General features: G+C 43.4%; 1 protein-coding gene across 1 annotated transcript; it reads left to right on the top strand.

Annotated features, from left to right (window-relative positions):
- The first annotated feature begins 11898 nt into the window (after positions 1-11898).
- On the top strand, positions 11899-48297 carry BDNF (brain derived neurotrophic factor). The gene is made up of 2 exons (XM_037040421.1): positions 11899-12186; positions 44732-48297. The coding sequence occupies exon 2, from the start codon at positions 44753-44755 to the stop codon at positions 45494-45496; it is 744 nt and encodes a 247-aa protein (XP_036896316.1). The 5' UTR covers positions 11899-12186; positions 44732-44752; the 3' UTR covers positions 45497-48297.
- The last annotated feature ends 23792 nt before the right edge of the window (positions 48298-72089 follow it).

Below are 72089 nucleotides of genomic sequence, written 5' to 3'. Positions count from 1 at the left end.
CTCAGCATTGCCATAGATACCCAGTATGACTTCACGAACCTCAACAGACTCTAAAGACTATTTTTGTCATTAACACTGTACTATGGAAAGTGTATGCAAATTATGATGAAATGGGATAGCATTTATTTTGCATTTGTCCAGAACCAAGTTCGTTGCTTTGCATTTGACATATATTATTATTTAACCCTCAAAGCAACTTTCTGAGATAGATTTACATTCTAACTGTATTCATAATGAAACTGGAACTCAGAGAGTTTAATTTGCCCAAAATTATATAGCAAACTTTAATTGGAAAAAGTTAAAATTCAACCTAAAACTTTCAAACCACTGATGGTCAACTATCTTTTTTGAAGTTCTATTTTCACAAAAACAAGATGGAGATAGTGCCAATACTTGAAATGTTTCATGAGGATCAAATAAATTTATAACAAAATCTAAATGGAGGTCACTGTGGTGAGCATTCTACACTTTAACAGTTCATTGAAACCTCGCAACAATCTTTCTAGGTGGAGATGATTATTATTCTTCCTGTTTTTAAAATAAGGAAAGGGAGGCATCAGTTAATAAACTAAGTGTTCTGCCATGACTAGTGTGACTCAGTTGTTTGGGCATTGTTCCCCAAAGCGAAATGCTGCCAGTTTGATTCTGCGTCAGGGCATACGCCTGGGTGGCAGGTTCAGTCCCTGGTCGGGCGCATGCAAGAGGCAGATGGTCAACGTGTCTCTCTCACATCAATGTCTCTCTCCTTCTCTTTCCCTCTTTCTTCCCCTCTTTCTAAAAATAAGTAAAATCTTTAAGAAAATAATTGAACTATCCTAAGTGAGCAGAACCAATAAGTGACGAAATGTGACTCCAAACCAAGTCTGTCCAATTGCAAAGCCCTTTCTTTACTTTTCTTTCTTGATTGAATTTATTGGGGTGACATTGGTTAATAAAATTATATAGGTTTCAGGTGTACAATCATGTAATACATCAATTGTCAATTGTACTGTGTGTTTGCCACCCCAAGTCAGCAAAGCCCTCTCTTAACCAGTAAGAGAATCTATAAATCCTTGGGCCATCTTAGCTGTTATATTATAATTGCTGTCATGTTTAAAACACTAGCAGGGAAGAGAGTTGTCCAGAAATAAGTATATACTCACTGAAGAGAAAGATTAGTATCTAGAACTCTTCACCTGCACGCTCTTCTTTCCACTTACTTTGTTTTATCAACCCAAGGGATGATGTCTAACTCATTTCTTAACTTGTTTAGGGCAGTTCCAAGTTAATTGACTTCTGAGAGTTATTGAGTAAGAAACATTATAAATTGTTTACATGAGGATTTAGTGTGTTTAGAGACCATTTCATAAATTTGCCTTTTCAAATTGGTTCTGACTTTAGCACTGCAGATGCTATGAGGAACGCCCTCTTCCAAAACACAGTGGATAACAAATCTCCACAGCTAACATGTTGTTTACAGATATGGAAAAGAAGAGGATGGACAAGCACAATCCTAAACATAATTACAAGGCTTACAGTCCCTGTTGGGGACTAAAATGTTTATTGGATTTCCTTGTGCAATTCAATGTTCTTCCTCCAAAGACTCCGCTCCAAACTTGGAGCTTCTCTGAAAATAGCAACTCATTTGGGAGAGTGCCAAGATTCAGTATCTGGGTCTTTTGTGTGTTTGCATCAACTCAGAACCCAGAACGGCCAGCTCTCGAAACTAAGCTGGGAGATAGTCTCGGTAAGGGAATTATGCATCTACTTGGGCATCTCCTTAGAAGTGTCATTCATCTTCCTCCTGGAAAGCAAATCCTGGAAAGATGTGGTTTGAAATGAGGGATTGGATGCATACTGGTAAGTCGTAGATAGCACAAGTCAGTGGTCTTTGCAGAGCTGCCAATGTCGTGCAAGGAATCAAAGCGGTGAGGGTCTCAGGGGGGCCTCATCCCGCCTCCACTCGGATTTTTGCCGGAGAGTTGGCCTGAATGCATAATGCATTTGATATGTCCCAGAAACCAGTCCAGTGGAAAAGGATAATCTTAAATGACATTTGGTGTATGAAAAAGTCCACCTAAAGCCTTGTCAGAGATAACTAGGTAATATTAAAAAGAGTATGAATCCTCGCCTTGGCTCGAGGCTGTCACTGTAGGGAAAATAATGGGATAAGCTCCAACTCTAGTTTACCAGAAGACATGCAGTTTCCTCAAGGAGTCCAAAGTTACGTGGCAAAAAGCGCCATGCTGCTGATCTAGTTCACTGGTTACCCTAGCACGCTGAAATCGCCTGACTCATTTGTTCTTTCTGAGCTCAGGTCTAGATGTACTGCCGGCCTGGACAACCATGGCTTCGAGCCCACTACCCTCATTTTATCGACTGAGCAACTGAGGTACACAGTAGTGTAGGTCTCTCAACATCTACGAACACTTCTATGGAACTTCTAGTACCCGTGTGAACAAGCTTGGGCTAGGGAAGTGACTTCCCCAGGTCACATGACCAGGAAACGGCAGAATGTAAACTATCTCTTGACTACTAGTGATGACTATCGGGGCCTTAAAACCATATCCTATTTCAATGATTTTTTTCTGTTTTCCAATAAAACATAAGAAAATAATGGACAGTCTTTACAAGATTTTAAGTATCTTTGTTTTCAAAATAAAGTGTTTTATATTTAACTGAAATTAATTACTGAAAAATAAGCATATTTAACAAAATGTTAACAGCATGCTAATAAATATTAATTTCAAAATGATAGGATATAACTAATTTTATCTTAAAGTTCCTCAACACTCCATAGTTACTTTACAATTATTGAGACACTAGCTAAAATGAATTGCAACCTCAAATTTTTATTAGTTCCTTTGTTATTCCCTGTGTTTTGACTTACTCCATTTGGTTCTAGATTCTTATCTGAGATTTGACAGTGACTTTTTGTTTTTTTTAGTAACAAAATTTTTAGAGCTTTCTCCCTCCTTTCCCTAGGAAAACAAAACACAAAAATTATTTATTTTCCTTAAAATGACCGAGAAATAAGGGGGCATACTAAAAGTAACTATTTATTAGAATCTCTAATCTTAAGCAATGTTAGGAAATGTTTACTACTTTAATCCATGTCATTTTCCATAAAATAGTCTTTAAGTCTGTTTCATTGTTCTTTATATGGCATCTATACATATAATTCCACTGTCGTGCTTTATTTCTATTTTAAATACTGTTCTGAAGTTGTGCTCCTCTGAATGTCACTTAATTGGAGGATACTTTATAAGTTCTTCCTAGGAATAGAGGGCAAAATCATGTACATAAATAACTATCAATGACCAAAACACAATAATAAAAAGTAATATTAGAAAAAAAGTTAAATAGTCAAGTATATGTCAAACTCCTACATATTTTTTAGATAAATTGTTATCATGTGAGTTAACATGATTCCCTTTTATGGAATTCAACTTATTTTTACTTACTTTAATTAGGTTTTGTGTACAGATAAAATGGAAGGCAATGGAAATTTGGCTTGCAAAGTAGTTCTAAGATGATCAACATCCACAATCTGGTTGTAATGCCATAAGAATATGTTTATTATGTGAGAATGATAATTCAAATTAGCATTCAGTGTAGACATAAAGCAATGAGCCATGCAACTTGACTTCAGTCATTTATTCTGGGAACATTTTTTTCAAATTAAAAAGGTCAGAAATATAGGCCATTATTTTTTTGGAAAAGTCAGAATATATGATAGTATTGGTTCACTCTCCCCAAGGCTTCCAGGAAAATATGCCTATGAAATAAAAGATCCTCAATGCTGCCCTGGCTGGTGGAGCTCAGTGGATTGAGCTCAGGCCTGCAAACCAAATGATCATGGTTCGATTCCCAGTCAGGGCACATGCCTGGATTGCAGGCCAGTTCCTGGCAGGGGACACACCAGACACAACCATACATTGATATTTCTCTCCCTCTCTCCTTTTCTTCCCCTCTAAAGATAAATGAATACAATCTTTTAAAAAAAGATCCTCAATGCTAAAGTGCATTTGGGAGAAGCTTGAAATTGGTAATAAAGTTTGGGGGACTTCATTTTTCTAATTTGACATGAAGGTTGTCTTGAGGGAAGTCCTACTGTGACCTCAATTTGTATCTAAGAAATATAATTAATTTGTATGATGGAATCAACATCTGACTTCCAAAATTTGATATCTAACCATCTGCCCTCTCATTTCCATATATTGTCCCCTCTCCCAGGTCATGACTACTGTCCAATCAGGAAAAAAAATTAGTTTCCCTGAGTATATATATAGAGAGAGAAAGAGAGAAATGGCTAATTTTTTTTAAAAGGCAGTTATGTGGTCTTGGAATTTAAAGGCATATGCTCCCCCATTTATTTCCCATTTTACCCCATCTGTTTATCCTCCACTTTTATGAAACATTATGTTTATCTCATTTGTCTGCATCAACATCACCCTCTCTTAGGTTCAGCTACACTTCCCAGTGGTTGGTGGCCTGCACTGGTAGACTAAGTTTTCAGAAGTGCCTACTTGCAGCAAATACTCTTGGTAGTCTCCTTTTGGTCACAGAGTTCTTTAGTTCTCAAAATGGTATTATGAAGGAGAAGTAAATGTTCTCTTCCTTCTTTTTAGAGTGCTAATTTTGTTCCATGTCTGGCATAATTTCTTTTGGGGACTACCCCAGTTGATTGCGCACTTGCCATTGAATGACCTAAACACGCCCTAAACAGACAGCCACGAGTAGTGGAAATGCTGTTGCTGCTGTTCTCATGCTTCAGCTAGGCTCTAGAATGAGAAAGCCCAAAATATGTCATCATGATGGATTGTGAGGTTGTAATAGGGCTATGCTTGACAAGTGAAATAATTAGGTAAACTTAGTGCTAGGTATCCTGCAGGTTAGCATAATTCCCTTTTATGGACTTCAACATAGTCTTTACATTATTTTAACTAGGTTTTGTATGCAAAAACAAGGAGAGGTAATTGTTGAATTTAGGAAAAAGTTCAGACTTCAATAGTAGTATGGTGTTTCATAGGCCTTACCTTCTGACATAAATTACATCAATGCTTTTAAAATTACATCACATTACATTAAAATTCCATCAAAATATAAACTACCCCAACTGAACAGTTAAAGGTCCATACCTTGGGAAATTAAGTGGAGTACAGAAAAATCACTGGTTCTTAAGCAATTTTGTTGAGAGGAAAAGAATTATTAAGAGTATTAAAATTAAGTGTCCTAATCAAGATGTGTTTCTTTTGAAAAATGCTCCTTCTAAAAACTAAGGATAGAAGATACGACTTTGAAAAGAAGGCTCATCTTTTTATGAAGCAACCACTCCTGTCTCTGAGTTGCAGGAAGAGGATTTGTCAATCTGCTTGAATCTTCCCCTTACTTGTTCCCAACAGCTGTGTTCAGATAATTCATGACTTCCATGTTTCCCGAGCCCTGGATAATTTCACACACATGTCTAGTTTGGGACTCCACATTTTCAGAAGAATATGGAGCTCTTGGAGGAGGTCCAGGGTAGACCAAGGGAAAGATTAATGGATTGGAAGTTAGAGTTTATGAAGAAAAGTTGAGAGATCTGATTTCTTGCTATGAGAAAAGTCTGAGTGGTGACTTAATAATGCAAAAAGTTTAGTAAGCAGCTGTTCTCCATCTTCACTAAGGTTGGATGAAATGAAATAAGTTATAAATTACAAGGAGGAAAATAATGTGTTACAAGTGGGAATGTCCAAGGTCCAGAATTGCTGGGTTCTGAGGAAGGTCCTCAGAAATAGGATGACTAGTCTATTTCCCTGGTCTGCAATGATAGGCCTATGATTAGTGAGGAAAATGCGATAGTCTCTTAAGATCTCTTCTGGACCTACTGTTTTATGTCTACCTAATCGTATTCAAAAAAAAGCTATCTGTCTGAACTATGTCTCATTTCCTCTCTACCACTCCCTCCCCAGCCTTTTATCTTTTGTCTACTCAGGTAAAACACTGCTAACCAAGGATAGTGAGAACACTGATGAATGGTGGTTGGCCCTCCCCAGATGCTAGGTGCCCACGTGGGTTTGGGCGCAAGTTTCTTGTCCACCACTACCACACCCTGGCCACTAGGGGCATGCTGATGCTCATGTTTCTATACACCAAACCTACGGCAAAACAAAACAAAACAAAATTCCTACCTTTAACAAATTCACAAGTGGCCCAAATGGGTTAAAAGACAGATGTGATGTTCTAGAATTTGAGCACCTAAAGGGGGGAAATGTATTTTATTCATTTGCCTGGATCACAGTCCAGGAGCAGTGCCTGGTGGTAGGTACTCAGGCAGTTTCCATCATCGGAATGAATGTAACTGGGAAGGTAACAAGCTGAGGGTAAACTGCCATTGAGAAGGTCAAGAGTTCCAGATGTTCCCAAATGATTCTGTATGCCAGACAAATGTGAAAGCTGATCCTTGCCGCCACACGTATGCTACGGAAGATTTTATTTCCACCATGCTCGTGCTGTCTTGAGGACGTGAGCTAGAGAGCCAGTTGCACGTCCTGCCCAGGTCCTTCATCAAAAAGAGCATTAAAGCCCCGGCTGGCGTAGCTCAGTGGATTGAGCGAGGGCCTGCGAACCAGAGGATCGAGGTTCGATTCCCAGTCAGGACACATGCCTGGGTTGCAGGCCAGTTCCCAGCAGGGGACACACCAGAGGCAACCGTACATTGATGTTTCTCTCCCTCTCTCCTTCCCTTGCCCTCTGAATATAAGTACATAATTTTTTTAAAAAAGCATTAAAGATAAGCACGATGTGGATTCAGAATCACATAAAAAATAGGCTGAATTCTTAACATGAGTCTTTCATATGGCTTTGGGAAATTCAGTGATTATTTTCTTCTAAGTTATCTTTTTTTTGCAAACCTTTCTAAGTTTCTCCATGAAGAATACAAAGTTTAATGGTAGAAAATCTCTAACCCAAATCATAACACAACCTCAATAGTTGGGTCTCAAAAATAAGGTAATCTGTTCCCTGTAACCGGCTTCAGTGTCCTGAAACTCCTTGGTTTAAAAGTTCTAATTCTTTTCATGGCTTTTCTCCCAGTAAAGCCAACGAATATCACAGTCAGCTATCCTGGCCAGCTCTAACTTTCATCCTAAGTCCATAGTCACATCCCTTTTGACGATGCTTATAGAAACATTTCAATGAGTGAACCGATGTATTCTTCACCATTAATTTTTAAATGTTCCCAGAGAAAATCCAATAACTCGGAGGGTTACAAACTGATGATTCTCTTGTGTTTGAGGGTTAGTCTCAGTTGTTTGGCCATGGTTTTTGTGCTGTTTTCCTTGATCCAACTCAATAGTTCTCCCAGATGAGACCAGTTTTTTACCTTCTTGTCTGACTGTCCTACTCCTGGCCCTTTTAACATCGTCTCACTAGGTCCCTTTCTTTTGTTTGCCACTAATGGCCATACCTGGTCACATCATTCCTGTAACAGGTGTTGACCAATTTGGATACATTCAAAGATGGCATCGAGCTATCCTCACGTCCAAAGGATATCGAAGCTCAATTAACGCTCATGGAGAAGAGTACACCCCACATTATGGTGCCATCTAATGAGTAGGGCTATTATTTCTCCCCTGAGATTTTTCTCAGGACAGGCCTTACTCAATAATTTGGAGGACTGTGGGTGACATAGTTCAACACTAGATTGGGCCTTTGACATCATCCAGCATGAATTTGAAAATACCTTTGCCACCCTGCTCAGCAGGAGACTTTTCTTTTTTAAAAAATATTTTTTAAGATTTTATTTATTTATTTTTAGAGGGGAAAGGAAGGAGAGAGAAAGATCAATGTACGGTTGCCTCTTGTGAGTTCCCTGCCGGGAACTGGCCTGCAACCCAGGCATGTGCCCTGACTAGGAATTGAACCTCGATTGTGTGGTTCGCAGGCCCGCGCTCAATCCTCTGAGCTATACCAGCCAGGGCAGCAGGAGACTTTTCTGTTCACTTATTTCCCTTTCGGTAATTACTTGAATGTTCAGCAGTTTTTGAGGTCAATTTGTTTGATCCTGGACAACTTTTTTTGGCAAGGAGTATGAAGGCAGGAGTAACTAGGAAGCATAAATAAACATAATTAAACATAGAAGCTTATAGTGAAACCAGAATTGACCTCAGCCAATTAAAATTATTAATAGAAAAAAGTGTATCAATGTCACATCTGAGCCTACTACTCCAGTTCCCACTTGGGTAATGAAGCTAAGTATATATTTCCTGGCAAGACTAGATGGGAATTCACATTTCTTCCTGAACTTTGTGTTTCTAGAACACTGGGCTAGTGTAGTATTAGACCATAATAGAACATAAGCAAAGGTCAAAATTCAAAATTAATTTTTAAGGCCCACGAATGTGAAACAGTGAGCACTTTCTTTTCAGGCAGTGAAGATTTTTCTCGGTATCACTCTTGATCACAATAAGAAAATAATTTTGTAAAGTGTTGATCTTAAACCTCAAACCCTGTATGTGTAACGTGGATTCAATAAAATATGATTTAGAACTCCATGCAAGGCACTGGTCCCACTCTATTTCATCTTGGTGTCTTTGTTTTTGAATGTAAGATGTACTTGTAAGTGTTTCAAGTCTGGTAACACTATAATTACAGATGAGAAAGTTTGGAAGTCCTTACAAGTGTCAAGATGTCTGACTCATCAGAAGGGCTGATCTAAACTGGCATTTGAACTTTTTTTTATTTCTAAATATTCCTGCTACTTCTGACTCCTCTCTCTTTTCCTCAGTAAAACTGCACCACACACTGGAAAGTAGAGATACAAACATTTATTTGTATAATGTCAAGGGAGAGTAGAAGTATGAAGATTGGGGGCATACACAATCAGAGTCTGGGAAATGAGAACACTTTTTTCTTCAGCAGAAATGCTGACATGGCAATGTGAGTTGAACAGGTAGAAGCTTTGCCATCATTTCTAACTGAACAGCACTGAGAAGAGTGCTAAGATTCTTGACGTTTACTTGCCAGATTTTCAGGAAGGAAGAAGGGAATTACAACTGAGCTCAGAAACCTGGGGAAATAACTCATTTTCAAGCAAATTTAAAGCTGGAAAGTAAACATCGGTTTGAAGTTAGCATAAAGAGCAGAACTCTTCATGTACGTTACAAAGTAGTGCAAATCTTTTTTCTTACATTTATAAAACCAGCCCCTTCAATGGTTTTGCAGTATTCAAAGAAATTGTGTCTGCCTTCAGCCTACACCCGTGGGAACCAATAGAGAAGTTCTCTGAGGTAGCTGAGCTCTGCCCTTTATTGCTCCTGGCTGCCCAGGGTATTTCACATTCATTCAATTTTCTACAACAAACTCCACTATCTTGAATTGGTCATGTGTTCTGTCAAGTTGACAGAGGTGCAAAGCTAAATGGGTGACACTCTAAGAAACTGCATATATTTGAATAATTTGACTATTCCATCCAACAATTTGCCAAGACGCTCTGAATGATCACACTTCCTGATAACGCTTCCAAGGAACCGATAGCTTCACTCATATTGGGGCGGAGGAGGCAAAGATGTTTCTAGCTGAAGTTCCTGAGTTCATTGCAATCCTTGTCTCTGGCATTCAGTGGTGTGAACTTGGGCACATTATTTCATGGCACTGAGCCTCTGGTTCTTCATTTATAAAAGGAGAACAATATTTTCTGTCACTAGCCTTGAGAAGCTGTAAAACAGCTTATAAAAATGAACTCACTTTGTTAACTGTAGACTATTAGGTAAACTGAACTGAGTATGTATCAACATTACATATTCAGCTCAACAGCACATTCTTGATGACCACAAGAGGGTCCAGGAAAGGAAACTGTTTATAAATCTTTCCCTTTCCCCAAATCAATTTTTGAGTGTTTAGGGAAATTCTTACAGTAATTATTAGGTCAAGCCTCTTTGAAATTACAGAAAAATGCATATACACACAAAACTGCCTGCTCAAATTTGGGGGAAATAGGAGATTCCTCTAATACCAAATTAAGCACGCCTAAAGAGAGAGTGTTTCTTAAAATTTGACCTCAGATTTTCTGCATCCGAAAATGTTTGAGGTTCTTGTTAAATGCTAATCCCCGGATCCTGCCCCACCCGTACTAAATCATAGCTGGAAGAAAAGTCTGCATTTTTAACAGGTACCTAGGTGATTTTTTTTTTTTAATGCTTGGAGCAGGTCCAAGGACTCCAAATTAAGTATTGCTGTATTGTTCCTTGTTGTGAAAAATTCAGGTCTCTGTCCTAGTGGCTAAGAATCGGTCGAACTAATGGGAAGAAGATTCAGCTTTGATGCAGGAACCAAGGTAGACGGTTGACAGGGTTCGCCCAATGGCAAATTGAAAATGGTCATCAGGACCCTTAGCCACTTCAGTTCTCTGCAAGGGTCTCGGCTACTGGCAAATATGAATCGGAAAAGACTGTTTACTCTACTGTTAGGGGGAAGGGGGTCCGGGGAAGGATCCACTGAGCCAAAAGCTTCCCCCTTTCCGTTAAAACTGGAGGCTTTTTATTTATCTTTGCTGCCAAGGTCCATTATTAAAAGGGTGGTTTATGTGTGTAAGTTTGCTAGGAAGGGAAGTGAAAACATCTGCAAAACCATGCACTGCCTGGAACGGAACTCTTCTAATAAAAGATGTATCATTTTAAATGCGCTGAATTTTGATTCTGGTAATTCGTGCACTAGAGTGTCTATTTCGAGGCAGCGGAGGTATCATATGACAGCGCACGTCAAGGCACCGTGGAGCCCTCTCGTGGACTCCCACCCACTTTCCCATTCACCGCTGCGAGGACTGCTGGCGCTGCCGCTCCCCCCGGCGAGCTAGCATGAAATTTCCCTGCCTCTGCCGTGATCAAATGGAGCTCCTGGTTCAGGGGGTGCGCGTATTACCTCCGCCATGCATTTTCCACTATCAATAATTTAACTTCTTTGCTGCAGAACAGAAGGAGTACAGACCGGGCACCGAATACTCCCCCCTTCTTTTTAACCAAAGGGAACGTGGGGGGAAAAATAGTCTGGGAGTTTGGGGACCGAAGTCTTCCCCCGAGCAGCTGCCTTGATGTTTACTTTGACAAGTAGTGACTGAAAAGGTGGGTTTTTCTTTCTTTCTTTCTCTTTCCGTTTTTCTCCGGTCGGCTAGAAAGCGTGTGGCTTTAGTGAGGTCTGTCATTGCCTCGGCTTTCCTGGCTGGAGCAAGTAACTTGGTGTAACGTTATCTGGGGGCGTTCATTAATAAAGAATGCCGTTATTATCTTGATTGAATTCCTATTAGGCAAACTCCGGAGAGGTCAGTGCGCGAACTCCTGTTAAGCCGGCGTGTTTAAGGCCGCGGAGTAAACCAATAGCCCCCCAGCTCTGTGCGATTTCATTGTGTGCTCGCGTTTGCAAGCTCCGTGGTGCGGGAAGGTGTGTCTGTGGCCGGGGATACGCACGCCCTCTCACACTGAACTTGAGCGCTGGAATGGGGCGGTGGGAGTTGCCAGCGAGGAGAGCTAGACCCCAGAGGCGCAGGATTCGCACTCGCTCCCTCCCGCCCCAGCGCGCACGGCCGGGTTTCCGCCGAGGGCGCGGGACGCGGGGTTCCCCGGGGCGGGGGTTAGGGCTCCCCCGGCAGCGGTGGGCACAGCGCGTGCGTCCTGCGGAGGTGCCCCCGGCGGGCGCTGGGCTCGCGGGACTCCAAGGGACGGGCAGCGCGGGACGCGCGGGCCTGGGAAGCCCCGGGAGTCCCGGGCACTGAGCCGCAACGAGGAAAAGGCGCGGCGTTCCCTTTAAGCGGCCGCCCCGCAAGGGTATCGGTGGCGCGGGGGAGCCAGGGAAGGGGGGGCGGGGGGCGGCGCCGTCTGACCAATCGAAGCTCAACCGAAGGTCTAAATAATGTCTGACCCGAGCGCCGAGCGCAGGCTGGAGCTCCGGGTCGCCGTCGCCGCCGCACCCGGGCGGACCCGCCCGCTCGCTGTCCCGCGCACCCCGTAGCGCCGCGGGCTCCCGGGCGGGGCCGAGGAGCAGGCTCGGCGCGCCCCCAACCTCCTCTCCGTGAAGCTTTGATGAAACACTTGAACTGCAGCTGCCACCCCTGCTTTGGGGCAGGCGGCGTGGGGCTCCGCGACGGGGACTGGGTCTGGGCGCCGGGGCCAGGAGCCGGACAACGATGTGACTCAGCCGCTGGCGACCCGTGAGCTTTGTGTGGACCCCGAGGTAGGCAACCACCGGGCACTGGGCTTGGCGCAGGAGCCGCCCGTCTGCTGGGGAAAGTTGGCTAGGGGGCCCCCGAAGTTACGGGAAGAGGCCAGAACTCCTTTCGTCCCCTCCGGGAGCAGGAGGGATGCGGAGTTGTTCCTGCGCAGCTTTCTCCTCCCATCACGGGAACCTGAGTCGCAGTCAGGATCCCCGAGGGAGAGGGACCCCGGGAAACCCCGAGGTAGGGGAGAGAAAGCCTGCGGGAGACGTGGAGCCGCGCGATGGCAGCGAAGACAGCGTCCCGGGGATCCCCCGAAACCCTCCCCCAGCAGAGGACAGGTCCTGAGAGAGACGTGGGGCGCCAGCTGTCGGGGGCCCCACCTGGGGTGACGGTGTCAGTGCTGGGAGGTGAATCTTGCCCACGGGCTGGGCGGTCCCTGTCCAAGTTTCGGGGGGCCCTGGCTCCCTCACACCGCATCCCCATCCCGGGAACTTCATCCCGCTGGCACATGGTCACCTGCTCAACAGGAGTTGAGACCAAAGAGGACTGACACAGGTCCGATGCCAGTGTGTTCTGGAAAACTTGAGAAGCCCTCGCAGCTCGAACCTTAAGGGGCTGCGGAACTCCGGGATTGTCTGTGCCCACACCTGTCCCAGCCCTCACCCTCCCTTGGGGCACACCTTCCAGGAAGGTAGAAGTTTTGACTTTGGGAGGCTGGGTGGGTGGAATGTGCGTGGGGGGTGTCCTGACTCGGGTGGGTTTCTGGGGGTGCAGAGCCGGGGAGAAGGAATGGGAGAGTGACCTGTACCTGGAAAGAAATAGCTGAGGGTTGGGGGCTTTGTGTCCCATGGGCAGAGACGCGGAATTGCAGACTGGGGGAGATTCCCCAGGGGAGAAAAGCCTCACGGCTGCTGGGATAAACTAGAGTTGCAGTCGGAAGATGCTGTGTTTGTGTGCGGTGGTGGAGCAGGGTGGAAGGACCCGGGTGGTGGGGCGAGGAGGTGGAGGGGGCAGGGAGTGCGGTGCTAGGGAAGGTAGAGGGTGCCCTCTGCCGGCCAAGCTGCCCTGAGCAGCGGCTGGGGGCGGGAGCCTGGGGGTGGGGGAATGTTAAGGGATCGCTTTACCGAATCCCTTTGGGAGCTGGTAGGAGGGACTTGTTGAATGATGCTTTCTGACTCCAGATGAATTTTGATTCCGTGGCGCCTCCTTGGCTCAATGCAAAAAGTTTTCCGCGCTGCTGGAGCTTTGACAGGCTAAGGTTGGTGGTGTGTTAGGGCCCCTGGGTCTTATTTTAGGGTTCTCCAGGTGTCTTACACTTACACCTCAACGTCAGCGGTACCCAGTGAACATTTTCTGACAAGAATGCAGGAATGTTCTTGGCCAGAAGCAAAGAAAAGCATATTTCTGAGTGTTTATTCATTCTCCTAGTACAGTTATCTTTTAAAGCAAAACAGGATGTTATCAGAAACGTTGGTTTTTAACTGCATATAAAACGTGTTATGCTATTAAAGGAAACCTTTAAACTGGCCCAACTTCTTAAAAAATAACTCCTCTCTGTTTTTACCCCCAAATCTATTTTTATAGATTTTGTTGTACAGTCAAAAGCCATTTTGGCTATAATATATTTGTATACACATATATTTTTTACATTTTTATTTATTGAGGTATACTTATGGACTTAATTCATATGAACTTGGGCACCTGCAACATTCACCTCATGCAACATTCTCATTTTTTCACCGGAGGTTTCTGGGATTATGGTGCGTAGTGCTTCACGTTATTAGATCGCATTGCACCTAAAAATTACACTACAAAGTTTTGGCCCTGGTAACGGCACCCCTTTAAAATAATCACCAACTCCTGTCCCCTGATGTTGCAAATACCTTGCTTAAGATTTTTCTTCTGTGAGTTAACCTCTGGACTGACTGGTAGTAGAGGTAAGAGAAAGGAAAGAAACACTTGTTGAAATGTAACCATAAACTTCACTGGAATTTTAAACACGTTAGTCACCGTCACTGGAATTCCAGGGCCATAAAGTCGTTGTGTTTCTCTTGTACTTTATTTTGCAAAATATGATAAATGTTGGTAAATATAGACTGGTCATAAGTTTTATGACAGGAAAAGTGTTATGTATGTATAGCTATTTTAAGTTATTACAGAGCATTTCCTATTTATAAATGATATAAGCCGAAAGAAATGGTTTCCAGATAAACACGACTTACGTACACGTTTGGAAACATTAGAACATTGCAGACTCACTTAGACATCACCTTTTTTTTTTTAAAGCAAAATAACAGTAATTTTTCACATACCTTTGGAGCTTTTCATAGCTCATTCAGAGCTGAATTAGTGTCTGGAAACCTTGTTAATTTTAAAGTGATATTCACGGTCATTTGAGATGTATAGTAGGTCAATATTAAAGTATGGAGAAAAATGAAGCATTTAGGAAATCTGTTTTAGGATGTTATTTCAGTAAGTATAACTTACACTTGCAAACAAAACGGACCAGGAAAGTGATTATTTGCCTAAAATGCAACAAATCAAATGATTCATGTATACGGAGAGAGTTAATTGCCTAAATCTCCTGATGGCCCGAGAGGGACGGGGGAGTGCTGGACTATTGCTGGTTAATTTTCACTCACCGTGAAAGGGGTGAATCCTGTAAATACTGCAATTTTCTGAAATCCTAGCTCAGAGTCTCTGGGTTTTCAGTTTGATGGGGCACCGTTACAATGTCAATCATTCCCTCCTGCCTGGGAGATTTGAGTCCCACCTTGTCAATAGTCAAAATGTAGGTGATTGATAATCTCATTTCTTTCGAACATCAATAGCCCTGGTTTGTAGTGCAGCTCACACAAAGAGCTGAACGTGCCCACCTGATAAGACAGCAAAGAGCTTGTTCACATTTTTTACATTTGTCTTTAAAACCTTCTGTAACTCTGTGTCTCTCTCTCTTTCTCACACACACACACACACACACACACACACACACACACACAATCTACAGGTAGTGAACCTGTAGAACATAACAGCCGGCAGCTTTGGGTCTCAATCACAGATTTGATCAATTAAGCTAAGATTCAAAAATTATTTAAGATGTACACAATGCAAGAGTGACACACAAGTAGTTAGTTCATTAACATTTTAAAATCTAGGAAGTTTGTCTCAGAGTAGAGAAAAGAACAATTTTAGATTTCCTGAATGAAAACAGCCAATAGAGTGTATAATAGCAAACCTCTGGATATATTTTTTAAATGAAAGGCACTCTCATTTCAAATGTCCATAATATTGAGTTTATTGTGATCGTTAAAACGTTTCAACCTGCACCTCCCCATGTGGACGATTCTAGTTTGCGTGAGGGGGCTAGCCTAGCCTCTGCAAGTGAATATATCCCTTTAATAGGGTAATTGCTGACTTGTCTCAACTAGTTTTCAAACGATTGTTAGCACTCAGTTTCCACTAATTGCAAAATTGCTGCTTAATTGAAGGACTCTCAGCCATCTAGTGCAGTCATTCAGCCACTGGCAGGCTCTGTGATCTCAAGCTGTGAATTGCATTTTAAATAGCAATGGAGGAGAGAATTGCGGGGAATTCTAGTTTTCAGTGCTAGCTGTTGTTCAGTGGAGGAAGAAATCATTGGAACAAGCATCACATTAAGTTGAGTTGTGATAAATTCTCTTTATTAGGATGAGTAACATGCCCTGATGGGCTTCAAAAGTGAATGAGCAAACTTACCCGTTACACTCTGCATCCACTTATTCTGTTTGGTATGGAGTAATGTTAAGCAATAAATGATGTCAGCAAATGAAATCCGTATGTCATTTGTATGCGGGGTTTAACCCTCGAAACAGAGGAAGGCTTTAGTATTTTTAAAGTTAGCCATATGTGTCCTCAAATTTCCCTTAAATTCCACTTAAGACATAGAATTGCTTAATCCTAAATAATTGTGTACTTAAATGCATCTCTGGCTTTCCAGAATGCTTATACTAAAACCTTAGGAAAGCCATGGATCCAATTATGAAATACACGGAACCACTGTTGATCCGGACATGAAACATGGATCTCACTAATACATTCATTTGGAAAAACTTTTTGGAGTGAGGAAGTGGTTAATGGGTATGTGTACTAAGTGGAACAAGAAGGCATTCTCAGTTTGGTAGGAAAACTTGAGTGGTCAGATAAGAGGTATGGAAGCTTTTATTTAAATGCAAGTTGGTCAAAGAGGTGAAGGGATTGAGAAGTACAGACTGGTAGTTGCAAAACAATCCCTGGGATATAAAGTTCAGCATAGGAAATATACTCAATAATATTGTGATAATTGTGTATGGTGCCAGGTAGGTACTGGAAATATCAGGGGAAAACATTTTGTATAGTTCATGGTTGACTAGCCACTATGCTGGATACCTGAAACTACTACAAAATGATATTGAACGCCAACTGTTATTGAAAAGAAATTTAAAAAACACATGCAGATACTCAAGCTCAAGTACAAACTCTGGGACACTTTCGCTCTTGGTGAAACAAATATGAACGAATATCCTGGAGGCTAAGATGTGGCTTGTGGCCCTGATGGCTCATTTATACACTGCCTAACACCTTGAGTATGGATCCCATTAGATGAATTGGGGGGGGGGGGCAGGAGAGTGACTGGGGGAAGCAAAGTAAATTTCAAGCTTCAGTGAGAGCCATAATAAAGTTAAAGTTTATTTTTAAAGAGCGCAGAGTAATGAATGGTATACCGGTTTTCCCCAAAGGTTCACTTGAAAGAACTTTCATTGGTTGTCATGGTAGTAACATCTTGATTTTGAAGGCTTGCAGAACCTAGTAGCTCTTAAACGTGCTTTCATCTTGTTTCCTTTCGTCTCACTGAAGCTTTACGACAACCTTCTGTGTTTCCGACAGGCTTCTGCATTTCTGGAGGGAGGGGGGCTGACTGAAGAAGATTCCTTAATTCAGAGACAATACAACGAGGAAATGTAACATTACATTTTAAAGAAATCACTTAACTACCAGTTAGCTTATTAAAATAAAACTAGAAGGCAACCTGCCATTAAATTACAAGTTATGTGTAGAATTAACATATGCATAATGGAAATACAAAGAAAATAAACAGGCATTTTTAGACAATTTAAGCAACTCATCAGAAGTTGAAGTAACAGTGCCACCTAGAGAACAAAATCACCAGCTTTAACAGTCCAATGGCTCATTTGCCATGTGAGCCAATTGTCTGAGGCTATAGTTGCTAGATCCTATTCAGGTTTGTTGAAAGAGATAAGCGGGGACCGGGAGCTGGGGGAGGCTGGGAGGGAGTGGGTTGGGGATTAGTACACATTTGGTATTGTAGATGAGATTTTTAAAACAGGCAGACTCACGGGTCAGTACATACATACACTAAGGCCTTTTAGCATTTAATGTACTAGCCTGGCAGGAACAAGGGTGGTCTCCTTTCTAACACTCACTATTTTCAAGGATAGGTCCTGCAGCACTGAGTGCAAAGGTTCTGACTGTATTCACTTACCACGGGCAGTTCATTGCACTTTCCGAGATGCAGTGATACCAGATAAACTGAGTAGAGAGACCTTAAGGATTTTCTTGATCTGTAATCGAGTTTTAACTTTAATGATTTGAGAATATTTAAAAGTAAAATAAAAATGGCCCTGGCTGGTGCGGCTCAGTGGATTGAGCGTGGACCTATGGAGCAAAGGGTCGCCGGTTCGATTCCCAGTCAGGGCACATGCCTGGGTTGTGGGCCGAGTCCCTGGTATGGGGTGCTCGTGAGATAACCAACATTGATATTTCTTTCCCTCTCTTTCTCTCTCTAGAAATAAATAAATAAAATAAAAATAAAGGTTCATAGATGTAGCAAGACTTTAAACACTCAGAAAAGTAAGGGGGGGAGTACAAGGAGAAGGAAACTATAAGAATTATCTTAACCTTAGAAAAGTTAAAAATATACATCTAGGTCAGCACCCCCCCCCCAAAAAGTAGCAGTGGAACCAGGAAACAGTAATTATAAACTAGCTTAAAATTCTTTGATGAAAAATTCGGATTTCATTCATTTAGCATCTAAATCAGTGCTGGTAGCAGAGGGGGCATTTTGACAGATATTGATGAATGAACAGGTAGGTTGACCAACAGTTGCTTCTGATTCTGACTTAGCAATGTAGACAACAAAGAAATGTCATGATTGTAGAAAAAATATTTGTTTTCTTTCTTTGTGCAAAGTTAGAAATTGGAGAAAATACCTATACTAATACCTTCTTTGTTTCCAGTACCTATGATAAATGTCCCTTCATCGGCTTAGTTCTAAAATTTCTTAGGGACAATTTGGTTCACTCATAAAACTATTTGGAACATATGAGATGTTAAAGTTGATTTAGACGGCAGCGAGTGTAAACTTAACAGGTGGATTTTTGCTTAAAAGTTTTCAAATTTTGGAATGCCAGGTGGGATGCCAGTTTTGCTGTTTCAAAAGGTGGGAAACAGTATGTGTTAATTTTGTGCCAATTTCTGGTAAGCACAGAAATTAATGAAAGTCATATTTTCTGTCATTCGTGGAAGTGATACACTTTATTGTTCAGGAAAAAAAATTCTGAGAGGGAGAGGGAGGCTACGAAGAGTTTGGGGGAGAAAAAGAGAGAAAGAAGGAAACTCATTGAATGAAATGTTGCCACATGGGATTTAGTCTAAATCAGTCTTGATTTTGGAGCTGCTACCGTCAGCATTTGCTGCATTTTCTGATGCTTTCTTTCTGCCTTCATGTGTTTTTGAAAACTGAAACTGTGCCCAAACTAAAACAAGTTTCTCTCTTTTCACATGCTCATTTATTTCTTGAATTATGGGGAGTGTTTTTAAACACAGATAACTTTCTTTTACATCATGCAGAACCTGAAGGTTGAGGAATTTGCCTCACGCTGCTGGAAGAGATGCTTGGCAGAGTCCCAGGCCGCATTCCTAGGCCAGACTGTCCAAGGTGTTCTCGCTTATGCAACATTTGGGGAAGGACATCCAGCATTAACGTGTTGGCTGATAACATATCTGAAGGCACAGATGAAATGCTTATCATATTGCAACATCCAGCCAACAGACATTCTGTGGAATGATAGAAGCTGGATCATTTACATTCACGTAAATGCAAAGTAATGTGACTAGGTTGAAAAATCAATTGTATAAATAGGATAGAAGAGGGAGGTGGGACAAGGTGTTGGGGGATGGCTTAGTAGATCGTAGAACAGAAACCTGAATGTCTTAAATAACTGCAGGTTTAGTGTGAGCCATTGGTGTGACTGGTGCCGGTCAATATAGCTACTGATCTATACTGGTAGAAGCGTAATGCTGAAATGGGGAAGCTAATCATTCTTCTTCACTTTTGAAGTAGACTATTAAAGAGTATTGTCTTCAGTACAAGGGTCTGAAATAGGTTGCTTTAGGTAGATCATGGACAGACGGGTCTGTATTAAGACCACTGTGACCAGGATGCATAGGGAACTGGGAACTTGGGACGGGTGGCCTGCAGGGCGAGAAGACCTTGGTTGGAGTGGCAGATGGTTTTATCTCCCCTTAGAAATTGTGATCATGTGATGCTAGCTACCTGGAATGCTGGGTGAAGAACCCTGGAGCTGTCCAGGCTCAATGAAAAAAAAAATTCTGCCCTGGCTGGTGTGGCTCAGTGGATTGAGCACGGGGTGTGAACCAAAGGGTCGCCAGTTCGATTCCCAGTCAGGGCACATGCCTGGGTTGCGGGCCAGGTTCCCAGTGGGGAGCTTGTGAGAGGCAACCACACATTGATGTTTCTCTCTCTTTCTCTTTTGCTTTCCCTCTCTCTAAAAATAAATAAATAAAATCTTTTAAAATAAATAAATAAAGGACAGAGGACTGTTTAAAAAAAGAAAAAAGAAAAAAATTCTGATTGTTAATGCCCACATGGTTGGGGGACTATCTGGATGGCATGTGTGATAGGTTTCTGACATCCTTATTTAGAAGACAGCTGTCACAAACATGAAGAACTGCCTAAGAAGGAGGGAGTAGGTTTGTTTTTGTTGTCCCCAAGAGCAGATCTAGGACAAGTGATGTCAATAGGTACTGTGTGTGGCATCTAAAGATTTAATTACTTACTTTTAGGGTGAGGGGAAGGGAGGGAGAAAGAGAGGAAGAGAAAGATCCACTGGCTGCCTCCAGCAGGTGCCCCAACCAGAGACCAAACCTGCAACCCAGGCATGTTCCTTGACCAGGAATCAAACTGGCAACCTTCAGCTTTGCGAGATGACACCCAACAAAATAAACCTCACAGGCTTCCCTGGCTGGTATAGCTCAGTGGATTGAGCACAGGCCTGTGGACCAAAAGATCGCGGTTCGACTCCCCATCAGGGCACGTGCCTGGGTTGCAGGCCAGTTCCCAGCAGGACCCACAAGAAGCAACCATACATTGAAAAAAAAAAATGAGCCTCACTGGTCAGGGCAGTGTGTGTAGTATCTAGAAGAACTTTTACTTCTGTTTAATTAAGCAAATATTGAATGCTTGCTGCATGCAAAGCATTTTATTAAGGGGATTTATAATCCAACGAAGAAAAAAAGAGGCTTTTTTGGCATATGGTCAGTTTCCTAGTATAGATGTTTAAACAGAGACTGAAACCCTTTTCAAAAGGATTATATAGTAAAGTGGGAAGTAAGAGGGAGGTGTACTCTGCAGTACCTTTGCACATGTAAGTTTTTCAAGTAAATTGATATCCTAAGTATGCTCTTAATTTTTAGTTCACATAGGATCCAAATGGAGACAGTTACATATTTTCATCTTTGAATCCTCTACCTGAAATATGTGCATCATCACAAATGGAGTCTCAGAAATCCTTCCCATTTTTTGGCCAGGTGCAGTACTTTTTTTCTGTACCTACATATGGATTCTCAAAAGTAGTTATTTTTATTTTGAATCAGACAGAAGGGAGCATTTAAAAAAAAAGAGTCCTGAGTAGATTCAGATGCCCAAATTGCTCAAGAAATTAACTTTTGATATTACATTTTTTAGGGAGTTCAGCAGCTGAACTTAAAAAAAAATCTTTTTAAAATTTACCTTCCCCTCTAGGAACCATAAAAAACCTTCAGATATTCCAGTTTTCCAAAGAGCCTCTCTTTTTAAATACAAACTGTCAGAGAAATTGACTCCTCCCCCATCTGGTTTCAGCATGGATAGAGTTACTTTTATATAATTTATTATAACTTACTTTGCTCTTCTGTAGGAAGAGTTGGAGATTAACCAACACAGAGATGTCATTAAAATGCACATTTAATGTGGAAGGAGCCCCAGCCCTCAGAATCCTCTTGTACACTGGGAATGAGAAGTAAATCGGCCCAGACACAATCCTGCTCTTCTGGTGGGAAAGGGGGTGGTATTTCCCTCCAGGGGAGACCACCCTGAGCCCTTCTCCCAAATGGCTTTTATTGGGAATGGTATGTGTAGGTGTACACATCATACATGCATAATCCATCAATCAGTGTGAAAAAGGATATATAGTCCTACAAAAACAGGTATTATCTATAGATAACAATTAAAGGAACACAGATTTGTCAGGTCAGGGTCTGTTAGTCATGCTGGCACCAGAGGGTCTTTTAAGACGTGTTTCGTGAAATAAGGAGTTTATTCCTTACACTTTGAACTTAAACATCCAGTTTATATCACCAGGGCTATACAGAACAAAGCAGAGCAAGCTTTAAAGGATACAATATATTTATTAGGCCTGATTCCCACAGGAACCCTCGGTGTTAGAGTCGGGTCATGTCTGCCACCTGCGTTACCTGGTTTTCCAGGGAGACTTAGTAGCCCCTTTCAGGGCTCGCTCTCACAGGGCTACAATCTTGGAAACCACACAGAGTGGTCCCCAACATCAACCCCCCTTTTTTGTTTGTTATGGTGGCATAACCAAAAGCATTGGTACCTCTGTAATCAACAAGGTTAGACCAGGCAGAGCAGGACAGAGCAGGCTTCAGAGGACAAAATCTACGTTCTTTCTCAGGTCTCATTTGCTCTTGGAAGCTGTTCATTCCGGTATAAGGCCATAGCTGCCTCTAGCATTGTTTTCAAGCTGAGTCAGATTGGGCGAGCAAAGTAGCCAAGAGATTAGGAGACTTTTTACAGATAGAATGAGGACTCAGACTCTGACAAAGCTGAGGGGTGAGGGTCTTTCTACCCCTTCTCTGTAGACCCCTAAGTCCTTCCCGGATGGTCCCTTCTCGACTGTGCTTGTCTTAGGTTGCCTCTCCCTCTAGGAGTCTTACCTGTCATTGGCTAACCAGCCATCCTCTTGGGCCAATCAGGGTGAAGTGAGGAAGGCTGGGGCTGCATTCCAGTCAGGAGAATATGTTCTGTCTCTTTAGTGGCTCATGACCCCAAGGCCTTTTTACTCAGCCCTAAATCATAAGACTCTTGTCTGTTAATGAGGCTACAGTCCCTGAAACCAGGCAGGAGGGCTCACAACAATTTAGTCCATAGGATGCATAGCCCATGCCAGGTACTCAGAAATACTTCTCTCGTATGCTGCTTTCAAGTATTCATATTGTCAGTCAGCAAAGCAAACAACTTACTACTTACATCCCCTTGATACTCTCATAGTCTATATTGCTGCATATATGTTTCCTCTTGTTTCAAAGCCTTCCTTTCAAAAGTAGTAAAGGTGTGGCACACAGAAAATGATTCTGTTATTCACGAATCCACCAAGCATTAACTAAGTGCCCAGTGGGTACCAGGCACTAGGCTAGCTGGTTCCTCCTCCTTCCTATATGCAATCATCTTTCTTCAGCTGCTACTTGATAAGGAACTCCATGGATTCTCCCACACAAAGCTTTCCATTACCTCTTCACAGACTCGTTTCTAAGGAGGCCTGGTCTAGGGGGGAAAATCTGTTGAACAAATTCTCTAATGAGTTATTTCTGAACTTTCAGCCCATACTATGGACTATAACATTTTGGAAGGACTCATTTCTCTTTGAAGAGATTGATCTTTTATTATCTTCCTAATTTTCAGGTATCATTTTGTGTTCAAATGAAGACAACAAAAATGCTTATTAGACATTGTCTTAAATATCTTGGTTTTCAGGCTACTTCATGAGGAACTCTTGTAGTAACTCTGACAGAAGCCACCATAGAAAGAGACCTTCTGGACCACTGGTTTTCTGGTGGATGTTTTCCCCCTTAACTACAAGGAAATGTTTGAGCCTCTTGGTATTCAGGAATCTGTCTTTCATTTGACAGTGTTTATAAATGCTGTGTGTTTCCCCCCTGAAGAAACAAATCGTGAGACTACTTTCAATTACTAGAAGCTGGTTGTGTGATTATGCTGAGGAAAAGAAGACGAAAGTCAGTTTGGTGAATACCATCTTGCCTTTAAACATTAGTCAAAACATGTTTGAATGTGGTAATTGTGTTTTTTTAGAGGTTACTAAGAACCGCTTTTCAATCCTCGGGTCTCTTTTCACTGTGAACTCAAGAGGTGCTTTCATTCAAATATGTGGTGTAAGCAGGAATCCGTGTGTGGCGCTCATGGATCATGTAAATATGTCAGTCCAACGAGAGCAGTTTGGCATCGTCAACTTAGAAATGTTTAACCTCTTGATACACAACACATAACAAGGAAGCAAATTTTCATATAGTTCTTTGTGAACCTTACAAAAATAAATAAATAAATCACAGGTCACAGGAAGTTGAAAGAGGTCTCATTTTTCTTCAAATACCAAACATATAGTCGCATTCCTAGCCTTCTCTTTCACTCCTGAGCAGGGCAGTGAGAATAAGTGGTAAATAAATAGTGCCCGAGGCCACTACATTCTTCATTCTTTGAGACAAAATGAGAGGGATAGACACAACCTTGAAATTAGTAGTATAAATATTCGTAAGTAAATTATGGCACTGTTTTTACCCCTAACAAATAAGCAGTGCACTTCTTGTTGAACTACAGGTCGGAGCATCAGGTCCTATCCCCTTGACCCAGTTTGACCTTTGCAAGAGGCCCCTTGACGTTCTCCAAAACCCAGTTGGGAAACTATTGTTTTAGATCAAAAATCAACAGGTAGAAGTCCGAAAGTTCTAAATCTTCCTTCCTTTCTCATGAAAATGACAGTCCTCCTGTTCGGTCCTGTGGTCATTTGCTGGTATTGAGAGTTTTGTTCATTAGCTTGGTCAAAGTATCCACAAATGGTAACCTGATAAAGCAGGTGATTCTATGTGAAATGTTTCCCATTGCATAGTTTTTAGAAATGCTTATAGATGTATAACAGTTGAGAAGCAATGCAGGATGACCTTATCTTACAGATTTTATTTATCATTATAATTCATCTCTATTAGTAAACTTCATTTTAAAATGCTTTCCCTAAAATACCAGAATATTTTTTCTGGTTTTCACATCCCTGGCAATGACTGTCTTAAAACTTGGAAGTGTCTGTTATTCTAGAGCCTATGATTATTCTTCAGCATCAGTCTCCTGTAAAAATTGAGGGGAGCCCTCATCGCTGCTGTTCCCAGCAGGGTCATGAAGTCTTGCTCTAGGGACGTGCCCCAGTAGCATTGGTACTGAAACCAAAATTCAGTTGGTTTGTCATCACTGACATTCCTGCGTGATTCTTTGGCTAAAGTTATACCTAGATAAGATTGCACATTTCAATAATAATCTTGTCTAAAGGTTAGTGTTCTGTGCGTTAAAAAATGCATCCACAGGTGTCATACCATTTAATCCTACAAATAATCTTTAAAAAGAGATTGGGCAGACCTTATTCCTAATAATAGATGAGGAAACTGAAGCTCAGAGTAGCTAAATAACTTGATCCAAGATGCACAGCTTTTGAACCAGAGTGAGGATTATAGCCTAGTTACGTCTAACCCAACCCTCTTATGATTACTATGGCTGTCTACAACCATGACCTGCTATATTCAAGAAAGAAACTATATTCCACCCTTGGGGCATTCGTGTGAGTGCCCTGCCCAGGTGTAGGCCAATATTGTCACCCACTCTCTCCTTAGAGCTGAGACTGGCAAACTGCTGTGTGCCATGGAGAAAGAGGATGATGGGAAGATTAAAAGATGTTTATTCTAAGGATTTTTTAAATTTAGTTTCCTTTTTTGGGGGAGTGAACCTCTTTTAAAGAAGGGGAAAGAATGTGTAATTTTTGTTGTCTTGTTCCTTGAACTTTGAGGTTGTAATTTTGGGTAAAGCTGAGGATCCTGGTGAGTAAACTCAACACAGAGCTGATTTTTTTTTTTTTTTTGTAAAATACAGACATCAGATCCTAGTTCCTGAGATTCATAGGTCTAGGATAGGACTTGAGTCTGTATTATGTTCATTATATTATGTTCAGAAACTTCTTCCAGTGGTTTGGATGTACAGGAAAGTTTGAATTGCTGTACTAGAAGCCAAATAAATTAAATATCTGGTGATTTAGAGAGACTTACCATTTATTTTATTGTTCCAAGACTTTAATTATGACAGGGTGAGGAGAGATTTGCAGCCTTGTAAATAATCATAAATGTAATGGCTTTGAGAGCAAGGACCGCTAAAGATATTCTTCTAATTTAAAAGATATTTCCTTATCAGGAACTTCCACATGAGAGCAGAGGCCTGGGACAACATCCCCGGGCCCAATAATCAAGTTGGATTCCAGGTCCACCACTTAACTAGGTCTGTTACTGGATACGGATCATTCCAGATCTCTGTGCCACCACCTCGTGGCAGGGTAGTGGTACGGATTAAGGGTGTTTATACATGTTAAAGGGGTGCTCAGGCCAGTGCTGGCACAGTAAATGCTTAATAGATTTCATCATCATTATTGGCACTTTCCAGCCCCCAAAGAGCATCTTTTATGATTATTATCAAGACCATTAAAAACTTCATCAGCATGCTTTATTCCTAAACTTGCTTCACTTTGAAACAAAGTTGACAAGAGCAAAACTGTTGTGTTGTAATCCTTGAAGTCTATTTCATTTATTCATTATTCTCTCCTCCGTTCATTCATCTGAATCCTGCTAATTTCAGCAAGACCCACGCTGGTTCTGCTTCCTCTAGAAAGACTCCGGCTCAGAATGAACATATCCGGTCTGAATTCCTAGGTCATCACTCATCTACATCTCACAACCTAGTAGTTAATTATATAAGCAGTCGTGCAGGCTTTAAATTATTATTGGGTGTCTTCGCTATGACTGGATATGATGTTCTAGTTAGAAAAATGTTCTGGAATATCCTACTCAGGAAAGCCTTTGACTTTAAAGACACGTTTCCCGAATAGACTCTCCACGAGGCAGCCCAGGCTTGGCACCTGTGGTACCTGCATTCGTGGGCCTGGTGATGAGGTTTAATTCCAGGCCCACCACTTACTAGACCTGTGATTTGGGGCGAGTTACTCACATTCTCTATGCCTGGAATAGTGTTAAGGGAAATCCTTTCCCCCCCATGCTGTATTTCCACAAAGGGACTTTATTTCTAAAAGGGACGTGACGCTCTCGGAGGAGAATATCCTGGACTTTTCTCCTGTCCCTATTACGTGCTCCTTTCCATGAGAAGAGGAGAGGAGAGGAGAGACCTGCTAGATGTGTCGTTTGCTGGACTCTCTGGCATGCAAACCAAAGCAACCAACCACTGCGCTTCTCTCTCTCTGAGGGACCACCACGTCCACAGTCGCAGCTTCTTGGCTTTTTAGCCATTATGCAGTAAGCAATAAGCCCAGGGCTGGTTTCTCTCAGTTCCTGCCAAGATCTTGGCTCTTTTCAGTTCCCAGTTTTCTGCCTCCAGTTCTGTGGGTTCCAGGACCTTGGTTTGAGATGGTAGCAAACAGGCCTTACAGTGTTTCCTAACACAGCTTTGCTAACATGAGGCTGAGCCTGTATTGTGATTCCCACTTGACCATTTGTTTCCACGCTGATCTCCATTCAGAATCCTGAGGAGAGGAAACATGGTTACCCCAAATAAGAACTAGTAGGAAGTTGAATAAATGGTCATTTTTAAAAAGTTGAATGAGATATGGTCTCTGTCTCAAAGATGTTGGCTTATAAGTTAGCTTTTTTTCTCTCCCATGTATTTGAGTCTTAACTCTGCAATTAAAATTGTAAACCCTTTGAAAGCAAGAGCTGTGTCTGCTGTATTATCTTAGTCCCCATGGCTCATGGATAACTGATGGACACATATATAGTAGTTGGTACGATCGGTACTTGCTGGGTAACTCGACATGTCCTTTCTTCATGGAAAAAATACAGATTTCAGCATTATCATCTCCAGCTAGGAAATCACTTTGAATGGGAAATCAGTGCTAGGTAAGTATCTGTAAATGAGTCTTTTGGTTTCCAGCTTATGTGTCCCAGAAGATCACCAACATTGAACTATCTATGGGTATGCAAGACAGGCCTTGCTTTATGGCTTGTAGGTGCTAAGAGGTCAGCAGATCAAGTAATACAATCTTTTACTGTACAAATATGATCTATATTGTACAAAAATCTGATCGAACAGACCCCTCTCCCCTGTAACCTCCCCCCTGCCCCACTTTTCATTTCTTTTGGGGGGATGCCCTTGTGCATCTGGTTAATAACAGCACCTACTACCTTGAATTGGAATTGTTGGTTAAGGTGTCTAATCCACTCTTCTTCCCTCCTCTTACTAGTGAAGTCCCCAAAGGCAGGGATTCTCTCTCACTCATTTGCGTGTCCCCAGTATCTGTGCTCAGAGAATGTCTGCTCAATGAGCAAAAAGTTAAAAGGTAAATTTGTGGAGAAGACTAAGTCACAGTCCTCCTCAGCTTTGAGTCTGGCAAGTTGACATCCAAAAGAAAGGCGTTCACAGATAACCCAACCGCAGAAGAATGGGCGATCTTTCTACCTCTGAACTGGGAAGAGGCAACTGTGGAGCTTTAAAAACATTTGTGGGTTTTTTCCCCTCGTGAAAGAAGCATGGGATATGCCTGAGTTTTCTTCGCATGAGGAATGACAGAAATGTAGCTGGTTATGACCTTCAACTTCAACTGAGCGACCAGAGCTCTGCTGATGAAACATGAGCTTGTATCCCTGACCCTGACATACACCTTGGAAGTGTCAGCTTATTGTCCCTGTGTTCCCGTAAACATTTTTTAAAAGAATTGTTTTTGATCTTGTGAACCTCTAACTAAATGGTTAACCATGTAAAATTGACCATTCAGAGTAAAACTGAAACACTTTCCTCGGAAGCTACTGATAATTATTAGCTGGGGGTGCACCTATCTCCTTAGGTCTCTGATTCTCATTATACTTGAAAATCAGTGATGATTTAAACCCAGGATTCAGTCACTCAAAGAACCTATTAAGAATTACCAAGTTCATTTATTCCCACTTTACATGAAGCAGCCTTGAAAATAATTTTCCTGAAAGCAAAGTGCATCTAAACCTGGTATGTTCTTAATAACTTACACTGAGTGAATAAATAAATCATTAATTAAGTAGAATACATTATTTTTATTTTATTTTTTTAATTTTTATTGCATTTTTCATTAGCATTTAGTTCTCGTATAGTTCTCTCTCTCCCCTCTGCAATCACCACCCTGTTGTCCGTGTCCATGAAGAATGTATTATTTTTCATCAGAGATAGTTAAAAAAGCCTTTTTTTGTGTGAGAGGAGAGGCAGACTTGAAATGATATAAGAGAGTAAGCCCCCTTGTGAAAATTTTGTAAGGAAACATGGTCTGCTAGGAAACATGAAGCTGGAGGGGAGAGGACGTTGTATGACTCAAAACGGCATCGGGGCCAGCGTTTCAGCGTGGCCTCACGTCAAGGTCCATCATTTATTTAGCGGTGGTCCCAAGATGCATTGCACCGTGTAGACCACCCAGACCCAGCTGGAACCAGACGCCTTGAGCAAGGACCTTCCATACCCCAGAAAGGAGCCCTTGTTTTCCTGCATTCCGTATGTAGCCTTCCGGTTTCCTAACCAGGCCTCTAGACAGAAGTGAGGGCACTTCCAGTCAACTTCCGCCTGTGGTTACCTCCCGCCTGTCGGAATGTTTCCCTTTGGAAGATGAGGAAAGCCCCCTTAGGATTTTCACGAGTTCAACGTCACCCTGCAGCTCTGGTCGTCCATTAACGGGAGATCTGCTCTCCAGATGACTGTACATATGGAGATGAGATTTTTTTTTTTTACCTTTTCAAAAGAGTGGCTTTTCATTCAGGTTCCAAATCCGGCGTAAAAGGTCCTCTGGGGAGCATTTTCAGAAGTGTTTGATGTTTGTATCTGATTTGGGGGGATACTTGCAGGCTTACCTGTGTGTGACAGACACATGTGTCCAATAACTGCACTGATCACAAGGAATAAGGGCCATTCTTTAGGATCGTTTACTTGACATGGATCTTGCATTTGTATTCACATCTGTATCCTTAAAGTTTGCTCCTTTCTATGCCTCCCCAATTTCCTGGTTAAACGCACAGAATTTGCGGTATATTCAGTTGCAGATGACCGTGTGTGGAGTCACTTAACAGTATGTCCTCCTCTTCAAGTCTCTCTTTGTCATCCTGCCCATGTTTTCTGTTTACCTTTCTATTCCGTCTTTTGGAAGTTTTCTTTCCTTCCCACCAATTCAGTGTGTTAGACACTTTTGGGAGTGAGTCTCCTTCCCCGCCTGTGTCTGGCTGTGGTCACCCCTCAGACTGGTGTGTGCATGGCCGTTCCTTGTAGAGTTGGCCTTTAGAGTTCGCAAAGCCCATTTCCATGTGTTGCTGTCCCTTGGCAAGATGCTGGGAGTCAGACGGGGCAAAAACTCCGGGTCTTCATCACAGAGCTGAGGCAGCTGGACCTTAGGCCGGTTCACCATGACAGAGCACCCGCGAATGGGCCTGATTTGTTGATTAAAAATGGCCAATTATCAGCCATTTCAGAAGGCCAACTTAATAGCAAGTGGGAGAAATGGGACCGGAACTCAGGTCTTCAGCCCCCAGCCCCAGAGACCATCCTTCATACCCAGCTGACCTACCTTGTAGCCGTTTCTTCCAACAAAATGTCCCAGAAATTGAGTCAGCACCCACCAGGCACACAGCAAAGGCCTGGTGTAAATCTCTCGAGTGTCCGTAGCGGCAGAGCAGTGTGGAACAACAGCCTTTGGGGCCAAGAGCGAAGGCCCCGGGTTAAACGTTTTTTAAAATTTGGCCATTTTTAAATTAATATTTTGACAGTTAACTTATTTGCATGATTTAAAAATCGAACTACTAGTAGAAAGTCTACATGAAGAAGTCCTGCCCCACCTGCGTGCCATTCACCCATTTCCCCACCCAGCACCTGCCATCTCTACGTAGTCACGCGTACTGGCGTCACGTGACTCCTCTAGTGTGTTTTATGGAAAGAAAAGTAAATAGCGATACCTATTGTTTCCCTCCCATTATTAAACAAAAGGTGGTGTCTCTTACATACGTTGTTCTGCACCTTGCTTTTATCATGTACCAATATATTTCGCAGAGCTTTTTTCATGTCAATATACGGGAGCTAACTCACTCTTTTCAGATATATAGTCTATTATAAGTGTGTACTCTGGCTCGTCTACCTTCCTGTAGCTGGAAATTGGGGTATTTCTAATATTTTTGCTATTATAGGTCTTGTTGCAGTTAACTAACTTATGTGCATCTATGTATATGTACATAAACATATATATAATTTTTTTCATGAGCACGTACCTCTATCGGCACATTTATGTATTCTCAGGAGTGAACTAGCTGGGTCAGCAGGAAAATGCATTTATAACTTTGATAGATGTTACCTAATTATCCCACAAAAGGCTGGACTGATTTGTACTCCCACCATCAGCGTATGAGAATGCCTGTTTCTCCACAGCCTCACCCACAGTGCATGTCAACCTGAAAGGTGAGCCATGGGAGGCAAACACCGAAGTGGGACGTCTTAGTGTCTGACCTTGCCCCTCGTTTGCAGTGGGCATACTGCACTGTTCCAGGAGCTGGTCCAGCCATCAGTTCCAATGGAAATAATGCCTTGCTGTGGCCAGGGGCAAACGCCAGCTCCAGTGACACACATGGAATGGACCCACGTTGCCACTTGCCGAGTCTCCTGCAGTGGAAAGTTGAGCGCGCATTCATTATTCACCTAACCAGTAATGCTAGATCTAAAGAGCACGGCAATGTTTAGTGGACCAGGAAGGGAAATGGTACCACCACAGTGCCCTGTGGACCAGACTTTCAAGGCTCGTTTCCCTGCTGTTAACGTCAGTTCTAGGCACTGAGGTCAACAGATAGATCCCAAATCACAGGGGAGGTCTTATTAAACTTGAACTTTTATACCCAAGGGGGATGCTCTTTTAAAGAATGATTTTATACCTCTCCCAAGATTTATAATGAAGTAATCAGCGCTTGATAGGATCAATTAAAACTATCAGGGTGCAATGTCAACATATAACTATGATGCAGTGTTGCTAGATTTGTCTCCCTAACGTTGCTGGGCAATTTGCTGCGCTGTACAAATAGGGTGCCCTGTAAAAACACGATTTGTACCATAGGTGACATGTCCACATTCGAAAAGCATTATCTTCCAGGTCATCCGCACATCACTCCTTACCATTCTCATTGAAAAGATTGATTTTTAACCCTATTTTTTTTTAGGACAGGGCACTCTGTTTAGAAAAACATTTCTTTAGTTTCACTGCACAGGAAGGTGTGCTCAGCGAAACTGGGCAGAATGGTTCTGTGACCCAAAGGAATCTTCTTTTTCACAGCCTTTCTGACAGGGCCACTTGAAAGAGGAAAGCCACTCCTCCTTAAGGCACTGGTTTCACTTGGGGAGTCGCACTGATGACTGTATCCAGCCTGCACCAGAAGTAATTCCTGGGCACAAGGGTGGACTGCCAGGCACTGCTGACACGCCACTGACAAACAGACGTTTTCTCTTGTTAATACCTGCGAAGGCTTTCACAACAGGCCTTTCCGGTTTTGTGCTCAGGCTCCTTGCAATTGCTTTTCTAGAAGTCTGCTCTCTTCCAAGGGCCAACTATGCACAGGGGCAAGGCGTTCTGTCTTGTGTGCCCTCACCCTCTAAGCTGCCACAAATACTCAGGACGTCAGCCCAGGTGTATGATTTGCACCAACTCAGTCTGGCTGGGAGGTCCAATTTGCCTTTGCTGTTCATGCCGAGGGTCTCTGGGTGCCAGATTGGTAGCAGAAAACCCACGTGTGGTGTCCACTCTGTGACCCTTATTCCTCTGGCTATTTGGACTCAATCACTGTCTTTGGCGCAGTCTGTGAGGCGTGCTGTCTGTGGACCCTGCACCCTGTTCTTAGCGGTCCTAACTGAAGTACTTGTCTGAAGTACTCCTTTAGAATAAATTTGAGATCATTTCACCGTGCCTTTTACTCACATCTCAGACCTTCAGCTCTATTCTTGAATAATAATTACAGGACAAATGGTTTGGGCACGAGTGGGGTGGCCTAGGGAACCAGGCCTCCAGACTTGAAGGGTTGGGGTTATGGAAAGAAAGGTTTTATGTCACTTGGGTCTTAACCAAAATCATTCTTACGTGGTATTGACACAGGAGCATCTGGCAGTTGTGGTTACTGGTCTGGTCTTTCTCAGTACCCGAAGAGATCTTAGGAGGAAATGTTCTGACATTTCAAACAAATTGTGTTCCTATAGTTTTGACACTATGCCCTACTAAGTATGCATGCATGGCCAGCGCCTTGAGGGAGTGGTCACTATTGGGAAGAGGACAGGAAAGTAGGAACATCGGGTTGTATTCAACCTCTGTGGAAACAGTGTATAAACAAACTGCTTATCAGGGATGATCATGTGGAGCTTTGCTTTAAATAAATAATCTGTGCCTGGAGCCTGCAGGGTGTCTCTGCCAAGCAGACCTCCCTCAAAATAGAAGACACCCCATCCGCATCTGACCCCACGTGGGAAGAGGCGTGGAAGTCCGCCCCGGTTCGAATTCCATTTCTACCACTTGCAGGGTGCATGATCTTGGGCAATTTCCTCAACCTTCCTGAGCCTCCGCCATCCCCATAAACTGTGCATAATTAGATGATCTGCGTCATAGCCAATACATGTTAGCTATTACTTTAAATCACTTTTTAACACAAAGGGAAGTTCGGTGTTACTTAGAAATCTAGCTTCCTGGAGCATTTTTCAAAATCCCCCCCCATACACACCACCACAGCCGCCACCGCCCCCCACGGCCACTACCACCACCACGGCCCATGCCCTGCTTATTTATGGACACTGTGTAGAAACACAGCCCTTGCTACGTTGCTTAGACTAAATACATTGGTGTTTGGAGTTTGTATGTCTTCTGTAGGAATCAATGTTTAGGGAAAAGGGATGGAGACAAACAGATGTTCTCACACCCCTGATACTCACGGAGCCACAGAATTGAATGTTTCCAGATAGGTGTATGCTCTTTGCGTAAGCGATGTGGGTATTTTCTGACCAGCCATATGGATCTTTTGTCATCTGAGATGTTAATATTTTCCTTGTATTTTATAGTAGCTTTGGAGCACGGCCAGTTTCTTGAATAGGGTCCACATGGCTCATTATGCACAGGGCCTGGCAACCAGTTTCCTCGTGCTGCTGAGACGAACAGGGACTCTTAGAAGAAAGAGCTGAGTGCTGGGATAAGGCTGTGAGCAGGGGCACACATTCAATTATTTTTGCTCCTGCATCGAGCGACAAACAACGAGCACTTCCCTGTGCTTTACAGTAAGCCATCAAAAGAAATTATAGAGTTGGATGCAAAAATAACCCGAAAGACAACTCGCTGTGTGGAACCACCAGTTTTCTCTATGTGCGCAGGTTAATCCTTGTTAACGCTCAGAACCCTGAGTTTCTACAGAAAGAGTTGCATGTCCACACATGTTCTGGCATCTGCCCACACGCTTCTGTGGGCTGTGGCTGTGCATCCCAGGAGAACAGCTGTGGTGTGTGCATTTGCATTTCAGTGGAATTTAACAAACTGATTCCTGAAAATGGTCTCATCAAGGTGAGCAACAAGAGAGCTAATAGCCTTCTCTCGCTAATTTTATCTTTCCCCTAGGATTTCTTAATAGTGGTTTTAAAAGAAATGCTACTCTTTGGTCTCTAGAAGCAATTTATCTTTCCAGTTCATCCCCCACCCCACCTATGTTCACCTCTTTCGCTTTTTTAAATTTAATGTCTCATGTCCTTCAGAGGATGGGGTCGTGTCTGCAGAGGTCTCTTCATCAGGGGTGAATTAGTCATTCCATTCTCATTTGAACCTTTCTGAATTAATGATGTGGAAGCCTTCCACTTTGAGCCGACCTCTAATTATGTGCCGATATCCTTTCTATAATGGAAATTGCTCAGGTAACTAATTAGCCACAGGAATACGCTGGCTACGGAAAATTTCGGGAGCACCTTCTGTGGAAACACTGAGAAGGGCATGCCTCCCCACGAGTCCGGGGTCCACTCGGAGTGTGGCTGTGTGGTGCCAGGGGCCAGTGGGTGTCGGCTCCCAGCTGTCAGAACTCCCTCAGCACCTCCTGGCAGGAACTGCGAATGCCGGCAACACCCTGAGAGCGACCTGTTGATCCACATCAGCCACTTCTGAAAAGGGGATTGACACGGGACAGACCGCTCTGAACTTTCTGCCTTGGTCTTGTTTTATCATTTTAATCGTAATTGTTCTGGCACGGTCCCAATCTCCACATTCTGGCAAACTTTTTTTCTTCGAGGGGATTTCCTTTATTCTCTGCTGTCAGAGATTTATGGCTTGTTCTTCCCCGAGGGACAAAGAATGCAGCTTTGTGTCACGCTTGCTTTGTTTATTTATTTTGTGTAATTATTATTTTTTTGATACAGAACATGCTTATCCTTGGACCCAGGAACTTTGAAGATGGTACTCTGCGATGCTTTCACAACATCCCCTGTCAGTGTAGGTGCGCCTTGTTTGTCATTCGGAGGTGACAGGCCCTTGTGATGTCATCTGTACTATGTGGGACTCAAGGTGGAGCCCAATAATACTTGGGATACTGCCTGGGAAAATAGTGCTCTGTGTCGTCTCAGCCCTACCTGCTTGTAAATAATTTAGCGGCAACATTAAGAGGGTGCCCAGTAGGAGTCATTTGCATTTGCACTAGTGAGCTTGGTGACTTCTCGGTGTTTGGAAATGAGCTTGTAAAAAGCTGCAGCTTACTGGACCAGTTTCTCGTTCTGTTTATGGAACTACCCCATCGACTCCATCATGCTGTTGTTCAACTCAAAAATGTTTATCCTTTTTTTTTTGGAAATGTAGCTTTTCTTTTCTTTTACCCATTTGGGTGCTTTAGTCTCCATCCTAAATGTTGGAGCCCAACGGTAGAGACAGGGTAGGGTTGGTGAGGGGATTAGATGCTTCATAGTTACGCTAACGTATTTTAGGATTTCGTTGCTGCTGCTGCCATTTTATTTTGGAAGTGTTCTATTTTCTTCTTCATTTTTAATTTCATGATACTTAGTAGGAGATAAGGGGAGCTCTTTTAGGACAAGTCTAGAAACAAAAGATTCTCTATTGAGTGGGTGAGTCAGTCCTGCCTCTGTCTCACCATTTGAGGATAGAAAGAACTCATGGCGATCAGAGACATTCGGCTGCAAGTAAGATTAATGTGTCCAGAAATCTACCCTCTGCTGTAGCTTCTCCTGTCATTTCCAGTGTGATTCTGATTAAGCGTGGGATGTTAGGCTGTGTGATTGGTCAGGAAGATTAATTATGCCTGTGCTTGCATTACAACATTGAGATAAAATTAGTGATTGAGTGGAAGTCCAGATTTAGATTAGTAGTATCCTGTAAATTCTCATTCAACTAATAATGTTTACAGGTTTATCCTGCACTTTGTGATATCAATACAGTAGTATTGGATTGATACCATGAATGCCAAAGCCAGTGGACCTAAGGGAAACCCCAATTTTACTGAGCACCATTACAAAAGCAAAACTGTGTTTCTTAATGATAAGTTTCCCCGTAGGACAAGGTGAACCCAGGAGGAGAGATGACAGGAGAACCTATGAATGTACCACAGTATTTAAGTTTGACTTTAACCCTTTTATTTCCTTTCTTTTAGTCCAGTGCTTCTCAAGTTCAATAAAAATATGGATCACCTTGAAGTACATGAATCTTGTCAAAATACAGATTCTGATTTAATGGATGGGGCCAGTGGGCTAGCTTTCTCTATAAAGTTGTATGTAAATATATCCATCAAATTAATGATTCAGAGAACTACACCTTTTTTTCGTGGTAGTTAACATGTGCCTGTCACTCTAGGTTTGGACTAAGAACCGGCAATTTCTCTGGCACTCTTTGTGAGGCTGAGGGATGTATGCCAGTGTCAAGGCCATGGGCGTACTAGAGGCCCAGGGAATGCTATGGTACAAAGGACTGTTTTGTGGGAAGTGTAATTGTATACCCTGGACCTAAATTGCATTATGGTTAAAAACTACATTTTTAAAGGCACTTCCTTTAAAGCTTTGAAAGAATTGCATTATCAGATATCATTTACTAAAATATTTATTGGTTTCAATTGGCTGGTCATTCAGGTAAGTAGGTGAGCAGCTATAATGATCACTAGCTTCTCCCCTCCCCCTGCCCCATTTTTTTTTTGTGGATTCCAACTACCATTTATTTTCTTCAAGGATTGTGAAGTGGTTTTGTTTTTAGTCTTCTTAACTAAGAAATATATAGCTAATGAGAAAATACTACAGAAATAAAGCAGATGGATGAAAGAAACTAGTGCCTGTAGTTGAAGGCCTAATTTTCCTCTGGAATCTGAGGTTCTGACCTCGTTCTATCAGGGGAACCACAGCGAGTAGATGAGTTGATTAAAAACTCTGGTCCTTTTTCCCTCCTGTACAAAATGGGGATAATTATAGTTACCTCTACCTCCAGGGTCCTATGAGTCTTAATTACTTAATATTTGCAAAGTGTTTGGAGATCTTTGAATTAAAAGTGCTGAGCAGTGGAATCCAAGTTCAGTTTAATAAGAAGAAGAATGAAAGTTTATATTCTCAGCTTCCTTTCACCTCCTTCCATGCCGTCTTCTCGGCCACCCCAGACATTACTCATGGTTGCCACCCAACCCAGTGCCCTTCTCTCTCTGTGTTTCTTTTTGTAACTCACTTCAGCCTGAAAGTGAAGGAAGGAAGGAATGCACAAATGAATGAATGAACTTTAGAGATATGTCCAGGCCCTTAACCCCACGCCAAACTTAAATAGTTACTGAATGTTTATCTTTAAAGTTCAGTAGTCACTAGGAATAAAAATCAAGGAATTAATTTGTTTCTTCCAGTTTATCATTCTTTCCGGTCCTCCTACACATGGAGATGAATAGGGATTCCTGAAACATTCCACTTGGAAACTCTCGCCGGCTCTTTTGTGCCTAGAAGGCAGGTTCCAAGCTCTTTAGCATCATTCTCAGAGCCTTCCAGAACCTGACTGTCATTCACTCTTATTTCTCTTTCATACCAGAACTCTTCTCTCCAGAAATGTACTCCATGTTTACCCACCTCCATGCTTTTAAACAAGCTGCAGCCATCCCGTGGTCTTCTCTGGGTGTGTTTAAATCCTTTCTGTTCTTTGCAGTCTTCCTTACAAAGCGTCCTTTATTCTCTAACAGGAAGTAACCCCTTTCTCTTTAGAGAATTTTTATCTAGACCTTTCCTGGGTTGCTTCTAGAAACCTTTATATTTCACTTATTTACATATATATCCTAGACTAAAAGACTTGAAAAGTACATTCCATGTCTCATGAGTTAACAAACAAATGTAAGGTTAATCCATGTACCTAGTTAAGTTGGGCACAAATTAAAGGTTATAGTGATTTGCAAGATTTCATTAAAGTGGTCCTTTGGTAGGTTTGCACCTTGTATGTTAGGGATTAAGCATTAATTGATAATTTGTCCAACATTGCCTTATCCTTATTGCTTATAGAACCAAGATGAACATCCATATCTTTAAACTGTGTTTGATTGGATGTTTATTGACAAAACCCAAAGGTACTGTGAGCAGAGCTTTGCATTTTTTCCCCCTGTGTGCCCGAATCATCCATACTGTTGGGTTCCCCTTCTTAACTTTTGCCATGGAAATTTGGTTCTAACATGTCTAAATTTTTCTGAAGCTTTTTTTTTAGAGGAAGATTGCATTGTCTAAACTTCTGTTCACTGAAGTCATCAAGCCTTAAAGTTGAACGGTCTCAGAGATGATGATTAAGCCAGTACTACAAAAGTAGTATCTAATTGATGCTGCCTTTAGAAAGTTGGGCCCCAGGATACACACAACAGCAGAAAATTGTGTCTGTATTGTATAAACTCTTTCTCTTGACCACCCTTGGAAGCATAGCCACTGTCTATTCCCTGCAGTTGGATATTCTAAAGTGGACAGCATGTTCTGATGTTAAAAGCTTGGACAAGAAGACAGATGACCTATGACCTATGCGATATCTGACAGGTTACTTAACCTTCCTGAACCATAATGGCCTCATCTGTGTAATAAGGGTAACAACTCCTCTTCTGTCTCCTTGTAACGACCAAGTTAGACGGTGCTTGCAAATAGTCTCTAGTCTTTAAGACAAATGCAAGTTTTTATTACACCAGGAGAACATGCGGTCTCAGATAGTCATCTGGTTCAAGGCTTGTGAGTCATGTTTAAAACTAATTTTTATTCCTACTTTATTGATTTCCTTTTTAGCCCTATATACCATATTTAATTGTGGAGAGTTGGGCTGAAAAGACCTTCCCAGCGTTTTAGAGATGTGGTTGACTTGACTGTAATTGTACACTGTTGTAAGCATTGGAGCAGCATTACACAGCACCGGTGAATTCATTGTGTACAAATAGATATATAAACTAACGATCTCCTTAGCAATATTGTGCAGCTTCTTTGTCTTTTGTGTAAGAGACTTATAAGAGTGGCTAAAACATAAGAATTTTCTTGGAAGCTCTTAAACTTTTAATCTAAATCTATATTTAGATTTCCCAATGTAGTATATCATTTTATTGATGAGGTCAATTTTTTAAAAAGGAAGTTAAAAGACTGAAAATTCCAAATTTTACTATTATGATTATTCCTGAGTACTGTCCAAGTCTTCTTTTGAATTCAGGAGGTTGTAGAGGTAGCGAATATGCTGTAGTGTTATTTGCTTAATTGTTCAAGTCAAGTTTTATCCTGTTAGAGAAATTCCAGAGGTTGCTCATGGCTAATTGCTGTCCATCAAATTTCTTAGGGTTTGTAATTTGGGTTTAGCACAACCTGTGCTTGAGCTAATGACTTTGATGAGTTCACTGATGCTTTTCAAATGACATCATGAATGATGTCAGAACTGTCTTTTCTTATGAATTAATAGACTCATCAGTAAGTTTTCACTCAGTACTGTTACGTTATTCTGTGTTAAGCACTGTGGGAGACATGATCCATTCCCTCAGAGAGCCTATCATTCCACTGAGGACTGACCATCACTAGCAAACATAGTTAACAATTAACAAGTAAGTAGGGAATGAAGTACTAAATGAGATGTAATGTGGAACTTGAGAGGAGCCGGATAGTATGTGCTGGAGTAATTAGAGAAGGTATGCACGTATGATGGGATATTTGAACAGGGCCATGAAGGATAAGCGAGATTTAGTCAGACAGAAAGAAAGAAGTTTGTCTAGAGAATGGAACAGGTCCCTTGCAGGTGATAATGTGTATGGGGCTCTAAGGATTTTAGCTTGATCAGAGCTGGAGATGAACCATTGAGTAATACAAGGTCTGTCCAGAAGGTATCCAGCCATGTAAAATGAAAGACAGAGACATTTATTGAATGTACAAAATACAAGAAACGTTGTTTGTAGGACAATGACACCTCAGCCCCCTTCAAAGTAGGCACCTAGGGACCTCCCACAGTTCTCTCAGTCGCCATCAGCTGTCCTGTCATACTGTACTCAATTTCATTAAAGAGCTGAAATCTCGTCCCTTTCAAAGGTAATTTTGGTTTTGGGAAAAGCCAGAAGTTGCAGGGCACCAAATCTGGGCTGTAGCAGGGCTGAGTCATCTGGGTGATTTAATGTTTTACCAAAAAACTCTGCAGGAGATCTGATGCATGAGCAGGTGCATTGTGATGAAGCTGCCCATCACCATTTGCTCGTAGCTGCAGCCTTCTCAGTCAATCATCTGGATAGTTTCTGCAGAGGAATGTTCAAGCTTATGCAAAATTTGATGCAGCTTTGTTGCTCTACTCACTCATTCATTTTGAATGTGATGGCCACACACTACACATACTCACTCAACAACATCTACTGCCCCCACTGACTAGTACAGTGAAGGCGTCATTGTTCAATTGGTGCAATCCAGTCCACTCTTCTTGGCTGCCAGGTTACAGTGATGTTGTGCAAACCACTCTTGCTATATTAGACTTTTTCTGGACAGACCTCATAGACAGAGTTAGGTGAGAAGGGTGAGGCCAAGTTCTGAATATCGGATAAAAAAGGTTAGATTTGATCTGGTAGAGAAAAAAGAAAAACTATTGTAAGTTTTTGTGTAAGAGAATGATAGGAGAACAGTGGTTGTGTTACTGGTGAGACCCAAATTAGAGAGCTCCGCCTCTTTGGTTCTTGTCTCACTTGTAAGAGATGAATTCAGGCAAGTGGCAAAAACGTACAGTAGAAATGAGATAGCAAGTTTATATATAAAATACACTTGAGCACAAAGCTGCAAGCGGGTATCCAGCTAATCTGAGTATCCATTGGGGTTTTAGGGCTTACATGCTTGCAGCCAGCCTCCGGGCTCCCCCTCCTCCTCTCTTCTCCTGATCTTGGGATTAACACACAGTTTCAAAGCCTGCCTTTTCCAGAGAGTGCACATGATACCCAGAATTTTCAAAGGTTCCCCTCCTCCCCCACTTTTATCATGGTCTCTCTTGTGATCCTTGGAACACCTGGCACTCTTACCTGACTGGGCTCAGGACTGTGGAATTAATGGGTGAGACACGTCTCCCTTCCCCTCCTGCCTTGGTTTGCTGTGTCTATCCTGCCTAACAGTCAGGCAGTGGTTGTTAGAGCCAAATAGAACAGAAAAGATGTCAAATCCATCAGAAAGACATGACAGTCACACAATGAGGTGGTGAGGACAGAGCCAAGAAAACAGCCATGGGCTAGAGAGCAAGGGATGGACAGGAGCAATGTTTTAAAGGGGAAATGAGCAAGACCTCTCCTCTGACTGGGTTTGAAAGCTATGCAAGAAATGTGTTGTCACACTTGATTTCTAGACTTCTAGTCTGTGGCTTGGGTGGTCCAAAGTATCAAGAAATCATTGTCAGAACCAGAAAAGTTAGGAAGTAGCATTGTTCTGACAAGAAGTATAGGTTTGGTAATAGACGCACTTGACTTCAAGGCCATAGAAATGAGGAGGCAGTTAGCATTGAAGTATCACTCAGAGGGGGCCAGGGATGGGCCTGGGCTTTTCACCAGGTGGGTAATTACTGAGTCTGTGCAGATGTTCTGCTTTGAGGAATGCCTGTATTAGGCTTTAGGATGAAAGCCAAGCAGTATTTACTCAGATGCCATTTGTCCCTCTGAAATATTTGCTCGTGGAGCTGATGAGGAAATAATATATAAAGTATGAACTATTTTTAGATGAAAAGTTATTGATATTAAGATAAATGAGGCCAGTGAAAGGAAGGATAAACTTCTTTAAATACAGTGTTTAAAAAGGTAGCATGAACAAACTTATTTTAAAAAATTAAAATAGAAAAAAAAGACACATCACTGTGTTCGTGATAACAAAACAATTTTCTGGCTCTGTAGTTCAGGATGGCTCCGTAACATGGACCATTTTAAGCAGTTAGTGTAGGCACTTAGTAATGACTTATTTAACTTGTTCTGCTTCATTAATTGTGAGACACACATTTTCTTTTTCTTTAGCATCTCCCAGTTGGAGTTGTGTTTTAACAGCTGATGTCACTTTATTGCTCTCGTTGACTATGTAGCAGTCACCATTGTCATTGCCTCCACCAGTTATTTTGCTTAATTTTATTGATTACATATGCACAAAAGTTACAGATGATAAGTGTATCCAAACAAGTGCACAATAACTCTTTTCAATAAGTATACAATAACAGTTCTTCCCTGGCTGAGATGGCTCAGTGGATTGAGCACCGGCTTGTGAACCAAAGGTTCGCTGGTTCAATTCCCGGTCAGGGCATGTGCCTGGGTTGCAGGCCAGGTCCCCAGTGGGGGAATGCGCTAGAGGCAACCACACACTGATATTTCTCTCCCTCTTTCTCTAAAAATAAATAAATAAAATCATTAAAAAACACTAATAGTTCTAACTGATAAAATGAACAACAGTTTAATTGGCTGCTTTATTTTAATTTCTTAGTGGTACATAAAACACTATGTTTTATAATGACGATATCTAAGATTTAATGACATATATTTTAAAGGATAGCTGATCACAGCAAATCTCTACCAGTGTGCTAGAGATGGCTCAGGTGAAATATTCTAAATTTGCATTCTTTCATCAGCCTACATTAGAGGTGTCCCTTGGGGTATTTTAATTTGGACTGGAGACATTAGGAGAAAAGATTTTCATTCAGTGGGATAAGTACCGCCTGCCAGGAATAGAAACCTCCTTGGAGAATCCATTCCTTTGATAGTGCAGAATCCAGAACATTCATCGGAGTCCATATATTTGCAGAATGGATATCCGTGTTTTATTCAAACTGGTGCACCTTCGTAATCTCATACCACTGGGCACTCCAAGCAGTTGTGAGTATGCTTGCTCTTCGTGCAAAGTAAGAGTGCATCTACAAGGAAATGTACTAGTGATAATGTTTGGGGAGAATCATAAAGTCTGTTAGGGGCAGAAAATGTCATCTCTTGTAAAAATGGAGGGCAGAAACATTCTCAAGATGAGAATTTTCAGCCATTTCCGCAGTGTGATATAGTGACTGGGAGCAGGTTGTAAATGCACAGAAAAACAGTCCCATTTTGTAGTGATTGGCACAGTGTGTATGTGCCAAGTATGGCACATGTGCGTCTTTTCGTAAGTCCACACTTCCGATCTGGAGTAAGAATAAGGTTAGAATATTGGGGCTGGAGGGATGCTTCTCTTACTACTGAGGGACGCGATGCTTCAGGTAAGTGATTCTGAAGTCCTTCATCATCGGATGGTAACCTTGGGTTGGTCTATAGGTATGTTTTCATTTTGCTTGTTCATCCATTCTAATTGGCTTCCCAGAGCATGCTTGTGGATGTAGAGCCAAATTTAGAGTAAAGCAACCCTCTGGCAAACAGGAGAAGATTAATTTTGTGGTGTGCTATTAAGGGACTTCCCAGGAAACTTCAAAAGCACAGAAAGAAGCACTGGCTGTCTATTCCCAAACGTGCAAAATGCTACTCAGCTTTTTAAAGGTATGATAAACTCAGGGTGCGTGCACACACACACACACACACACACACACAGGACCCCATTTCCAATACACTCTCTTACATGGGTTCTCTATATCAGCCAGCAAAGCCAAGGCGTGAGGGGCTCAAAGTAATGAAGGAAAATGTGGACGCACATATGGGAGGCATTTNACTGGCTGTCTATTCCCAAACGTGCAAAATGCTACTCAGCTTTTTAAAGGTATGATAAACTCAGGGTGCGTACACACACACACACACACACACACACACACAGGACCCCATTTCCAATACACTCTCTTACATGGGTTCTCTATATGAGCCAGCAAAGCCAAGGCGTGAGGGGCTCAAAGTAATGAAGGAAAATGTGGACGCACATATGGGAGGCATTTGAAATTGACTTCAATGCCTTGTTAACACTGGCTTCTCCAGTTCTCTCTTAAGCAGCCATGTTGTTTTCATGATATCAGCCCCAGGCATAGACACGTCATTAAGATCAAGGTATAGAAGATGATTTCTGTTTGGAAATCAGCAAAAACATTTTCAGTTATGACCACCCAGGTATCGTAGGAGAATACTGGAGCTGGGGTTGGGAGAGCCCCAAAATCTGATGCAAACCTTCTTCATGACACAAGGCCCGTCCTCTGATGGATTATGGGAGGGGGAAAAAGTCAACAAAAAGGCTCCTTATAGCTCCTTGTCTTCAGTTTTACCCATTCGCCAGAAGCACAGAACTCTCAAGGCATGCTCAGACCCTCCCAGCCACACACGCCTGCAATAGGGGGGACCGCGGCTTAGCTAACTTGAAAAAGAGGAAGATTACACTCACAGTTGTTGCTTAGTAACATTTCTGATTTTGTGTTTCTTGTGACAGCCTGAGCAGAGATCATTAAAAATTTAGCTTATAAAGCTGCTAAAGTGCGAGGAAGGGGGAAAACTAAAAGCCACAATATTTTCCACTTGCTTAGCTTCCGTCTAATGTCGGGTATATGTGCTAAGTCTCAGAGAAAACACTGCACGCCTCTGGTTTATATTAAACCACGTACAGCACACTACTGACATTAACTTGTGTCTGGTGCAGCTGGAGTTTATCACGGATGCATAAAAAACCTTTACCCTGCAGAATGGCCTGCAATTGCAATCAAATGGGCGGCTCCGTATCCCTGCAAAAGAAAGCCCTAACCCGTGCTGTGTCCTGTTTCTGCTTTCTCCCCACAGTTCCACCAGGTGAGAAGAGTGATGACCATCCTTTTCCTTACTATGGTTATTTCATACTTCAGTTGCATGAAGGCTGCCCCCATGAAAGAAGCAAACGTCCGCGGACCAGGCAGCTTGGCGTACCCAGGTGTTCGAACCCATGGGACTCTGGAGAGCGTGAACGGGCCCAAGGCAAATTCAAGAGGCCTGACATCATTGGCTGACACTTTTGAACACGTGATAGAAGAGCTGCTGGATGAGGACCAGAAAGCCCGGCCCCAGGAAGAAAACCATAAGGACGCGGACTTGTACACTTCCAGGGTGATGCTCAGTAGTCAAGTGCCTTTGGAGCCGCCTCTTCTCTTCCTGCTTGAGGAATACAAAAATTATCTGGATGCTGCAAACATGTCGATGAGGGTCCGGCGCCACTCCGACCCGGCCCGGCGCGGGGAGCTGAGCGTGTGTGACAGCATTAGCGAGTGGGTAACAGCGGCAGACAAAAAGACTGCAGTGGACATGTCAGGCGGGACGGTCACCGTCCTTGAAAAAGTCCCTGTCTCGAAAGGCCAGCTGAAGCAGTACTTCTACGAGACCAAGTGCAATCCCATGGGTTACACCAAGGAGGGTTGCAGGGGCATAGACAAGAGGCATTGGAACTCCCAGTGCCGAACTACCCAGTCGTACGTCCGGGCCCTTACCATGGATAGCAAAAAGAGAATTGGCTGGCGATTCATAAGGATAGACACTTCCTGTGTATGTACATTGACCATTAAAAGGGGAAGATAGTGGATTTATGTTGTATAGATTATATTGAGACAAAAATTATCTATTTGTATATATACATAACAGGGTAAATTATTCAGTTAAGAAAAAAATAATTTTATGAACTGCATGTATAAATGAAGTTTATACAGTACAGTGGTTCTACAATCTATTTATTGGACACATCCATGACCAGAAGGGAAACAGTCATTTTTGCGCACAACTTTAAAAAGTCTGCATTACATTCCTCAATAATGTTGTGATTTGTTGCCGTTGCCAAGATTGAAAACGTACAAAAAAGTTAAAAAAATAATAAATTGCATGCTGCTTTAATTGTGAATTGATCATAAACTGTCCTCTTTCAGAAAACAGACAAAAAAAAAACCAACAACAAAAGTTTGAACCAAAACATTCTGTTTACATTTTAGACAGTAAGTATCTTCGTTCTTGTTAGTACTGCGTCTGTTTTACTGCTTTTAAACTTCTGATAGCGTTGGAATTAAAACAATGTCAAGGTGCTGTTGTCATCGCTTTACTGGCTTAGGGGATGGGGGACGGGAGGGGAGTATTTTTGTTTGTTTTGTGGGGGTTTTTGTTTGTTAGTTTTTTGTTTTGGTTTTGTTTTGTTTGTTTGTTTGTTTGTTTTTCTTTTTTTTTAGTTCCCACAGGGAATAGGGATGGGGAAAGAATTCCTTCAGTATATATTCTGCTTGATAAAAGATTCATTTGTATGTTGTAAAGATGTTTGCAATATCAATCAGATGACTGGAAAGTGAATAAAAATGAAGGCAACTGAATGAAGTGCTTACTCCAGGTCCCACCATGCACCCCCCCCAGGCTCTCACCAGCCCTTGGGCCTTGGTCAGGGAAAGCTGCTTTTGTTGCAAAGATCTACGTTTACTTAGAGCACATTCTTTCTCCTCCTCCCCCTTGGGTCGACTCTTTGTTTCCTTTTCTTTTAAGGAAGAAAAATCAGCTCTGTGCTCTGAAATACATTACCATTGCTATGAATGAGTAACAGATTTTTTCACATCGTGGCACTCATAAGCATGGTGATTTTTTTTTTCAACGAGAAAAAGAACAACCCAGAAATAAAAATAAAAGGTTTTTTTTGATAAGAGGTAAATAATTAGGGTAAATCATGGTAAGGCTTAAAAATGTCTTGGGAGCAAAAGATGGAGTTCCGTGTGGACCCAGGGTCGCCTGGATCAGAAGGGGAGCCCACACTGCCAGTGAAATGAGACTGAGCAGCCATATGGAGGCTGTGTGGAGCTGACGCATCATTTTTGGGTGGTGCAGGAGGAATTTCTGAGGGGCCATCCTGAGGTCTAGGTGGGGGTGGGGAATGATACTTGAGACATTCCAAAAGGGAGGCCCCTGAAGGACCCTTCAGACAGAAGTGGCTCTGGAATGACGTGTGTCAAGTTGCTTTGGACCTCACGCTTTAAGTGCCTACATTATCTAACTGTGCTAAGAGGTTCTCACTGGAGGACCCTGCTCAAGCCGACTTAACGCCCTCCACCCCTGGATAATTGCGTAAAGCTGGATTAGCCTGGAGCAGGTTCAGAACCAAATGTGGCATTGTGATTATTGAGATTGATGCAATGAGATAGAAGATGTTTGCTACCTGAACACTCACTGCTTTGAAATTAGACTTGAGGAAACCAGGGTTTTGTCTTTTGAGAACTTTCAGTGTGGGGGAAGGGAACAGGAAAAGAGCCTAAAACTCAGGTCGAATGATCAAGGCTACCAATAGGAAATCTTGTCCAGAGACAAGACTTTGGAAAGGTGTCTGGACATCTAGGACACCAAAGACTGGAAGAGGCCAGGACAGAGCTGGCAAAGTGTTGCCTCCCAGCGAAGGCCACAGCAACTTCCTGCCCATGCTCTCTGTTCATGGAGAAAGTCCCCGCCTCACCTCTGCTGTCTTGGGTTTGGAGAAGTCAAGTTGGGAGCCTGGAATGACGGTCCTGAGAGAAATGGACCCTGGTGAAAATTAGGGCCAAGCCCATTCACCCATTCAGCCCAGTGTCCAAATCTGAAAGTGTCCTGGACCAGTGTCCGTGGGTATCAAAAAGCCTCAAGAAACTGCTGTATCTTAGTAGGGTGAGGAATAAGCAAAAGAGGATTTCCACCATGACCCAGGGAGTGAAGATACCATCAGCAAATCATTTCTCTTTGTTCAGTCTTCCATTTAGAATGAGCCTATCTTTTGAATTACCACCTGAACACCTACCATTAAAAGAAGGAAGGATGTATGTAGCGTAGGTCTGTTTTGTACTGTTTGAAAATACCGTCTTTGTAATTATTTTTTAACATGTAATGGACATTGGGAATATCTGCTGTTTGTTAACTTTTTGCAGCTCTGTTTTGAGGGACAAAATTATCTAGGGAAAAAAGTCCCCGTCACCATCTCAAAGTGCTGCAAAGGCCAGACCTATGACGTGGTTGCGTAGGAGACATTCAGCAACTGTGTGGTCAGTGCTCTCTCTCCCTTACCCAATAAGATACATCACAGTCACACGCTTGGTGGTTTACGTTGACCTAAAATTTATTTTGTTAAAACCTTTCTCTGTTGCTGTTCATTTTTGTTCTGTTTTGTTTTATTTTGTTTTAAAGTCTTGCTGTGGTCTCTTTGTGGCAGAAATATTTCATGCATGGCAGCGGGCCTGTTGCTTTTTTATGGTGATTCCCATTGAAAATGTAAGTAAATGTCTGTGGCCTTGTTCTCTCTATGGTAAAGATATTATTCACCATGTAAAACAAAAAAAAATATTTATTGTATTTTAGTATATTTATATAATTATGTTATTGAAAAAATTGGCATTAAAACTTAACCGCATCAGAAGCCTATTGTAAATACAAGTTCTATTTAAGTGTACTAATTAACATATAATATATGTTTTAAATATAGAATTTTTAATGTTTTTAAATATATTTTCAAAGTACATAAAATCTGGGGGTTCCGGGTTTTTTTCTCTTCACTGTAAAACAAACATGAAAGCGTGTTTCCTTATAAATACGTGTGTTCCTTGCTTTAAGACCAACCTGTCTAGTTTTAGCGTTTGTGCAGACCTCCAGAGAGGATGCTTATTCCAAAGCATGGGAGGCCAATCCTGCAGTCTGAGCTTCCAGGAAGCTATAGGATTGGGCCTGTCTTCCCCTGTCTTTTACACAGCGGAAGACAGGAGTGTCATTTTCTAGGACACTTGAAAATCTCCCCCTTTGAAGTGATATACTTTCATCAAGTCCCAAACTACGTATCCTAGCAACATTGGGCTCCCGGGCTGGCTGGCTATATTTGATTATAAAATAACTGTTAAGGAAATCAAAGTAGGTTTACTGAGAGATAATGAGAATAAATTGGCCCAAATTTAGAAAGTCAATGACTGAAAAAAAATATGGAAACCCAATATTTAGAGGCAGGTCATGTACCCCGGTTTGGAGACAGTGCCATTTGCATTATGCATTTGTATCCATTGCACTGATTTAATTTCTGTACGTGGACCCACACAGATTTTGTGTCACGGTCCCAGCGATCCTAACAGATTGCTAGGGTTTCTAAAAAGATTTGCCTCTGTGAGAGCTGCCAAGCCGCTGGGTAATTTAGTTAAAGTGTTTAAAGTTATCACTAAATCTTAGGAAAATAAATGGAAGGATTTTAAATTAGGGAAAGAGCCATTAAGGAAGAAAAAAAGCATCTGTTCCTACTCTTCCGACTCTGCGTTTGAACAGCCAACTCATCCCAGAACGTGGTGAACTATATCTGTGCAATGTATCATTTCGATTTCAAACATACACACATGGTTCCCTCTTGTATTGTCTTATAAGTAAGGATCAAGAAAGTCATAACAAACTTGACTTGTGTTGTGTATGTGGAAGAACAGACTGAATGAGAGGAGTTACTCAGTCCTCATCTATCCGGTGTGTTTGCCAAGCACTCTAAATTCTAAGTGAAATCCTTGACTGCCAGGCAAAGCATAAACCCAGTCGTGAAATTAGAACTTTGGTAAAACTTAAGACTTAAATAATTTTCATAGTCAGGGAAGACTGAAAGTTTGTTTAAAAGGGTTGAGTAAAAAGGAATGAGAACCAAATGTGACATTTGAATTCCTTGAGGTCAAAGGAATTCGGTAAACGTAGCGACGTTTTTCTTAGAAGATGAGACCAAAGAAACAAAAGACAGAGGCATCTACTAAATGAGCCAAGTTGAAGTTGATGGGAGTAGCTGACTTGTACTTTCTTAGGCAGTGCAGTTAGGGAAACCTGTCTGATCATCAAGATACTGGGAAATAACCAAGACCATTGCTCTGACCTGTTGTTTTTCACCATTCTGATCAGCCTCTGTGGTTGTTAGCAGTGTCTACGGGGCTGTCTTCTGATTAGCTGTACCCATTCTATGAATGCTATCACAGTTCCGAGTGAGGGCAGGATCTAAATCTTAGAATGGATCAGTATTAAGTGATTCCTTATTCATTTAGGTGGTTTCTAGAGTCTGGATAAAATGTTAACACCTTATGAACTGCAGCCAAAGGCCTCGAATCTGGCCTTCGTTCACTCAGCCCTAGGGTGGTAGTAGGCGGTTATGCCTAAAGTAAAATGTTTATGTCTTCATATTCTCACATCAGAGCAGTTCTTTAAGTCAGTTAAAGTGGAAATGGCTGCATTTTGGCAAGCCATTGTTAGTGAAGAATGATAATAATTGGGATAAGAAACAATATATCTGCATACATGTACATAAAGTAGTTAGCCTAGAAAGTCTCATCTGTGGACTTGATCCAACCTCAAAATACTGAACAGCAAAATTAGTGAGGGAATCTCAGCCATTTCCGTTAAAGTTGTGTGGTGTTTTAACTGGTTTCAAAGGCTACTGGGTCGGTTGGTTGGGTAGTTTGGGAGGAGGGAGTTTTCTGCGTGAAGCGAACTGGCGGTTGTTTCTGTGAGTCCGCACCTAAACGCCAAACTCAGTGACAGGAATAGGTGCGGCTGCTCTGGACCAAACAGTGTGTGTGCACGTCCCACCCACTAAGTCAGCCATCTGCACACCCATCCCAAGTCTTCTGCGCATCTCCATCCACTTCCTCAATTCTAGCCACCATTTGAATACGTTGCAGGAAAAAAAAAAGGCGACCTCCTTGCTTTTTAATATGTGAATAGATGTAGGAAATTGCCTGAAGAATATTTTAAAATAGTAACAGAAAAATACTGTGATTTTACACATGTTCCCCATTTTAAGAAATCCCATTTATGTTGCACTGCGGGATTTCCACAGGCGTTTGCTTCAACCCCTCTGATTCTTTACTGGATACAAAACACTGCACCAGGAGCTCCCCAGCCTGGCATTTGCTTGTCTGAATAACAGACCTGCATGCTGGGTACTGTCCGAAGCATGGGACTGTAAGAACTGGTCTTCCAGTTCATTAAATCCCTCCTCCTGACACACACATGTACTAGCCAGGCCTTGGCATTCAGTATCTATTTGAGTATTGGTTGCTAATTTTTTTACATCAGGCAAAGCAAAAGTGCTTTTCTTTGAAAAAATAAATTCTGTTCCAAAATATCCCCCACAAAACTCTGGTTAGGGACAGGACATGTCTTAAGCCTATAAATGACCAGGAAGAATGTTGGTTGAGAGACCAAGGTGGAGTGTATGCTCTACGTTTGAAGGCCTCCTAAGGATGCTGTACAGTGCACTGCACTTTGCTACTGTATTCTCCTCCAATGGCTCCTTAGGAACCAGGAGCTGGTCTGTGTAGAAGGGCTGAACCCTGGTGAAATATTTTTGTTTAGCTGAAAGTGCTCACATTTTGGAAAAAATCCATTATCAAGTACTATGATACACATTCAAATTTATTTAGTCAAGATACGTTCTCTATTGAGCTCTAATATTTAAAAACTAGTTTCTAAACTGAGATGTAATATATATGGGGTAGTGAGGAAAAAGACACAAAACAGAAACGATCTGAACAAGAGAACCCTCCAAAAGATAAGCAAGCTGTGTTTGCTTGGTGGGAGCAGGTACACTTGGACGCCTGCAGTGGTCCTCACAGTACCTCCAGGTAGGCGTTAGAAATGCACATTCTCAGGTCACACCCTGCACTTGCTGAATAAATCAGAAGCTCTGGGGTTGGGGCCCAGCAGCCTTTAAACAAGGTGTCTTTAAACAAGCTCTCCAGATGGACCCGGATGCCCACTCCAGTTTGAGAGTTGTTGCACTAACAGGAGCAATCAGCCTGCCATGGACCCTCTAGAAAACAGCAAGGTAGGGCAGCCCAGGAAAGTGGAATTGTGGGTTCCGATTCTAGCCATGCCACTGTCTCTTTCCATAGCCCTGGAAACGTTCAAACGACTAGATTTCCATCCCCTAAAACACCACAGCCGTAAACAATGGGTGTTCCCTGGTGGAGCCGTGTTCGGGGTCGGGAGAGTGCACTGATGATTTAAAGGCGAGCGTGTCAATGCGCGTGCCAGGAAAGCTCACCGCAGTTTATAGTCAACATTTTATATTCTTTCAAAGCTACAGCACTGGTGGACTCAGGACGAAGAGCGTGTAGTCATTTGTAACACATTTGGAATGACTGTGAGAAACAAGAAGCAACATGCAGCAAATTAATAAGGAAAAGATTATTCCATCTGGGGAGCTGGGCTCCGCACCTGCCAACACAGCCCTCTCTCTGTGAACCAGCTCCACTGGTCACAAATTAAATAAGCTTCCTGAATTAATCCGCTATTAACGTCCAGTGGAGCAGTCCCAGGTTCACCCCTCCAGAACGACCCTGTGGTAAAAGGGCTGCTCCAGCCATTGTGACCACCCTTTTCCTGATTGTAGGGACTGGTGTCTGGAAGTAGGGCAGTTAGGGATCTATTCTCATCCCTCTCCCATCTTTGTGTGTGCGTGTACGTCTGTGTGTGTGCATTTTTGACCCCGCAAACTGCATTTCCAGGTTTTTCTGTTTATGGGCCGGGTTGGAGCGTATCCAGGTTACCCATCTCTTAAGCAATATGGCAACCCGAATTCTGACAAGCCTACCTTAGGAGCCAGCAATCTCAGTAGTCCAGCCACTAACTAGGTTGCCCAGGCCATTTCCACTCGCAGCCTCCAGCCCTTGTCTGCCATAGGAAGAGGCTGAACTGAATGGTGTTGGAGGTAAATTTCAGCTTTGAGAGTCCTTCATTCTGTTCTTCCTGCTTCAGTGTTTGTGGTAAAAAAAAAAAAAAAAAGAGGTTTCTTAAGCGCTTAAAGGCTGGGGAACATTCTGAGAATTCACTTCATCTCCTGCCTCCCTCCCTCCATCACTGAGGCTCTTACGACCGGGCACTTGTCACAAAACTGAAGTCAGGAGGCCTCTGGGTCGGCCTGGGAGTTGGCGGAGCAGGGGACACGCCCCAAGGAAGGTGCGTACTGCGCACTAACTGAAAACGTTACCAACTGTTTGACAATCAGGCAGAAAATGCGTTGGGGAGGGTGTCCAAAGATTCATGGCGCAAACTTTTCCTGCCTGGCTCTAAACTTACTTTCAAAGCCAGACAATATTTGCCTGTGTTTCATATCACTCCATATTACATGGTGCCTGGCAAAGGGAGAGCCGCTGTGCCGCTGAGTCGCAGAGTCAGGACAACCCGGGTCAATCTGTGGGGTTCGCATCTCGCAGAGGCGCTGTTTACAGAAATTGCCTGAGACAAAGGGGGCTCGCACCTCCGTTCCTCTGGGCTCATCTCATCACCAGGGACATGCAACCCTCAACGGGTTTTCACTGCTGTCCCCAGCACTTCACACGTATCTTCTTTCTGAGACAATAGCCTTGAAGACACGGGTGTCACATGGTAAGTCATGGCAGCACCACGCCCAGCAGCAGGCTTTGGAGCAGACCTCCAGAGAAGGCCCTGCTGAGTGGAGACAGGTCTCCCCCAGCCTAGCAGGGTCTGCAGATCCTCGGTCCAGCCATCCGGCGCTGACGTGCTCCTGGCCCTCTGGGCTCGACTGTCTGAGAAACCTGTCTTTTCTTCCCAGCTCAATCCACTGCAGCACTCAGTTCATGCCCCTCTTCTCTTCCTGGTGACCCCAGCATTCTGTTTTTTTTCTGGGGTCCAATGTCTCGCCTCTCAGAAGGCGGTCTTGGGAGGTAGGTAGGAGTACTGGTGCCTGAATCCGAGCCCCTGCTCTGGTACTAGAGCTGTGTGACTATGAAAGCCCCTTAACTTCTCTGTGCCCCAATTTCCTCATTTGTAAAGGATGGGTAAGAAAATATTGTCACTTACCTCATAGGATCTTATGAGCATCAAATGAATGAATACATATAAAGCACTTAAAGAAGCGATGGGTCCCATAGACAAGTCTTAAAAAGTGTTTGCAAACTCACGCTCTGCAGACAGATATGAGCTCGGCTCACCTAGTTCCGATAACAGAGACTCTTCTCCAATATTCTCTGACTCTCACAAGGGATCTCATTTCATCAGTGTGTCTTTTGCACCCAGGGCCACCCTGTCTTTTCTGGAAGACTCAAAGAGGCAACTCTTGGGTATCCACTAGTACCGCTTCTTGGCAGCTAAGACGTAGCCCCTGCACACACGTAGGCAAATGGAGAAGGCGATACACTGCAACAAAAGACATTTTTCCAGGCTGTACATTCCAAATGAAGCCTGTCATCCTAAGTGTCCCTCCCAGCTGAATGGAAATGACCAAAACCAGGGTGAAATGGATGAATTCACATGGTTTGAAAGAGAAATGAGGAGGCATAGTCACATTTCTAAAGTTAGCCATGGCACACCTTGGGGAGGGGGGGCAGGGTCCTACCTTCATGTCATCCAGCCGGTTACACAATGATAGTGACTAGTGCTTACTACAAGCAGGCACTGTCTGAGGCCTTTTGTGCGGATTTACTCACTTAACCATCACAACGATCCACAGTCTCAGTGGCAGCATCCACACACCCATATTAGAGATGAGGAAACCAAGGCACAGTTCAATTCAGTTGCCAAAGGCCTGGTACCAGTGAGGAGCAGAGTGGGGGACTGGTATCCACGCTGCCCGGATGCGAAGCCACTGTGTCAACCACTGCAGAACTGAAACTGTGTGAAATCAGAAAAACGGAACGACAAAAGAAATGAAAAAGAGCTACACGTCTAAGACGATGCAAGCTTCCGCGAAAAAGGAGGAGCATTATCTAACTTTCAGGAAAACCCTGCCTTGCTCTTTGAAGGGTTAACAGGCAAAGGGGCTCGTGTTGCAAGGAGGCCCTTCCAAAAGCTGACACAACACTGCTCAGAACAATCCCAGGGCAGGGTTGCTGGAGCTTTGTGCCAGCTGTTTCCAATACCTGGGAATGGGGCAGCTGTCACCCCTTCAACCTCGCAGCAGATCACAAGAGCTTTGCGTGAGTGTTCTGGAACCATTTGATAAATTCAGGAATGCCCGACCCTCCCTAGGTCAAGAATTTATCACGTTATTTTGTGTTCGGAACTGGTGGAAGAGAGAAAAAGCAGTGACCCAGGTCCCTGGGCCTGCAATAGTCTGGACGCCAGCCCCAGCAAAGGGGTGCCACGCGCCCCCATTCTCCTGTGCAGAGCGGACATTGCCGGTAAATCCTAGCTGAGCTGAGCTTCAGCATCAGAACCCTGAAGGTTGCACTCTGTATGTCACTACGGATTGATCAGAACTGACCCAAACGATGAACTCGGTTTGCTGTCCTGGTTCCCCCGTTCCTCAAGAACAGACCTCAGATGTAGTGGGCTAGATCAAGCAGAAAAAGTCAAGGTGCTGAGGACTGGGTGGGAGCCGAATTTTGACGAGAGAGGGTCAAGAATATCCTGCAGACATGTACATAGAGAGAGGCATGGTGGGCTGCAGGCAGAATCCAACCCGATAAGCCTAGTACAGGGCGATCCCTCTAGGAGCTGGCTGAGCCCGAGAGTGTGGCGACGCCGACAACCGCACGGCATCCTGTTTTGTGCAGCTGCCGAGCTCCGTGCCTTGCGCGCTGTCTGAAATCCGTGCCAACCACGAGGTAGGTGTGATTTTAGAGACAAGGAAACTGCCAACCCCCGAGCCTAAATATCTTGCCCAAAGGTCACACAGTTAATAAATGATACGGTCACATTTGAAGCCACATCCATATAATCCACGGCCCCTAGCATCTTTTCCCCCAAATCGGCATTGTCTGATTTCCTTAACTTGCTCAAATGCTACCTCAAATTCTTAGTGAATTTACTGCGGCATCTATGTTAATAATCTCTTGACGTTCTTAGTATAATTCTATATTTTGGGGCATTCACCGTCCCCCAGCTTTACTGAGGTATAATTGACCTATAACATTGTATGAGTTTAAGGTGTACAGTATATTGAGTGGCTGCATTGCAAGATGATTACCAACATAATGTTAACTAACACTTGTGACATGTCACATAATTACCATCTCCTTCTGTGATGAGAACATTTAAGATTAACTCTCTTAACAACTTTCAAGTGTACAATCCAGTATTACTAATTGTAATCACCACACTGTGCATTAGATCCCCAGAACTTATCTTGCAGCTGCAAGCTCGTGCTCTGACCAGTACCTCCCCTTTCCTCCACCCCCAGCCCTTGGCAGCCACCGTTCGGGTCTGTTTCTGCGAGCGCACCACAGAGAATTGTCATCACACAGAGGTTGTCTTTCTTTAATATCACTGAGCATCGTGTCCTCCAGACCCATCCATGTCATTGCAAACACCAAGGTCCGCCCCCCAGTCTTACCCACTAGACCTGTGGTTCTCAATCCTGATCTATACATTTAAATCACTTAGAGAACTTAAAAAAAAATTTTAAACACCAATTCCCAGGTTCCACCCCAGATGAATGAAATTAGAATCTCTGAGCACACGGCCTGGGCATCTGTATTTTTTAAAGCTTCCCAGGGGTTCTGTTGACCAGCCAAGGCCGAACCACTGCCCTCAACTCCTCATCCTCCAGGTCATGAGTCAGACAGCGGAGAATTCTGCTCACGGCGGGCAGGGACCTATCCTGGTGGCCAGAACTAGGGCACGAGATATAATGCTGGGGATTAACTAGCCAGGATGCTAGTCCCAGAGAAAATCAAATACAAATAGAAGCCTAACCACAAAAACAAGAAGAAACAATTCTAGATACAAAAAATCAACATTCAGAGTCTGAGTTGGGCAGCCACAAAGCTCAGACTCAAGAGTCCCGAACCAGGATTCTCAAATGCCTTCACATTCCCTGGAACCAGAGAGGGGGTACATGCCCCAGAAGGACCCGGCCGGCAGATGTGGGTCAGGTGTCCGGGTGGCACAAAGAACAGCGTTCCAGTGGCCCTAGGTCAGGCAGGGTGTCACCCGTCCCACCTCCATCTAGCTCTGAGCCAGAGACAAGCTTCCACACATTATATTTCACGAATGCTCGGCTCTTACTGCTGAACTCCAGAGGACTCTACGAAGTTCAAACAAAGAGAAGAAAAACAAGTCACCCACACTGATTGTTTGGAATGTTCTGTTTTTATTAAGTCACAATTGGTTTCACAGTCAGCTTTGTCTTCTGTTCCTTCTAATACTCTTATCTCTCCCCCACCCCGGCCTCAAACTGCCAACCAGTCATTCCTGACTGACACTGAGCAGGAAAACACTTCTCTAGGCTCACAGTCCCTTCCTGGAGGCTTCTTGTAGCAGCCGTGCAGGACGCGCCCGACTTAGCCAGGCCACGGGGCTCACCGAAGCTGGCAAAGTTTCTGTGTCAGCAGGCACCAGAGTGCTCATGCCCTGGTCAGCTGGTGAGAGGGTAAGTGGGCAAGCGCCTGGCTTCTTCCTCGTGTTTTCCAAACAGGAATCTGAGTCCCAGTAGTCACTAGCCTGTGGGACCAGAGGCTATTTTGGGCCTCTCTTTATTCCATGGAAAGTCAGGGGTGGTGTCATCTGAAACTCACAAAGAGCATCCGGTTTCACCCTTGTCCAGGATAGGTCCCTAGAGGAAATGGAAGCAATGTCGAGGAGACCAAAATGCGGGTGTCAGAATTGCCCTTTGTTTTCATTTCTGCACCATTTCATGCATTCCTTCCATTTTGGGCTCCCCTTTCCACTACCCTGGTCCAGGTATTCCATCCATCTCGCCTGAACGCTCCCAGCAGCCTTCTGCTAGGCTCACTCCATCCAGTCTATTCCACCTGCCCCGATCTATCCCCGTAACAGAACGAGAGCAGAATCTATCATGATAGGAGGATGGTCTCCCTGAAGAATCGATGGAATAATGAATGTGGAAATGCTTGGTAGCACATTATGTGGAGAGCAACACCCACCTACACACAAACTGACGGGCTTGGTGGGAGACAGGGCTGCAGTGTTTACTCACTGGTGCGGACACGGGGATCAAGTCCACGCTTCTGCTGAAGCATGATGTGGAGAGACCGAAAGTACCCTTTTAGGGTCACAAGGGTATGGGTTTCTACACACAGTATTGGAACCTTCAAACAAGTCCACAAGGAGACATTCAAGGTAGGCTGTCTGCCAAGCAATCGCATGTCATTGTGATAATTCTGATGAGAGTTTCGGATGAAGAGCCAATTAATTCACATTTCTCGGGGAACTAAGGCTCAGAGAGCCTAGGTGATTTGCTGAGTATCACTTAGTGAATGCATAGCAGAGCCAGAACAGAAATTCAGAAGACATGTGCTTTCCAATGTGCCATGTGGATGCAGGCAGTGGGTGGATACAGGGATGGGTGGATGGGTGGGTGGAGCATACGATTTTCCTTCCTTTGATGGGTTGAAGGGCCCTCCATTGCTGACAGAGCATAAATCAGTGAGACTGGCATTTGTGGCTTCCTAGGATGTGGCTTTGGAGTATTTTTCCACTTCATTGCCCAGACAACTCCCAACAGTCCCTAAACTGCAGTCCCACTGTCCCCTCCCTATCCCCCAAATTCACCTTCAACTCTCCCTCCTCTGTGCTCTTGTTCACTTCCTGTTTCCCTCCCTGATTGTAAAAAGCCCACCCAACTGAACCCACAGTAGGAGTGCCAGATAAAACACAGGATGCCCAATTAAATTTGAATTTCTAGTAAACAATTAATGATTATTTAATATAAGTATGTTCAATAACTGCACGAAACATACTCTAAAAGTTATTCCTGTTTATTTAAATTCTAATTTAACTTGGTGCCTTGTAATTTATTTCATAACACTGTCAACTATACCCTAAGCTACTGCCCACATCCATCCTCCAGTTTTACTCTTCCCATCCTAAAGTGAGATTTGGCACTTTTTTGTATTTTATAACACAGAATTCACTCATTCCAAATCAATGGTGAACAGTGTGTATTTTACTGCTAGTTTCTTAGTAAATATGGGAGATGGGATTTACATGTCATAAATACCTAATATTTTGTCTTAAAAAATTTTATTAAAAATGGCCTCCTGTGCCTCCGTTCTTGGTCAAAAAGACACCAAGGGTTCCTCTCACCTCCCCACTACTAAGCATTCAGGCCCATCCTCTGCTCCTACTCTGTTATGTAAACAAACCTCCATCTTTCAAACCCAGACTCTGGCCCAGGGCTCTTTTGCACACTCTGGTGGACTTGCCGAAGCCACTTTTCAATCAAGCCGGCCTCTCTCAGAAAAATCTGAGAAGATAAAAAGAAACGTTTCTACATGTTACAGAATCTTCAAGGCTCAACTCGATGGGGCCTTCAGGACCTTCCCAGGACAACCTAATCGCTCCCTTCTCAGGCAGTAGGTGTTTGCGTAGGTGACCAAGTCCCTCGCTCCACCCTGTGCTCTTCCAGGGCAGTGAACGTTTTCATTCATCTGCGCACCCACCGCGGTCCAACTGGCCATATGCCAGAAAGCACTCAACAAGCGTCTATTCTATTGGAGGATGCAATGTCACACCGTATTTTAAGTGCATTCTGCCCTAAGTGGCTACCAAAAAGTTAGCCCGAGGAATGGGTCCTCATAGTCAGAGAAAGTTATTGGATAGTCCAACGGAGTGACTCTCCATCCTAGTTGCGTGTTAGCCATCTGGGGAACTCTTTTCTAATCACTATGTGTAGGCACCAACCCAGAGCAAGTGAGTCAGAATATTTGGGGGTGGAGCTCAAGCATCAATATTGTTTTCACAGCTCCCAGTGATTTTCCCGGACAGGCAAGGTCGAAAACCATAGAGGGTGGCTCAAGATTTGGGCCGATTTTCTTCTCTGGGTCTAATCAACCCCAGAGGAGAGAAAAGGGGATGAAAAGGGAGAGATATGCCTTTTGTCCTACGTTTCCCTTTGCATGTTTTGCACAGTGCCTTCCCACACATGTGGATGCACTGGTACATGCCACACCCACATCACAGCCTGGCCACTGAGCCTCCGCCGCGTGTCTGTTTGTGCGAAGAACAGGTGGCTGCAGAAGTGCTGTGCAAACGCTCAGTCTCGGTGGGGCCAGGTCGGGCATTCCTTCTCCAGTCCCTGATTCCACTTCCACTCGTTCAGGTTCTGGTTTCGCCAAGGAATCAAAAACTGTGATACCTTTGGGGTGGACAAGATAAAAAAAAGTTGCTAAAACAGAACTGGCCAGCTTTCCACACCTCCATCTCCACCATGCACCAACCTGAACTGACCATCCTGAAAAAACCTTGGGAACGACTTCCTCCTGGTTCCACTTGAAGCTCTCAAAGCCCTTATGGAGCAGAATTCCTTTCTGTGTGTGTGAATGTAAAGAGATGGATTCTGGGAATGGAGGCTTTGAAAAATTAGGATGAGTTTGTACAGAGAGAAAATGTGGGCCTGGGAGTCAGCCGATTGGAATCCCTGAGCTTATTCTGTTCCTCACCAGCCTGCACGTCTTCCAGCCTCAGTCTTCTCCTGAGCACGAGAAGGACCCTGTATTTTAAGGTTCCCTCCATGGATTCTTGAAGCATTACATGAGAAGTCTGTTGAAACTTTGTAAAGCACTCCTCAGAAACTCAATTCTTCCCCCGTGTACCGCTCACACATTTGCTCAGACAGTGCTCCAAAATGAACGAGCACTGGACACGAGACTGGGGATGAGCTCGGCCTCCCTAGTGGCACTTAATGTTTTCAGCCTTGTAACAACACTTCTAGAATACCACTTTCAGGAGAGCAAGATTTCCTTCTGAGGGCAGCACACAGCACAGTGGGCATGAGACCAGGCCTGGCTGACACACAGACCTGGGTTTGAACCCTTGCTCGCCACTGGTACCTGGGTGACCTTGGAGGGGTAACTTGACCCCTCAGCTTCAGTTCATTCTTCTATAAAACGTGGATGGCGCCAAGTTCACAGGGTTTCCCAGAGACTCAATGAGATAGTATACGTAAAATAACACTTAAAATAGCACTAACCATATGTCAGACACTGTAAGCATCTGATATCAGTTAAACTCGGGAGCCTCACAGCAACCATCACTAACATTAAGCCCCACTTTACACATGAGGAACCCGAGACACAACTAGATTAAAGATCTTACTCAGAGTCACATAACTGGTAAGTAGCTAGTCTGGCTCCACGGTCCATATTTTGGCCCCGGTGCTATACTGCCTGTTTTATATGTGTTACCTACTTTTGTGTGTGAGTAAAATGTGTTTCCTTATAGAGCCTAGCACACTGTTGGCATGAAGCAGATGCTCAAGAAACAATGATCTGAATGAAGTGACTTGCTATTTAATATGAAGAAACTCATCTGGCTAGATGCGTTTTTGTTATTTTGTCGTCAGCTGCTTGAGTGGCACGTTTACACTGAGTTGACAGCCAGGGTGGCTGCGGGCCTTCGCTGCTTTCCCTCCAGGGCCTCATTTCTGCCCACGCCACCAGTGAGCCCGACACACACGGCACTGGCTCCTGGGTCTCACTTTAAGACTTGTTCTCTTTCCAAGGAAATGCCAACAAAAGCTAAGGCATTCTTCTGAGGAAGAATAATGACACACGATGATTATTTCCTCATATGACTTTAGACAAGTCATTTCATGTCTCTCAGAGTAAGTCTTCTCACCAGTGAAGTGATAGGGCTGAACACAATGATCTTTAAGCTCTAACTTTGCGGTTTCATGTTGTTATGCTTTTCTTCCTTCTTTCGATATCTCAGTGTGTGCCTTAAGGCACACAGGATGCAGAAATGTAGAAATATGACCTGTATACAATGTACTTGCCAAGCGCAAAAAAGAAAACATAAATACAAGTGTTCTTTCTTCTAGATTGACTATTTCCAATACTACTTATAAATTTGAATAGTGTTAGTGGTAATCACACCTCCTTTAAGTTTAATAATACCTTTGTGTTTATACAGGGCCTTTTGAGCCTTAACAAAGGCTTTCACCCTCATTGTTAAGAGGTCTCCAGGCTATTTAAAAACATCGCAACTGAATCATAAACTACAGATGCCTAGGAAGCCTGAATTTCAATATACATCTAGCATTTGTTGGGCACCCATCATTTCTAAGTTACATAAGGAAGCTGGAAAGACACACCCCAGACTCAAGGTGCCACCCGAAAGGTAAAGCACACAAACATAGGCACTGCCAATCGAAAGTGCGAAAGTGCTGTGTGAACAACGGCCTGCCTAGGACATCTTGGGAACCAGGCCATCAAAGGCCATTGTAGCCATGTTCTGCCTTAGTAAAAATAATCCCTGTTAAGTGTATGATGCCATGAAGTTTCCAGAACATTTTACATCCGTTCCTTAATTTAATCCTTGGAGTAGACACCACCGCCGCCATACCCTCTTCCTCCTCCTCTACTTCTTTATGCAGTTCTCCACCATCCTCACTGTACGGATAGGGCGACTGTGACTCAGGACTACAAAAAAAGCCTTGCTTTAGGTCAAGAAATTAGTATAATGCTAAAACAAAATTCAAATCCAGATCTTCTGACTCCAAAACCTGCTTTCTTGTCACTTTTTAAACCAGGTCCCCAATCCTGCTGTCCTCATTGTGAAATGAGGCTCATAAAAAGCACAGATGAGATCTCATTGTGTGTATTAGGTGAGGTGATTCTTGTGACACACTCCACACCGTATCTGGCACATAGGAAATGTTCAGTCACTGCTAGTTACCGAGATGGTTTGCCAAACCTCCCTGCTTCTCTTGAGTACCTTCCCTCACCCCCTAAACGCCTTCCCAGAAAGGCACCAGCGAATGTAGGGAGATGGCACACGCTATGATCACGTTGACCTTCTCTGTGGGCTGCCTTTGATCCACAGACACAGGTGTGGTGGACTGGGCAGAGCTGATTGGATCACGGGGAAATACTGGTCCACGTGGAACCATGAGGTTCCCCCCTGTGCAAACTTGAAACTGGGATTGGAAAAGACATGACATGTTTTTTATATTTGGGGAACTATTGTGTGTTAATCTGAGAACTATGGGATGGCCATATGACACCCTGTGAACTGAAGAGGCAACAATACATAGTCTGGCTTTGGCCAGGTGGCTCAGTTGGTTGGAGCATTATCCCATAAACCAAAAGGGTTTGATTCCTGGTCAGGGCACATACTTAGGCTGTGTGTTCAATTCCTAGTTGGAGTGCTTATGGGAGGCAACTGATTGTGTTTCTCTCTCATGTTTCTCCCTGTCTCTCTCTACCCTTCCTCTCTCTCTCTCTAAAATCAGTAAGCATATCTTTAAGTGAGGATTGAAAAGAAATAGGCAGTCTGCAGAGAGAGAGGATGAAAGCAATCTGCAGAGAAAGGCAGTAACAAGAGAGTTACTGTCACTTCCTAACACCCAGCTGTAACCCTGTCCCCTGGTTCCACTTCCACACCCCCCTCATTGCTTAAGTTGGTTCTAGCAGTCCCACCTATTGCAGAGTGACTGTGACCTTGTAGCCTGTTACTCAGCCCACATTGTGCAGGAGTCCAAACCCCAAATCTCCCCAGAGTTGGGAAGCCTGCTTCTTTAGGAAAGAGGACACCGAAGCTGCCTACCCAAGCACCCAGAGGAACACTTAAGCCAACCTGGGCCTGGATTGAGGCTGTGTAATGAGCCTATTTCAAATGATTTGGCTTTAAGGACAGAAGGTAATACAAAAGAGGGTCACCTAAGATTTCAGGGGTCCCAAAGCGACTCTGAGCCACATCCATCCTTGAGACCAGTCAGGCCTAGTATGGATAAGATAGTGGAGTTTGCATAGGAAACTCAGTCCAAAGGAAGAAGGCATGAGGCAGACAATCTTAGTCACGGAAGGAGAGGGCCAAACCCTCACTCAGCATTACACCTCCTACTTCAGTTCCCTATGGCATCTTTCCTGGACCCTATTAAGCAAAAGAAAGGCATGTATGAAAGCAGAGGCTGCGATAAAAACCCACCGAGCTAAGACTCTAAATCACTGAGGCTACCAGCGGTTTGCTAACCAAAGCATACAACATGAGAGAGAAGCATTTGTTGTAGCCGCCACTGCATGAACGCTGGTATGACCTTGACACCTCTTGGCAGGGGAATCAAGTGGAAGGCTGTGCTGTCCAGTAAGCTTTGACAGAACCAGGCAGGTGCCACACAGCAACCTGAAGGACACAGCCCTGAGTGTTCTTGGGAATCATCGGGAGAGGGAAGACTCTTACAACAAAACCCTGAATACTGCAAGGGCAGTTAGGGGTGGTGAGGAGGTGGGAGCTGTAAAGCACAGGTTAGTAATGGCAGTAACTCCTGGGACATAAATACACACTCAGGCAACCAGGTGACTTAAAGAATTTAATGGGGCTGAAAAGTCAGACCAGTGACGTATGGTGCAGAGGGCTGCTGAGTGCAGAACTGATAGCCATTTAATCTCTTAGCCTTCACCTCTGAACTTCAAAGCAAATAGAGACATCCGGGATAGACAAAGAACTTTCTCCTCTCCTATTTGAATATCACTGCCTACACGCTCATTCAGGATTCAGAGAGCAGAGAGGATGCTGGCCAGGGTAATAAAAAAAGCAAGACTGCACTTGGAGTTTCCTGGTATCTAGTACTGTGATTGGTATAATATTAACTCCGGTTCCCTGGGGATTCAGGAAAGTGTGGGCATTCTATTCATAACGGGGAAGCAGACCCCTAGTGGGGCCCCTGTGGTGGAAAGGCAGAGAGAGATTCTGTGGGCATGCGTTTGGGAGCCAGAGCACCCCAACCTCAAATGACGATTCCACCACTTACCAACCATGTGAGGCTGAGCATGTTAATTGACTTCTCACGTCTCTAGTTTTTATTTCTGCAAAACAGGGATAACAATGTATAAAGGCAATAGTTACACATGCATTTTACTTTTGTTATAAACTAGGACTCTCGTTTAACCCCACCGTTATTTTTTCCTATTCTCTCTTTTAAAACTCAGATGTTCAGGGGACTGGAGCCACGTGGGGACCAGGACACATAGGCGAGTGTGTGTGTGTGTCCTATCCAAACAGACTTCTTTAGACCTAGTTTACTCTTGCCATGAAAATGCCAGCCTGAGATTATCCAGTGTGATATTTCAAGAGGAAACAGAAACAGGCAGTTTCATATGCAGTCTCTCATTTTAAACGTTGCAACTAATTCAAAATTTTTTACAAACACATTATAAAGCAAATCCACACAGGATGCATTCAGCCTGTGGCTGCTGGCTTGAGAGAGGAAGTAACCAGGAACCATCCTTCATCTCTCCTTAGAAACCAGTGCAAACCACCCAAAGCATCACTGGTCTAACCAGAAGTCTGTACAGAAGGAGAAAAAAGACAAGACTCAAGGATTTGTTTCTGTGGCTCTCAAAAGGGCCTCTTGGTTATCCACATAGATCAAGGGCTTCCATGTCTCACCTGTAGCTCCCACAACCCCCAGAGGATGACATCTACTCAGCTCCCATATTCTTAGTTAGGACTCAGGTATGTGGCTGAAGTCCCCGCCCTGCCCCCCCCCCCCCCACCAGTGTGTGAGATCCCAGGTTTAGGAAGGTTCCTAAGGTCCTGGTTCCCTCCTGGGTGGCCTAGCTGCTCCTAAGGGAATTGGCAGTAGAGATTATCCTTTACACAAAGCTTAGGGACTGTATTTACAAAGCTTGTCAGGGGTTGATTGATTTTGACATCATCTCTTAGGCTGCCCAAACTCAAATGAGAAACAAATCATCTTGGAAATCAGGAAGAGGAGGAAATGTGACTGAGAGAGACAGCAACAAATGAATGCAGTGGAGGTCCCTTGAGAGACACCAGCGGCAGAGGAAGTCAACACATTACCGTAAGGTCATGACCTCTGTGGATTAAGAAGATACCAAATTCACAAAGAACATGATGGCAGTTAAATCCTAGCCCAGCAGAGAGGGAACACTCTTCCAAGACTTTATCTTCAACAATCGGAGGATTGTAAAATCATCTATGGCTAGTACTGCAAGCAGGGTAAAAGGAGAGAGTGCGCATGTGTTAAACACCTACTAGAGTACATGCGTGATGGTTATATATTCTCTAGCTAGGGGACAAGGCACAAGTTACTTAACCAGAGGGGAGCTTAATTTGCATCTGTAAAATAAGAATGATAGTGCATAGTGCACTTATCTTGTAGGATTATTATAGAAATAAGACAAAGTATAGAAAGTCCCTTGTCCTGGGCCTGGTACGTATGAAGTATTTGATAAATCATCACCATCATTGTCTTAGTATCTCACCGATTCCTCACAACAACCCAGGAATATCATCTGCACTTTTCCATGAACACTTACATGCACAGAGATTACTTGTCCAAATTGCTTGTCCTAATTCTTCTAGCTAGTAAGCCAGGGAGCCAGAATTCCAATTTGGGTTTGCTTTTGATGTGCGTTTTTTCCCCTACAAAGTTCTTTTTCTGGTTTAGTGATATTAGTAAGCCAATTTTCTAATTTCAACCCAGAGTTATTTTTCTTAACACCTGACTAAACCCTCCCAGGACCCTTGGTCCTTGTCAATGTATCCCCTTTATCCCCTCAAACACTTTCACAGTCTGATGCCTAAGGCCAGGCCCTCTATGGTCAGTGACCCCTCTGCCCCCAATCTCAGTTTTGGGTACCATCCCAGGCCAAGTCTCTCACACACCATGCAGCTGTCATTGTAATGCAGGATGACTTCCTGGCCGGGCCTGTATCTCTACACCGTTTCTCACTCCCCACTTTCTTGCTCCTCTCATTCCACTCCTGAACTCCGCCCCTTGTCCTCCAAGTGTTCACTCCTCCACCCTGACATCTGATTTGGCCTCTGCATCTTGACACTCAGATCTCTCTTCGACATGGTTTCCACCCAGGTCTCCCGTCCCTTTCCACTCTTAGGACCCACGGGGCTGCCCTGCCTATCCTTGATCCAGAGGAGACTGAACTCTCCTAGGGAAACACAAAACTCGTATGTGGAACGTGCCACCATAACACATTGAGAAGGGATCTGAGCCCTTAACCCAGCCCGGGGTCTCAGAGATGGTTTCTTTGAAAAACCCTCACTTAAAGTGGCTACTAAAGGATGACAAAAACAGTAACTGAGACTCACTGAAGAAGTATTATGTGGTAGGCACTTCTCTACTGAAGCCAGAGAATGAATACCCTCGGAAAATATATTTAACACAAAATAGGTTTGTGAGCTAGTTTGGAGTAACAGCCACAAGAAGGAAGTCACATAACACACTGCTAAGCATCACAGAGATGACTTAGACTGAAGCCTGTTCAGGCTGCGGGGGTGGGGGTGGAGGGAAGAGCAGGGAGATAAGTAACCAAGAGAGCAGAAATCATAACAGCATACAACAAGTACAAGTCAAAAGATGTACAGCGTCCATCCCTGCGCACAATCGTCCCTGCATGACGACTTACTGGCATGCATTGTTAAGATGCTCTTCAGCACACAAAGCGAACGGCCACCCCAACATCTGCCCGAAACCAGGCAAGGGGGCACCAGGAAGGGAGCGGATGATCGGAAGATGAAAATTAGCTGCTCGCCTAATCAAGGACCAATGAGAGAGATCCTCGACCCCAAACCCCTTGCTCATGATCACTTATCATTTTTGCTCTATGAAACCACTGGTCTGTAAGCCATTGAGGAGTTTGTACTTTTGAGCATTAGCTTTCCTGACCTCCTGGGTGGCACCATTCATAATAAAATAGCCAGTCCTTCTCCACTGTAGGGCCAGGTGTCAGTTCTTGCTGACTCACTGTGCGCACGGGTGGGCACAGACTCTCTTTGGACTCGATCGGTTTCACTAAGCGCTTTCTATCCATTACCATTTAATCCTAAAAACTGTTTTATGGGAGAAGGATTATCACTGTGTTGTTGCAACACAGGTGGAAACTAAAGCCCAGAGAGCCTAAGGAACTTGCCCAAGGTCACACAATAAATACTAAGTGGTAGAGGCAGGGCTCAATCTAGGACGTCTGCGGACAGCAAGTGGACCAGAAAAAGAAAGGCACAGAGGATCCATAAAACGACATGGAGTGTGAAGAGGAACTGGGAGAGTGGCTGGTGCTGTGCCCATGTCGGACAGCGGTGTTCCAGAGAACCCTTCCCGCATTCATGACCTGCTGGCTTTTCTCAAAGCCAAGAGAGGCAGCGCTGCGTTTCCTGGCAAGAAGGATGTGCTGATAATTAGCACAACACAAGGTGTGTTGACGGGAATTGGTGTATAAACCCCAGCTCCCTTGCCCGTCAGGTAAGATGACTCTGAGGCAAGTGTTAAGTACCTTTTCTTAGTGTTTCCTTGCAGGATGACCCTCCAGACACCCATGGTGATAGCTGACTGGATAACATATCCTGTATGGGCCGTGTATCTTCCATCTACCTTGCCTGCATCGCTTCCCTACTCCCTTATTAGTGTTTCTTTCACTTCCCAAATATAAACGCCTTAAACTTGAATCTTTGTCCCAGGGCCTGCTTCTGAGGAAACATAAGGTAATTCAAATTATTACCCCTAAGATATAGAGTAGGAGCCTGAAGAGGCATAGCAGGGGGAATACAGCCCAAACTCTGCCATATATCCACAGACGGGTGCTGGTTTCGGCCCTAAAACAGCGTGTGTTTGTGGGCTCAGAGGACACAGGACATGTGTGATATCATTGCAGGAAACCCAAAAGAGACCATATGTTTGTTCCATTTTGCACCTGAGACCTCGAGTGGGAAGTGGCTTGCTCGTGTCACTTACCAGGTTAGTTGTAAAGCCCAGTTTGTTATTGCCAGAGCACTAATAATGAGAGTCCTGCTCACCGAGGAACACTAAGGACTGTTCGCAATCATTTTTGCACCCACTGCACCATCTTTATCAAACTCTTTATTCATAAAGTTTGGGATCTTGAGGAACTCAATTTTGGGCTCCATCTTTCTTGAAAACCAGTTTGTGGAAGCCAACTCACTACAACTGGCCAGAGCCCACAGAGTGGGAAGCAGAGAACTATGCCATAGTTTGCAAATAAACCTGAATGTTTGATTCATCAACTACTTAATCAACACAGTCAGCTCACGTCTTGAAAGCAATGATAGGAAATAATAACACAAAGACGTGCGTACGTGTGCGCCATGCAGCACCGTCTGTAAGAACAAGTCAATAGAAACAGCCTGAGTATTTGTCAATGGAGCAACACCCTGTCATTAAATAAAGCAAGGTTAAAGAGATCCATGCTATCTAGGTGAAAAAAGCAAGTTGAAACTACCTATGCCCAATCCCCTTTTTATTTAAAAAAAGAAAATTTATGCGTAGATAAATATTTTGCTTTGTAAGGACAAGAAAATTCTGGAAAGGTACCCACCAAACTCTCAACAGTGTGTGGTGGATGAAGTTTTGTAATAGTAACTTATCTTTGTCCTCCCTGTGCTTCTTTGTTTTCTCCATTGTAAGCAGATGGTCAGGTCTTTTCGTGGTTTCTTGCCATGAGGGAGATTATTGTCGCAGGGCCAGAAGCCAAAGTGGTCGCAAGACACTTCTGATGTTGGAACAAATGAAAAATAAACCCATTGAGGAGATTACATGTCACGTGCTGGGAGACAGAGAAAGAGAGTGGAGGGCCTTTAAAATGAAAACACATAGAAGTCAGTGAGTCCTGGAGGACTCTCAGGAGAAAGAAAGCCTTCTACAAAGCAGCCTAGGGACCTGGGAAAGCCAAAGCCTCAGCAAAGATTTTCCCAGCTTTAAAAGAGGTAGCAGAGGAGTCAGAAGAGATCTCGTGGTCGGAGACCATGGATGCCTCAGCATTGCCAATAGGATTAAATCCAGTGGCTCAAAGAGAACACTCCCCCCCCCCAACCGAGGGGTTGATATTACATAAAACCTGGGATCCCTGCCCACCCTCAGGGTGACCATTGTGTCTGAGATTGAAATCCTAGTAACCTCATAGGATGAGGAGAGTGGCTGTATGCTCAGAATTGGTTCTAATTTATGTAAAATAAAGTACTATTTGCTGTACATCTGAGTTTGTAAAAATAAGATTCGTGTTCTGTACAAGTCACAGGGCTGGAGATTCAGAGGCGAGAACTTTACTTGTTACATCATGTGGCTTTCAAGTACTAGGATTATGAATAGTTATGATTTTTCTCTTTCTTTGTGCCACCCACCCCTAGCAGTATTTTCATAATAAACCTGTTTCTAATGTTCATTGTCATCTCACCCTTGTAGCCTGGCAGTAACCTTTCCAGAGGGACAGAGTCGATTTACATATGCATTGTTTCTGACCCTGGACATGGGTCTTGTTTGTTTGTTTCAACATCCCTTGAAAAAAACCCCACACACAAACAGGAATGCTCCCTCCCCTGGGTCCTGGATTTCTGGTTCTCCTGGACTCTCAGACCTTCTCTGCTCTCTCAGAAACCCTCCTACCATCTCTTCACCCATCCCCTGACTCAAGAATTCCCCTCACTCTTTGCAAGTGGTGGATTTACCTTCACGTTTGTGTATTCTCCAGATGTCCTTGGTGGGACTACTTTAAAATTTCTTTGGAGGTCTTTCCTCTTAGGAAGAGGAAATGCTTCCGGGGGTGAGTAGGAAGGAGGTAGATTGTGATGATGGCTGGGGACAGCGGCAGACAGTTTGACATGGACTCTGCTGTCATAGTGTGATGAAAAAGATGACTTTGTTTTCTGTAAAATGCAGTAATTTCATTGAAGGACCCTGCATGGAAGAAAAAGGGAGAGAATCTTCCCTCCACATCACTTCTTGGGTCCCCCCAGTCCATCCACCCTTAGAAGCCACGGCTCCCCAACACACAGCCTCTCAACTATCACACCTGGACTCTCCAGTGAACCCCTCAAGGGCACAGGTCCAACTTCCAGATCTTTGTACAAACTGGCTGCCCTTCTTGATGAACCTCTTCCATGAGACTTCCACAAGCCGAATCCCATTTATCTCTCCATGAAGCTCATTGTACTTCCTCCTGGCCACAGCCGCCTCCTCTGGAACCGATGTTACATGCACGTGTCTGCATCAGTCAGGGTCCTTCAGAGAAAGAGAACCGATAGGGGATTTTATATACACAAAATATATACATGTGTGTATTATATGATATATACATTTACAGTTTATTTATGTAGTATACTATATATTATGTGTAATTACATGCAATTGTGAGGGCTGGGAAGTCCAAAATTTGTAAGGCAAGGCTGCAGGCTATAAATTCAGAGGAGACTTGATGTTGCAGAGGTCTTGAGTCTAAAACCCACATGCCAAAAACACCTTGCACAGCAATACCTAGAGTGGTATTCGATCAAACAACTGAGCACCATAGCTTAGCCAAGTTGACATGTCAAATTAACCTCCACTGTTCTACTTTTTATGTGTTTGAATCATATATTCTCAGTATGATTTTGTGCTATTGGAGATCAGGGAACAGAATAACACCATGAGTTATTGAAGGCCCTCATATAGTAACCGGAATCTCAAATATTGAATTTCAGCATTTCAGTTTGGAACCTCAGAATTTCAGATACGTTTCCTGTGACTGTGAACTTAACCACTCAGGGATAGAGAACATAGGTTTCCAATTCATTCTGCTACACCCTCCGGGATGCTAGCTCTGGAAATGGGGTTTCCATTTGGAGTTATTTCAACAAGATGAAAGGGAAGCAACTCTCGGCTAAGCCCTAAATTAACAACTGCAATAAAAGTTCAGTGGGGTAGATTGTAGAAAGTTGTGATTTAAGTGAAATGTATCATCTTTTCTGGATTTCTTTAAGTCCTTCGAGCCATGCCAGAGAGCACACAGAGCCAGTTGGTGAAACTGGTCAACAGTAGTTCAAGTGTTAATTTGGTCTCTTTCCCTCTCTCACCACCCGCAACCTCTCAGCACACACACACACACACACACACACACGCACACACACGTGCGCGCGTGCACGTTGACCTGACTGAATGTTTGTCAGAATTAACTCAAGGATGACCAACCAATGTGAAGTCTGAGGTCTCACTTAATCTTAGAATCGATCTTCATGGAAGCTACCTGGGCTCTGAGTCAGAGAAAAGGACGCCGAAAGAGGAAGCAGAGGACACACTGGCCTGCCTTGCAGCTTTGTTTCTGCTCATCTCCAGAGTTAACTACTGTCAGTAGCTGAACTTAGGAAAAAGTCCCTCGTGTGGTTGACAGTGACCATGGACACAAACCCAGGTATAGAATGTCTCTAGGGTGGTAGGGTTGAATTGTTGCCTGGTTTTTCTTGTTCTTTGCCTGATACCCGTCATTTCCCAGGTGGATGGTAGATAGTCTTT

The sequence above is a fragment of the Sturnira hondurensis genome, unplaced genomic scaffold, assembly GCF_014824575.4.
Source record: "Sturnira hondurensis isolate 20B ecotype Veracruz unplaced genomic scaffold, ASM1482457v3 Scaffold0002638, whole genome shotgun sequence".
In the NCBI taxonomy this organism is placed as follows: Eukaryota; Metazoa; Chordata; class Mammalia; order Chiroptera; family Phyllostomidae; genus Sturnira; species Sturnira hondurensis.
Note: the sequence above shows the minus strand (reverse complement) of the source record. Positions and strands in the feature narration are given on the sequence as shown.

Excerpts from the sequence above, each read along its gene's own strand:
- BDNF (XM_037040421.1), top strand. The coding sequence starts at position 44,753 with ATGACCATCCTTTTCCTTACTATGGTTATTTCATACTTCAGTTGCATG.